The sequence below is a fragment of the Anolis sagrei genome, chromosome 12 (genome assembly GCF_037176765.1).
Source record: "Anolis sagrei isolate rAnoSag1 chromosome 12, rAnoSag1.mat, whole genome shotgun sequence".
Taxonomy (NCBI): domain Eukaryota; kingdom Metazoa; phylum Chordata; class Lepidosauria; order Squamata; family Dactyloidae; genus Anolis; species Anolis sagrei.
Genome location: NC_090032.1, coordinates 3,620,259 through 3,680,282, shown reverse-complemented (window position 1 = coordinate 3,680,282; position 60,024 = coordinate 3,620,259). Strand labels below are relative to the sequence as shown.

Genomic DNA, 60,024 nt, shown 5'->3' with positions numbered 1-60,024 from the left:
ATGTAATTCCTTTCTGCTTGTGAGTAAACAGTATTTCTTGTTGTTTCTTTGTCAGTGTTGATGTGGAGAGTTTCTGGTATGTCTACTCTGGAATATGCAACATATTGTCCTTCTTTAAGGGTCTCTTTGAAATCTATGATACTATATCTGTATGTGTGTGTGTGTGAGAATCATATCTATCTATCTATACTTATGACTGGATGGCTCTTTGTCAGGAGGGCTCTGATTGTAGTGAACTATAAATCCCAGTAACTACAAATCCCAAATGTCAAGGTCTATTTCCTCCAAACTCCAGGAATATGGAATTTTTGTGTCAAGTGTCGTCCAGATCCATCATTGTTTGAGTCCATAGTGCTCTCTGGATGTAGGTGAACTACAACGCCCAAACTCAAAGTCAATGCCCACCAAATCATTCTAGTGTGTTCTGTTGGTCATGGAAGTCCTGTATGCCATGTTTGGTTCAATTCCATCACTGGTGGAGTTCGGAATGCTCTTTGATTGTAGGTGAACTATAAATCCCAGCAGCTACAACTCCCAAAAGACAAAATCAAAATTTTTTGAGTGATGGCCATTCCTTGTGTTGTGAGACGTTTTGTTGCCAAATTTGGTGTGATTTCGTTAATTGGTTCTTTTGTTATGCAGAGCATTTTTATATATATAGATTAGTAATATTATTAATATTATTAATACTACATTATCTATAATACTAACATTACGAGTATAATAATGCCCTGAGTCTCCTTTGGGCTGATATGGACGGGGTAAAAATGATATAAATAAATAAATATTATTATTACATTATTATATTACTAAAATAATATCACAGCTATAATAATGTATACAATATTAGAAATTATGTTATTATATTACATATTCGCACTATATTACCATATTATTATATTCTATTAGTAACTATATATTGTATCATTAATATTATAGTATTAATGTTAGCTATACTACTAATATTATTAGTATATAACTGCCATATTATTATGCTATTATATTACTAAAATAATATAATATCACAACTATAATATAGTAATGTATACAAAAGAAATTATGTTATTATATCACACATTAGTACTATATTACCATATTATCATATTCTATTAGTAACTATATATTGTATCATTAATATTATATATAATATTAATGTTAGCTATACTACTAATATTATTAGTATATAACTGCCATATTATTATATTATATTACTAAAATAATATAATATCACAACTATAATATAGTAATGTCTACAATATTTGAAATTATGTTACTATATTACATATTAATATATTATCACATTATTATATCCTATTAGTACATATATATATAGTATTATTATTATACATAATATTAATTTTAACAGGAGCGGAGCGCAGGGAGCATACAACCCCCCTGTTGCGCCAACTCCACTGGCTACCGATCTGCTACCGGGCTCAATTCAAAGTGTTGGCGTTGGCCTTTAAAGCCCTAAACCAGTGATGGGCAACCTTTTGAGCTTGGTGTGTCAAAATTTGACAAAAACCTGACCATAAATTGGGTGGGGTGTCAACTTCGAGAAAAAATAAACGTAATTTTGCAATATTTATAGTTTAAATAAGAAAAATGTATATTCCATGCTGAGTTATGGAGTGAACAATGCTCAAATGTGCAGATGTTAAATTTGTAGAGCCTTTTACAAATTTAAGGATGGAATTAGATTGGCTTTTATAAGGTGTACTTCTCTGTGGCTGCGTGTCATCAAAAATAGCCATGTGTGTCAGTGCTGACACGCGTGTCATAGGTTCACCATCACGGCCCTAAACGGTTCCGGCCCAAGCTACCTATCTGACCGCATCTCTGCCTATGAACCCACCAGGACTTTGAGATCTTCCGGGGAGACCCTGCTCTCGATCCCGCCTGCTTCTCAAGCTCGGCTGGCAGGGACGAGAGATAGGGCCTTCTCGGTGGTGGCTCCTCGGCTGTGGAACGCCCTTCCTACGGACATTAGACTAGCACCATCTCTAATGAAGACCTGGCTGTTTGAGCAGGCGTTCGAATAATTAGTGCAATGATTAGTTAATGAACACTGGAATGGAACAATGGATGACGAATCTGGAACATGTTTTTGATGACGAGACAACAGTGAATGGGTATTGTAGTAACTGTTTATTAATTGTGTAATGTGTTAGGTTGTTAACTGTTTCTATACTGTAGCACTGAATTTTTGCTGTTCGTATTTGTTGTGAACCGCTGTGAGTCGCCTTCGGGCTGAGAACAGCGGTATATAAGTAAGGTAAATAAATAAATAAAAATTATTAATATGTAATATTAATGTTATCTATAATACTATTAGTATTATTATACTCATAATATTAATATTATGAGTATAATAATGCCCTGAGTTGCCTTTGGGCTGATATGGATGGGGTAAAAATGATATAAATAAATAAATAAATATTACATTATTATATTAGTAAAATAATATAACATCACAACTATAATAATGTATACAATACTAGAAATTATGTTATTATATTACATATTAGTACTGTATTGCCATATTATTATATTCTATTAGTAACAATATATAGTATCATTAATATTATATATATGTAATATTATCTATAACACTAATAAAATAATATAATAATGTATAGAAATAATAACATTGTAATGTCACAGAACACATCATGCGAGGATGTGCGGGGCTTGATGAATGCTAAGCTGGGGTGGAAATGGCTGGAAGAAACATTAACAAGCTCAGATATGCAGATGACACCACTCTGATGGCCGAAAGCGAGGAGGAGCTGAGGAGCCTTCTCATCAAGGTGAAAGAAGAAAGCGCAAAAGCCGGGTTGCAGCTAAACGTCAAAAAAACCAAGATTATGGCAACAAGAATGATTGACAACTGGGAAATAGAGGGAGAAACCGTGGAGGCCGTGACAGACTTTGTATTTCTAGGTGGGAAGATGACTGCCGGTGCAGACTGTGGCCAGGAAATCAGGAGACGCTTCCTTCTTGGGAGGAGAGCAAGGTCCAGTCTCGATAAAATAGTCAAGAGTAGAGACATCAGACTGGCAACAAAGATCCATTGCCTAGTCAAAGCCATGGTATTCCCTGTAGTCACCTATGGATGTGAGAGCTGGACCTTAGGGAAGGCTGAGCCAAGGAAGAGAGATGCTTTTGAGCTGTGGTGCTGGAGGAAAGTTCTGAGAGTGCCGTGGACTGCGAGAAGATCCAACCAGTCCATCCTCCAGGAAATAAAACCCGGCTGCTCACTGGAGGAAAGGAGACTACAGACAAAGCTGAAGTCCTTTGGCCACATCATGAGGAGACAGCAAAGCCTGGAGAAGGGAATGATGCTGGGAAAAGTGGAAGGCAAAAGGAAGAGGGGCCGACCAAGGGCAAGATGGATGGATGGCATCCTTGAAGTGACTGGACTGACCTTGAAGGAGCTGGGGGTGGTGACGGCCGACAGGGAGCTCTGGCGTGGGCTGGTCCATGAGGTCACGAAGAAGAGTCGGAGACGACTGAACGAATGAACAACAACAACAAATATTATCTATAATACTAATAAAATAATATAATAATGTATAGAAATAATAACATTGTAATGTCACAATAATATTATATTATATATAATATTAATAGTTGTGTAATATAATTTATAATATATTATAGATGATACAAACTATGATATAGTACAAGAGTCTTATAATAATTAATATTATTACACTATACTAATATTATTATTATACGACCTCCCTGTAGACATCAGACAGGCGCCCTCCCTTATGTCTTTCCTAGGGCTGGGCGGTTTCGTTTCGTTAATTCGTAATTCGTTAAAAATTCGTTAATTTTTTAATAACGAAGCGATAACGAACCATTCTGGAGCAACTTAAAAACGAAACGAATTTTTCAATTCGTTTCGTAAATGCTTCGTATTTCGTTATGTATTCGTTTCGTTATTGGTTTGAGGTCGTTTCGTTATTATTTCCGCATGTCTGGGGCAAGTTTTATAGTTGTATTTTGTTTAATTAGTAATATGTTTTTTGTTTAATTAATAATATCACACCAACAGTCAATAACAGAGGGAGAGGGAAGCTTCAGAAGTTTTTTTAGCGTATTGCGTGATCGCGGCCGCCATTAACGAATTGATTCGTTATTGTTTCGTTATTGTTTTGTAATTTTTCTACCATTTACGAAATTTTGTAAATATCGAACTTTTTTTAAGGAAAATTTTGTAATTATTTTAAATAACGAAACACAACCCCCCCCCCCAAAAAAAACGAATCGATTTTAGAAACAAATTTTTCCGTTGTTACCCAGGCCTAGTCTTTCCGTAAGAACTTAAAGACATGGTTATTCGAAAAGGCATTTAACTGAGTGCTACATAAAGTGGTAATGACAACTGGAACGGAATATGGATTACGAGATTGGTTTATGATTCTACGAAGAGACGGAGCGGATTATTTAGTGTAACTATATTATTGTGTATTAATGATATGTTGATTTGTTGTTATTGCCTTGTTGTAAATTGTTTTTTACATGTTGTACACCGCCGTGAGTCGCCCTAGGGCTGAGAACGGCGGTCAACAAATGCACCAAATAAATAAAATAAATACTAATATAATAACATAATAACATGACAAGAATGTATTAATATTATCTATAATATTAATATTATACATAATATTAATACATTCTGGCCATATTATTATGTTATTATATCAGTATAATATAATAACATAACTATAACATAGGAATATATACAATACTAGAAGTTATGAAGCATAAATAGACTGATAGAGGGAGAATTTCTTCCTTGCCTTCTTCCTCCTTCCAGCTTTACAATGAGAAACGGATTTCCCTCATTCGCTGACGTCACTAGCCCCGCCTGCCTCCGTTCAATCCCGACGCATGCGCACACGGGACAACTTCATCCTCCGTGACGTCACGCGGCCGCCTTGCCGAAGATGCCGCTCTGCGCATGCGCCATTCCCGGCCTTCGGTTACCACGGCAACGAGGGAGAAAAACGCTCCTGTCGTATAAATCTTCGCCGCTCAAGCCTTTGTAGCGAAACAGAAGCGAATGTATCACTCCTTTTCCCTCAGGTTGACACGTCTATACCAATTGAGGCCGCTCGCCGTTAAGAAAAGCGGCTTCGTCCAAAGCCGGCTTCGTTGTGAAGGCTTTTCCTTGCTCGCCCCGCCCTCTCAACTCATTCCTCCGTTCCGATTGGCCGGCGCGGGTGCCTGTCTGGCTCGCGCCTGCACAATCCGACAGCGTCGCCTTCCCATTGGGCAAAAGTCCCAACCAACCGCCTCCTTGCTTGCTATGATTGGATAACTTGAAACGCCAATCATAGTGGGCCGAGGGGGAGGTCTCGACTTTGGTTGGGCAAAGCGAGTGTCAATCTCTCATCCTTTTTTTTGAGGCGGATGAAGGGCTCTGATTGGGTCAATCAAAGCTCTGGGGGCGTGGCCTAACACTTTGGAGCCCTCTAGTGGACACAACCATATTGCACTCACCAGTTTTCTGCGCCTTCATTCAACCAAGGACTCCAATAAGCAATCCTTTGCTGCCATCCCGTGGCCAAACTATAAATTGCACCAATTAGCCAAGCAAATTGAAACAAGGACTCCAATATGCAATCCTTTGCTGCCATCAAGCGGCCAAATAGAAGATTGCACCAATGAGCCAAGGACATTTGAACAAGGACTCCTATAAGCAATCCTTTGCTGCCATCAAGTGGCCAATTTGAAAATTGCACCAATGAGCCAAGCGCCTTCGAACAAGGACTCCTATATACGCAATCCTTTGCTGCCATCAAGTGGCCAAATAGAAGATTGCACCAATAAACGAAGCACCTTGGAGCAAGGACTCCTATGAGCAATCCTTTGCTGCCATCAAGTGGCCAAATTGAAAATAGCAGCCTTGAGTTATGGAGGGCGCCTCTCTGCTGCCATCATGTGGACATAGTGGGAAACCGCATCAAGAAAGAACAATAAAGAAGGGAAAATATAGTATCGCTGGGAGGTCTAGTTCTACAAAGGTTCTGGTGCCATGCCAAACTATAACTCCCAGGATCCCACAGTGTAGACAGACATGGCTTTGGTTCCAATAGTTTTCCTTTGCTTTCTAGGAGCAATGGTTCAGTGGTCCGGAATCCTGGGAGTTGTAGTTTTGCAAGGGCTTCTCTGATGAATCATAACAGTGACTCAACACACTGCAACGGTGCAATAAAGACATGTTTTGGCATCACTTCCAATTCCTGTGGTTCATTGCTTAGGAACCCTGGGATTTGTAGTTTGCCTAGGGTATCCTGGGAGTTGTAGTTTTACAAGGCCTTCTCTTCTGGATCATGATATTGAGTCACCGCACTGTAGCGGAGCAATGAAGGCATGTTTTGGCTTTACTTCCAATTGCTGTGGCTCCATGCTGAGGGCCACTGGGATTTGTAGTTTGCCTAAGGTATCCTGGGAGTTGTAGTTTCGCAAGGCCTTCTCCACTGAATCATAACAGTGACTCACCACACTGCGACAGTGCAACAAAGGCATGTTTTGGCACCACTTCCAATTGCTTCGGGACCCTGGGATTCGTCGTTTGCCTAAGGTATCCTGGGAGTCGTACTTCTGCAAGGGCTTCTCTGCTGAATCATGACAGCGATTCACCCCACAGCAACGGTGCAACAAAGGAATGTTTTGGCATCACTTCCAATTGCTATGGCTCATTGCTTCGGGACCCTGGGACTTGTAGTTTGCCTAAGGTATCCTGGGAGTTGTAGTTCTGCAAGGGCTTCTCTGCTGAATCATGACAGCGACTCACCCTACTGCAACAGTGCAATAAAGGCGTGTTTTGGTATAATTTCCAATTGCTCTGGCTCATTGCTTAGGGATCCTGGGATCTGTAGTTTCCCTAAGGTATCCTGAGAGTTGTAGTTCTGCAAGGACCTTCTGCTGAATCATGCTGGTGATTCACTTTTTGGCACCACTTCCAATTCTTTGGGCCACTGGGATTTGTAGTTTGCTGTGGTCCCATCGTTGTCGCAGTTGGGGGATGATGGGAGTTGTAGTTCACCCACAACCATATGCATTTTGGACCCAAACTAGTATAATAATACTCATCATCAGTGATCACTGGTGTCTGAGTATGATTGACTTCCAAGTCTAGGGTCTTGGCATTGGCTCTGTAGGTGGCTGTAGTGATCGATAACGTCAATAATATTGGTAATAGTGGCAGCTAAGTGGTGCCAAACCGCTTTAATTCCGCAGTGCAGATGCACCCTTGGACTCACACCCAGCCCTGCTTTTTCTTGGCCGCCGTTGGCATGACTCACCCTTGCGGTTGCAGCACAGAGTGTTTTGCCAAAAATATTGGAGGTTGCCTTGGTGACGGAACCACAAACCAAATCCGTCGGCGACAACGCACACTCACAAGTACACACCCATGTTCACAACTGGGCACTTCCCCAGCCAACGTGGAGCAGAACCGGAAGTGGGTTTCCTCCCCACACTGGGATCTTGGGAGCTATAGTGCCTCCAAGATGACGGTTACCTTGTTGTATGTAAACTACACCTCCCGGCTCGGTTTCTCTTTCTTTCCATTCCAGGATAACATTCCTTTGGCCTGAGATCAAGAGAGGAATGTGTGTGTCTTTTGCATTCCTGTGTTCCTGGACGTTGTGTCAATGACCCAATCCCAAACTGGCGACTTTGTCTAATCCTCCAAATACTCCAATTAATCCCAGTTAATCCTTTGCTGTCCCATGTTCCAAACTGCTATTAAAATGTCCCGTTTTCCCTCCCTTCCTCCCGCTTTCCCCCTTTTGTCCTCCGTTGCTGCAAAAAGTCCAATGTTTTGCAATCAAGGGGAGAAAGCAAGCAGATGGCTGTCGGAAATATTAAACATTAATTAAGTATTTTTAATTACAAAGATTTGAGTTAAGCACTGAAAGGGTTAAATGGATGCAATAACTCAGCGAAAGCTGTAGTTCAATATAAGCAGCTGTGCCTGTAGCTTTGTAGGCCTCAGTGTTAGTTTGCCTCAGTCTGTGAGAGGTCTCAGTGTGTTGAAGGCATCAGTGGAGAAAGGCCTCAGAGTGAGGAAGGCCTGGTGTGAGAAGCTTTGTAAAAGAGTAATGTGATTGCCTCAGTCTGTGAGAGGTCTCAGTGTGGGAAGGCCTCAGTGAGAGAAAGGCCTCAGAGTGAGGAAGGCCTGATGTGAGAAGCTTCGGTGTGAAGGAAGCCTGTACCTCTGTTCCCATCAGCCCTAGCTCCTGCTTACTTAGCGGTTTGTAAACAGTAATGTGATTGCCACAATCTGTGAGAGGTCTCAGTGTGGGAAGGTCTCAGTGGGAGAAAGGCCTCAGAGTGAGGAAGGCCTGGTGTGAGAAGCTTTGGTGTGAAGGAAGCCTGTACCTCTGTTCCCATCAGCCCTAGCTCCTGCTTACTTAGCGGTTTGTAAACAGTAATGTGGTTGCCTCAGTCTGTGAGAGGTCTCAGTTTGGGAAGGCCTTAGTGGGAGAAAGGCCTCAGAGTGAGGAAGGCCTGGTGTGAGAAGCTTCGGTGTGAAGGAAGCCTGTACTTCTGTTCCCATCAGCCCTAGCTTCTGCTTACTTGGCAGTTTGTAAACAGTAATGTGATTGCCTCAGTCTGTAAGAGGTCTCAGTTTGGGAAGGCCTCAGTGGGAGAAAAACCTCAGAGTGAGGAAGAACTGGTGTGGGAAGCTTCGGTGTGAAGGAAGCCTGTACTTCTGTTCCCATCAGTCCTAGCTTCTGATTACTTAGCAGTTTGTAAACAGTAATGTGATTGCCTCAGTCTGTAAGAGGTCTCAGTGTGGGAAGGCCTCAGAGTGAGGAAGGCCTGGTGTGAGAAGCTTTGGTGTGAAGGAAGCCTGTACTTCTGTTCCCATCAGCCCTAGCTTCTGCTTACTTGGCAGTTTGTAAAAAGTAATGTGATTGCCTCAGTCTGTAAGAGGTCTCAGTGTGGGAAGGCCTCAGTGGGAGAAAGGTCTCAGAGTGCCTGTAGCTTAGTAGGCCCCAGTGTTAGTTTGCCTCAGTGTTAGTTCATCTCAGTGTGAGAGGCATCAGTCTGTAGGGGTCTCAATGTGGGAAGGCCTCAGTGGGAGAAAGGCCCCACAGTGTCTGTAGCTTAGTAGGCCTCAGTGTTAGTTTGCCTAAGTGTGAGAGAGGCATAAGTCTGTGGGAGGCCTCAGTGGGAGAAAGGCCTCAGAGTGCCTGTAGCTTAGTAGGTTTCAGTGTTAGTTTGCCTCAGTATGAGAGAGGCATCAGTCTGTTAGAGGTCTCAATGTGGGAAGGCCTCAGTGGGAGAAAGGCCTCAGAGTGTCTGTAGCTTAGTAGGCCTCAGTGTTAGTTCACCTCAGTGTGAGAGAGGCATCAGTCTGTTAGAGGTCTCAATGTGGGAAGGCCTCAGTGGGAGAAAGGCCTCAGAGTGTCTGTAGCTTAGTAGGCCTCTGTGTTAGTTCGCCTAAGTGTGAGAGAGGCATAAGTCTGTGGAAGGCCTCAGTGGGAGAAAGGCCTCAGAGTGCCTGTAGCTTAGTAGGTTTCAGTGTTAGTTTGCCTCAGTATGAGAGATGCGTTAGTCTGTGAAAGGTCTCAGTGTGGAAAGGCCTCAGTGGGAGAAAGGTCTCAGAGTGCCTGTAGCTTAGTAGGCCTGTGTTAGTTCACCTCAGTGTTAGTTCGCCTCAGTGTTAGTTTGCCTCAGTGTGAGAGAGGCGACAGTCTGTGAGAGGTCTCAATGTGGAAAGGCCTCAGTGGGAGAAAGTCCTCAGAGTGCCTGTAGCTTAGTAGGCTTAAGTGTTAGTTCGCCTCAGTGTTAGTTTGCCTCAGTGTTAGTTTGCCTCAGTCTGAGAGAGGTGACAGTCTGTGAGAGGTCTCAGTGTGGGAAGGCCTCAGTGGGAGAAAGGCCTCAGAGTGCCTGTAGCTTAGTAGGCCTCAGTGTTAGTTCACCTCAGTGTTAGTTTGCCTCAGTGTTAGTTTGCCTCAGTGTGAGAGAGGTGACAGTCTGTGAGAGGTCTCAGTTTGGAAAGGCCTCAGTGGGAGAAAGTCCTCAGAGTGCCTGTAGCTTAGTAGGCCTCAGTGTTAGTTTGTCTCAGTGTGAGAAGTCTCAGTGTGGGAAGGCCACAGTGGGAGAAAGGCCCCAGGCCTGGTATGAGAAGCTTTGGTGTGAACGAAGCCTGTACCTCTCTTCCCATCAGCTTCTGCTTACTTAGCTGTTTGTAAACAGTAATGTGAGTAGATGAATAGGTACCACTTTGGTACCACCTTGAAGACACACCGGCAATTCGATCAGGAAGGTGTCCATGGACAAGCTCCTCAGCATGGAAAATGGAACAATAGTGCCCCCCCCCCCAAGGCCAGCGTCGAGCACAGCTTCCAGATAGTGGAGAAATGCTAAGAGAGGACAGAGGAAAGGCAAAGCTACTCAACACCTTCTTTGCCTCGGTCTTCTCTCAAAAAATAAGCATTGCTCAACCTGGGGAGGATGGAGCAGAAGATGGAGAAAGGCAGGACAGTACAGGAAAAGGGACAGTGCAGGAATATCTGGCTAATCTAAATGAACTCAAGTCTCCAGGATCAGATGAGACACATCCAAGGATATTACAATATGACCAATAGGGGAAATGCAGCATTGTATAGGTAAAGAGGAATATCTGGCTACTCCAAATGCATGGATCGCCCTTGTGGTTTCTTCCAACTCTAGCATTCTTGTTCCAGGAAAACAAATGCTACGTAGTAGGAAACAAACAAACAAAAATGTTTTATTTCACAATTAAGAACATGCGGGGGAAAATAAAACAAGCCAGCACCAGCAATGGGAATAGTTTGGGGGTCGCTAACATTTTGGGGGAAAGGATTCTGGGAAAAGGGCCGAGGACGAGGTTTCGTTAAGGATTTGGTCATTTCTCGATTGTTAGGCCGGAAACAGGGATGTGGCACTTTGAAGCTCAAGCAGGCTTGGTTCCAGTAGGATCCAGAAGACTGGAAGACTCCTTAGGGGCAAAACTGGCACACCCTCAACTCCGCGGGAGGAAGGAATCTCCTTTCGCTTCAATACTTCTTCCCCGTGGGCTTCATCTTCTTCACATAATACTCGTTGCAGCCGTTGGTGAGCCCGGCGAACAGGGAGAGGTACCCCTCGAAGGTGATTTTTCCGTCCCGACACTCTTCCAAGTTCTTCATGATACGATCGATGGCCATGGGGTCTTTCCGGTTCTGAACGGGAAGCACAAATAATAATAATATGACATTATATACTTAGCTTCTTATAATAATAAACTTTATTTATACCCCGCCACTATCTCCCATTAGGGGGTTCACTAAGTTATGTTTATTTTTTGAGAGAAGACTGAGGCAAAGAAGGTGTTGAGCAGTGTAACGAATCCCTTACCTTCGCTACCTGCCTGATACCTTAAGGGAGTGGGCCTGGCGAAGCCACGGCATCCATTTTAGAGAAGGGAGACAGGGAGAAGCCATCTTAGTTTAGGTTTGCCTTGAAGGGGCGTGTTCAAGTCTTGGAGGGAAAGTTAGAAGGCTAGGATTGGTTAGGAAGATTTTAGTCAGTTGGAGTTGGGAACTGTTAGAGAGAAGTGTTGGTGTTAGTGAGAACGAGTTTGGGTTTAGTGAAGAAGATTGGGTCAGTCTTTTGTGAAGTATTCAGAGTAGCTATTGAGAACATAGCTAGAATACTGTGTGGAGCAGTACCCCGTTAGTAGTCTGTTCAATTCCTAAGGAAGTCTAGTTCAGGGTTTTTGGCTAGATTCCTAAGGGGCATTTTTGGGAGTTACTTTCAGAGATTCATTTCCTGAAGTAATTTTCTGTGGTGGAACTTTGAAGACTTGTAACCCAGAAGTTTTTAAGATCTTTACTCTAACGCAACCACAAGCTTTTTATGCCAGTATTTTACTGAAACCATTAAGCATTTGTACCTGAATTGTTCAAGCCTGTTCAATAAACGTTCTTGTTATTTTTATCAACTTATACCAGCCTCAGTGTGAATACCTTTGTGGTCATAGCAAATTACTAAAGTCAGCTTCACAGCAGTCTCTAAGAAACTATAGTGGCACAGTGAGTGTTACTGAACAAACTCTCAATATTACCTCAGCCTGATTAGTATAGGAATGGTGGCAGCGGAATTCTCTTGAAGAATCATTTTAAGTCTCTCAGTTCTAGTGGTTCCCAGTTCCTAGCTTTTAACATATACAGTTGGTTCAACAACCATAACTCCCTCTACCTTTTGTGAGTTTCATAATTTTAGTCTGAGCAGAATTGGGATTTATATTATTATATATATTTCCCCGTCTACCCTAACGCAGCCACAAGCTTTTTATACCAGTATTTTACTGAAACCATTAAGCATTTGTACCTGAAATATTCAAGCCTGTTCAATAAACGTTCTTGTTATTTTTATCAACTTATACCAGCCTCAGTGTGAATACCTTTGTGGTCAAAGCAAATTGCTAAAGTCAGCTACACAGCAGTCTCTAAAAAACTATAGTGGCACAGTGAGTGTTACTGAACAAACTCTCAATATTACCTCAGACTGATTAGTATAGGAATGGTGGCAGCAGAAATCTTTTGAAGAATCATTTTAAGTCTCTCAATTCTAGTGTTTCCCAGTTCCTAGCTTTTAACATATACAGTTGGTTCAACAACCATACTCCCTCTACCTTTTGTGAGCTTCATAATTTTAGTCTGAGCAGCGTTGGGATTTATTTTATTATATATATTTCCCCGTCTAGAAATAAATTAATTTAAAATTTTCTCTTCTCTATTATGCTCGCTGTGTTATTATATATTTGGTGAACAGTGTGAGGTGTTTTGTTATAAGCAGCCTTTCCTCTGTCCTCTCTTAGCAATACCCCACCATCCATATCATCTTCTTGTGCTTCCTTTTGCTATGGAGATGTAGTAATCAAGTCTGGCTCCATTCTAGGTACTAATGGATAGATAGATAGATAGATAGATAGATAGATAGATAGATAGAGTGCCAGGCTTCCATAGCAAAAGGAAGCACAAGAGGATAAGAGAGAACAGAGGAAAGGCAAAGCTGTTCAACACCTTCTTTGCCTCAGTCTTCTCTCAAAAATAAAAATTGCTCAACCTGTGGAGGATGGAGCAGAGGAACATCTAGGTGGGACATCCCTTGAAGATAGTTTGGAGACTCTTGCTTGCAACCAATGACAAACCGTTCGAGAACTTAGCTTGCATTTTATCTCCATTCCGAATCATCTAAACCCCATTTGCGAGACAGTCTCACCTCCATATAGCCCGGGACCTCCTTCTCCATCAGTTGCCGCAGGTCTTCTTTGGTTAGGTAGTTTTTGTCTCCTGCAAATTTATGAAACGTCAGCATGACTGTTTCCATGGCGTGTTCTAACTGGGACGGCATCTTGGTGCGGTGGTCTGGATCCGGTTTGTACCTGAAAAGTGAAAGAGACGTTGAGTATTGTGAGTCCTATCCGAAGATGGAATAAGAGTACGTTTTCCTTTTTTTGTTTTGGAGCTTGCATGAGTTTCCTGCTCTAAAGTGCTCCTTTTTCAAATATGTTTTTCCTCCCTCTTTCCACATTCTTTCCATAACCCCACCGCTGCCTGCAATTGCCTTTGATCTGAGGGCCTTTGTGCGCAAACTAGGCGCACCATCTGGTTCCTATCTGGAGAGGTCTCCGCTTGGGGCAGATGGAGTTGGCCGCAATCCCTGGGAGATCCTTGCCAAAGGAATGCCCATCTTCCCCATCCACCTCCTCAAGCACTATCCCTCTCCTAAGACTTAGCTGGCAAAGAACATGACCACCAAACAGTTGAGAAGCTAGAAGTCTAGGCAGACTCCCCAAGGAAGACCCTGTAGCGGAACTGGACATCCTAACAATTCTACAAGATGGAGAACTAGAAGTCCAGGTGATGCCTCACGATGGATGGAGAGGTGCTCAGCTGCAGACAGATGAGCACTTTCTCTCCCAGACCTGCACGCCATATACATTATTTCCAAGGCCAGGAGGCAAGTTCTCTGTTTCTTACTCTAGAGGAGGCATTCGGCTGCAGGAAGGTGAACATGTTTTCTCTCCCAGGCTGCACTACAGCAGCAGCCATGCACTCTTTCCAAGGCATTTTAAGGAGGTAAAGAAGAGTGATGACCTCTTGGAAGAGGAGAGTAGTTTTCAGGACATGAGGGTTTTCTTTTTGTTTACTAGGGGATTAATAACAAAAATTATGATGCAGAAAAGTAAAGATGGAGCTGAGATCAGCTCCCACTTGCTTTCGTGTCGGGTGGGTTTTTGTACCGGGAGAACCCTTATTGTTACGAGCTCCCGAAGTACCGAAGGTGCCAAAAAAAATGGACGAAATGAAAAAAACCAATTCCGCACACAACTCTACTCTCTAAGATGGACTTTGTGACCAAAAAAGAAGTCCAAGTGACTTCCCAAGGCAGACTCTGTAACCAAATGAGAAATCCAGATGATTCCCTTGTGACCGAACTAAAATACCAGATGACCACCGAAGAGAGACCCTGGAGCTGAAGTCCAGGTAACTTAAGATGGACCCTATGGCTGAACTAGATCTCCAGGTGGCTCCCCATGATGGACCCTGCAGTCAAACGAGAAGTCCAGGAGACTCCCCAAGATGAACCTTCTGGCCAAACGAGAAGTCTGGGCAATTTCCCATGTTGGACTCTGCAGCTGAATGAAACTCCCCATGAACTAGAAGCACAGTTGACACTTCAAGGTGGACACCATGGAGGATCTAGAGCCCAAGTGACTCTCCAAAATGGACCTTGTGACCAAATGAGAAATCCAAATGACTTCCTAAGGCAGACTCTGTAGCTAAATGAGAAATCCAGATGATTCCCTTGTGACCGAACTAGAATACCAGATGACCATCCAAGATGGGACCCTGAAGCTGAAGTCCAGGTAACTCAAGATGGACCTTATGGCTGAACTAGATCTCCAGGTGGCTCCCCATGATAGACCCCACTGTCACACGAGAAGTCCAGGAGACTCCCCAAGATGAACTTTCTGGTCAAATGAGAAGTCAGGGCAACTCCCCATGATGAACCCTGTAGCTGAATGAAACTCTCCATGAACTAGAAGCGCAGTTGACACTTCAAGATGGACACCGTGGAGAATCTAGAGCCCAAGTGACTCTCCAAAATGGACCTTGTGACCAAATGAGAAATCCAAGTGACTTCCCAAGGCAGACTCTGTAGCCAAATGAGAAATCCAGATGATTCCCTTGTGACCGAACTAGAATATCAGATGACCACCCAAGAGGGACACTGCATCTGAAATCCAGGTGACTCAAAATGGACTCTATGGCTGAACTAGATCTCCAAGTGGCTCTCCATGATGGACCTTGCAGTCAAACGAGAAGTCCAGGAGACTCCCCAAGATGAACTTCTGGCCAAAAAAGAAGTCCAGGCAACCCCTCATGATGGACTTTGCAGTCAAATGAGAAGTCCAGGAGACTCTACAAGATGAACCTTCTAGCCAAGCTAGAAGTCCAGGCAACTCCTCATGATGGACCTTGCAGTCAAATGAGAAGTCCAGGAGATTCTCCAAGATGAAACTTCTGGCCAAGCTAGAAGTCCAGGCAACTCCCCATGATGGACTCTGCAATCAAATGAGAAGTCTAGGAGACTCTCTAAGATGTACCTTCTGGCCAAGCTAGAAGTCCAGGCAACTCTCCATGATGGACCCTGCAGCGGAATGAAACTCCTCATGAACTAGAAGCGCAGTTGACACTTCAAGGTGGACACTGTGGAGAAACTAGAGTCCAAGTGATTCTCCAAGATGGACATTGTTTTTGAATGAGAGGTCCAAGCGACACTCATAGAGAACGTGCCGAAACTTCCAGGACTGGATGTGATCTCCACATTACACTACACAACTTCCAAATGCTGAAGTTCTAAGAGTTTTTGGATCTACTCAGATTTCTATCCCTCTTTCTATCATCTTCCCTCCCTCCTTTCCTTCTCGCTCGGGGACACAAGGAATGATTCATCTCGCAAGCTGAACTTTCCACCTCTTTTTCGAGTAGCAGATTTCGGCGCAGGGCAAAAGAGGCAACGGGAGTGATTCCAATTGGGGTGAACATTAACTGGGCATGCCGACGCCCGAGGGTGCGGTTCCACGAAGCTGTACAACTCCTGGTTGCTGGCAGCAAGCCGACTAGACTGTTCGTAACTTGCTGAGCTCTCCATGGCATGTGGAAGCTTCTGGAAGGAATCCTACATTCCTAAAATGCCCATAGAATTTACTGGTGGGTTCCTGGACATGCTCAATGGTCCTGATATGAGTGTCTCCTCAGACTGGTAACTAATGGTTTGAGAACTGGAGATAGTCTGTGGGCCCCATCGATGAGTCACATGGAGAAAACTCATATCAAGATGAAGGGGAAGTAGCTCAACAGTCAGGAAGGAAGCAAAGAGGTTGACGTACAGAGCACAAAGGAGAGAAGGAAGGAAAGACTACAAGGGTCATCTAGCTGAGGATTAATAGTTCCTAAAGATATCTCTGCGTGGTGGTAGACCTTCTCTCCATGCTCCGACCACCATTGCTCTGGCTTCTGAGGGAGAGAAGAGCAGCCACGTATTGTGCCTCATAAGAGACACTCTCTCCATGCTCCAACTCCCATTAACTCTTCTTCAAGAAGAGAAGAGCATCCATGTATTGTGCCTTCACCCAAAGACTCATGATCCAAATGCCACTAATTCTTCCTCTGAGGGAGAGAAGAGCAGCCATGTATTGTGTCTCAACCCAATGGCTCAAAAGAGACCTTCTCTCCATGCTCCAATTCTCATTACTCTTCTTCAAGGAGAAAAGAGCAGCCACATATTGTGCCTCAACCCAATGGATCACGAGAGACTTTCTCTTCATGTTTCAACTGCCATTCACTCTTCATCAAGGAGAGAAGAGCAGCCACATATTGTGCCTCATAAGAGACCTTCTCTCCATGCTTCAACTCCCATTAACTCTTCTTCAAGAAGAGAAGAGCATCCACGTATTGTGCCTTTACCCAATGGCTCATGATCCAACTGCGTTCATCCTCTGAGGGAGAGAAGAGCAGCCATGTATTGTGCCTTTACTCAATGGTTCATGATCCAACTGCATTCATTCTTCCTCTGAGGGAGCGAAGAGCAGCCATGTATTGTGCCTCAACCCTATGGCTCTTAAGAGACCTTGTCTCCATGCTCCAGCTCCCATTAACTCTTCTTCAAAGTGGGAAGAGCAGCTATGTATTGTGCCTCAACTCAATGGCTCATAAGAGACCTTCTCTCCATGCTCCAACTCCCATTAACTCTTCTTCAAGAAGAGAAGAGCATCCACGTATTGTGCCTTTACCCAGTGGCTCATGATCTAACTGCATTCATTCTTCCTCTGAGGGAGATAAGAGCAGCCACGCATTGTTCCTCAACCCAATGGATCATGAGAGACCTTGTTTCCATGCTCCAACTCCCATTACTCTTCTTCAAGGAGGGAAGAGCAGCTACGTATTGTGCCTCAACCCAATGGCTCATGAGAGACTTTCTCTTCATGTTTCAACTGCCATTCACTCTTCATCAAGGAGAGAAGATGGTCACTTGTTGGCCTGATAGGTGTATTGTGTCCAAATTGGGTGTCTATTCGTCCAGTGGTTTTTGAGTTATGTTAATCCCACAAACTAACATTACATTTTTATTTATATACTAGATTGGGGACCCGGTGCTGCCCAGGTTATTTGAGATAGACATTGTCTATCAAGTTTGGTCTTTATCAGTTATTTATATGGCTCGCAGTGGTCTCAGGAAGTTAGTGAAGGTACTGCGAGTCCCATCATCTGTGGTCCATCCTCCTCCAAACAGCACCGGGATGTAGAGTGGGTCATGGGGGCTCTGTGTGCCAAGTTTGGTCTTGATCAGTCATTAATGAGGGGTGAAGCAGTCTTGGGTAGGGAGTGGAGGTACCTGAAGTCCCATCACCCATGGTCTGTCCTTCTCGAAAGTGCACCAGAATGTAGAGTGGGTCATGGGGCTCTGTGTGCCAAGTTTGGTCTTTATCGGTCTTTGTTGGGGGTCACAGTGTTCTGTGGGAATCGAAGGGTTGGAAAGTACTATAAATCCCATCCTTTGTCCAGCCTCCCCCAAACCTCGGGGGCACATAAAGGGGGTATGTTTGCCAAGTTTGGTCTTGATCAGTCATTGGATGAGGATCGCAGCAGTCTCGGCAAGCGAGTGGAGGTACTTCAAGTTCCATCATCCATGGTCCACCCTCCAGTAGGGCGTAGAGTAGGTCATGGAGGCTCTGTGTGCCAAGTTTGGTCTTTATCGGTCTTTGTTGGGGGCCACAGTAGTCTGTGGGTATCGAAGGGTTGGAAAGTACTACAAATCCCATCCATTGTCGAGCCTCCCCAAACCTTGGGGGCACATAAAGGGGGTCATGGGGGTTATGTTTGCCAAATTTGGTCTTGATCAGTCATTGGATGAGGATCGCAGCAGTCTCGGCAAGCGAGTGGAGGTACTTCAAGTCCCATCATCCATGGTCCACCCTCCAGTAGGGCGTAGAGTGGGTCATGGAGGCTCTGTGTCCCAAGTTCGGTCTTTATCGGTCTTTGTTGTGGGAACTGAAGGGTTTGAAAGTACTACAAATCCCATCATCTGTTGTCTGTCCACTCCCAAACCGCACCGACGTAAAATGCATCATCGGGGTTATGTGTGCTAAGTTTGGTCCAAGTCTGTCACTCGTGCAAGTCTCTGTGGCCTGTGAAAGTGAGAGCCAATCAGAAAGCTGCCGTACGTCCGCCCTCCGCATACATACATACATACATACAAACATTCACTTTTATTATCTATATAGATATAGATATGATGATGATGATTAGTCTGAGAGGCAGGGAAATGAACATTTGCAAGCCACCCCACGGGCCCATTTTGGCTCTGAATCCCTTGACGGCTTCCAATCGAATGTTCTCACGGAGCAAGCGAGGGAGTCTTCCAAGCACGAGGAACACAAAATCCTTGCAAGCTAGGAAGGAATTTGGTCTCCGCAGAAGGATCCTCACAGTGCCAACCGTTGCCTCTTGGGTGTTCCCACTTTTGATAGGGCTGGGGAGGGAGGCAAGCGTGATCCGCTCTTGCTAATCTTCCCGATGGTGAATCAACAGTGTTTAAGAGCTCTTGGCAACCTTTGCGGGCTTCCTCCCCTTCTCGGCGGCAGAGCTGCACACAGTGCACAGTCCCAACGCGGAGGGATGGGTGCGGCCCTGGCTCGGCTGGCATTTTCTAATGCGAAGGGGGAGAAAGCAGACTTGGGGAATGAGTGTGCAGAACCGTTCCCGAAAGCATGCGCGTTGGAGGAGAGTGGGTCAGAGAGAATCAAAGGCTTAACGCTACCGAAGCTCCGTATTCTGCAACGGCTCGGAAGTTTGCTTTTGTAGTTGGCTTTGCAACGGAAAAGCTCCACTGCAGGCCCGGCTCCCTTCCCTCTAATCAAGGCTAATTAAGTCCTGCTCATGAAGCAAAAGAGAGACCACCAAGGAATACCGAGTGCCGTAGGCTCTATCTTATAGCAAGACAATGGCATGAGTATTGCATGCTGAGGGAAACTCTGAAATCGACTGATGACTCAAAGGCACATGAGGCAGCATCATGTCACAGTTTGAACATTGGATGAGGACTCTGGACACGAAAGCAAGCGGGAGAGGGTACTGTTCCCTCTCCTGTTTTTCATGTCATGTGGCCCCCAGTATGAAAATAAGTTCCACCCGAAAGCAAGCAGGAGAGGGTACCGTTTCCTCACTTGCTTTTCGTGTCATGTGGCCCCCGGTATGAAAATAAGCTCGACACGAAAGCAAGCAGGAGAAGGTACTGTTTCCTCGCTTGCTTTTCATGTTGTGTGGCTCCCGGTAGGAAAATAAGCTAGACACGAAAACAAGCGGGAGATGGTACTGTTTCCTCACTTGCTTTTCGTGTCATGTGGCCCTCGGTACAAAAATAAGCTAGACACGAAAGCAAGCAGGAGAGGGTACTGTTTTCTCACTTGCTTTTCATGTCATGTGGCCCCTGGTACGAAAATAAGCTAGACACAAAAGCAAGTGGGAGAGGGTACTGTTTCCTCGCTTGCTTTTCGTGTCATGTGGCCCCTGGTATGAACATAAGCTCAACACGAAAGCAAGCAGGAGAGGGTACCGTTTCCTCACTTGCTTTTCGTGTCATGTGTCCCCCAGTAGGAAAATAAGCTCGACACAAAAGCAAGTGGGAGAGAGTACCGTTTCCTCGCTTGCTTTTTGTGTCATGTGGCCCCCGGTACAAAAATACGCTCGACACGAAAGCAAGCAGGAGAGGGTACTGTTTTCTCACTTGCTTTTCATGTCATGTGGCCCCTGGTACGAAAATAAGCTAGACACAAAAGCAAGCGGGAGAGGGTACCGTTTCCTCGCCTGCTTTTCGTGTTCTGTGGCCCCTGGTATCAAAATAAGCTTGACACGAAAGCAAGTGGGAGAGGGTACTGTTTCCTCATCTGCATTTCGTGTCATGTGGCCCCCGGTACAAAAATAAGCCAGACACGAAAGCAAGCGGGAGAGGGCGCTGTTTCCTCGCCTGCTTTTCATGTCATGTAGCCCCCGGTTCGAATCCCTGCTTGGCCATGGAGACCTTGAGCACATTACATTTTGACGTGCATCACTCCTTGTAGGACTCCGTCCTTTGGTCCAATTCCTCTGATTTCAGTGGCATCGGGGTATCTACCATTGCGACAATAGTATCATAATCACTGCGAATTACGAGATCCCAAGGCTAGCTTACAACATCGTTGCAACTGCCTCTAAAGTCAATCTCTCCATGTCCTGATACTATGAGATTACTCATCAGACAGATAGGGCACTAACACATTTTTTCCAGTCTTCTGCCGATCAGGGAGTGGTTTTTTGTTGAGCAGACAGCTCAGCGAAAGGATGATGAGGCCACTGCAGAGGGAGCATGAAAGATTTATAAGCAGATGCAAAGCTTTCAAATGCAACTAAGAGGGTTTTTTTAGTCGTTTGCTGCTGATGCAAATAAGCTCATAAGAAAGGATATAGTATTGAAATGTGTGTGTGTGTATGTGCCGGTGGTCTCCCATCCAAATATAAGCCAGGACTTAAGTTCCAAGATCAGATGGAATTTATGTGGTATTCAGTCAATTCCATATCCAAAGTGCTATCTATGCCTGGTGTCCAAAAGCTTGTTCCCAGAACCATGACTTCAATTTCTTCCTAAACGATAGGAGGGACAAAGCCGATCTTACTTCTTACAGGCCGGGGCCCACAGCCGAGAAGGCCCTGCCTCTCGTCCCAGCCAGACGTACTTGCAATGCTGGCTGAAGTGAGATCAGGGCCTCCCTGGATTATCTTATCTGGAGGCAGGACATAGAGGGAGATGCGTTCGGACAAGTAAGCTGGGCCCACCCATTGGATTTATGCCCACTCCATGAATTTCAATGACCTTTCTTAGGCAGCGAGTGGCTCAGAGGTGGTTTTTAGAGTTGTGCATGGAAACATTTTCTTTTGGTACATCCGTTCTTTCGTTACCTTCGGGAGCACATAACGGGAAGGCCCCTCCTGGTACGAAAATCAGCTCGACATGAAAGCAAGCAGGAGCCAATCCCAGCTCCTTGCCTGCTTTTCGTGAGCATGTGGCGCTCCATTCCTCCTTGCCTTGGAAAGAGTGCGTGTGTGGCATCAGACCCAGAAAGTACGTGCGCCTGCCTGCAACTGAGCACCTCTTCTAGAGTAAGAACAAGAACTTGTCTCCTTGCCTCGGAAAGAGAGTGCGTGTGTGGCGTGCAGGGCCAGAAAGCACGTGTGCCTGCCTGCAACTGAGCACCTCCTCTAGAGTAAGAACAAAAACTTGCCTCCTTACCTCAGAAAGAGAGGGCGTGTGTGGCATGCAGGGCCAGAAAGCACATGTGCCTGCCTGCAACCGAGCACGTCTTCTAGAGTAAGAACAAGAACTTGCCTCCTTGTCTTGGAAAGAGAGTGAGTGTGTGGCTTGCAGGCCCAGAATGCACATGCGTCTGCCTGCAACTGAGCACCTCCTCTAGAGTAAGAACAAGAATTTCCTCCTTGCCTTGGAAAGAGAGTGCGTGTGTGGTGTGCAGGCCCAGTAACCACGTGCGCCTGCCTGCAACCGAGCACCTTGTCTAGAGTAAGAACAAGAACTTGCCTCCTTTCCTCGGAAAGAGAGTGCGTGTGTGGTGTGCAGGCCCAGAAAGCACGTGCGCCTGCCTGCAACTGAGCAGCTTCTCTAGAGTAAGAAGAAGAACTTGCCTCCTTGTCTCAGAAAGAGAGTGTGTGTGTGGCGTGCAGGCCCAGAAAGCACATGCGCCTGCCTGCAACCGAGCACCTCTTCTAGATTAAGAACAAGAACTTGCCTCCTGCCTTGAAAAGAGAGTGCGTGTGTGGTGTGCAGGCCCAGAAAGCACATGTGCCTGCCTGCAACCGAGCACCTCTTCTAGAGTAAGAACAAGAACTTGCCTCCTTGCCTCAGAAAGTGCGTGTGTGGCGTGCGGGCCCAAAAAGCACGTGCGCCTTCCTGCAGCCTAGTGCCTCCTCTAGAGTAAGAGTGAGAACTTGCTTCCTTGCCTCGGAAAGAGGGTGTGTGAGGCGTGCAGGCCCAGAAAGCATGTCTGCTTTCCTGCAGCCTATAGCTTCTTCTGTAGTAAGAACGAGAACTTGCCTCTTTGCCTTGAAAACAGAGTGCGTGTGGAATGTAGGCCCAGAAAGCACAGGCGCCTGCCTGCAACCAAGCGCCTCTTCTAGAGTAAAGCAGCTTAAATATCTAAAATGATGGGAAGGGGGGCCTGGGAAGCCCCCTCCCTATAATGGGCCGATAGAAAACAGATATTTTGGCGCCCCAGAACAATAACACCTCCCTCCCGATTTCAGGAGTTTCCCAAGAAATGGACTGAGGCCCCCACTGAAAGCCAGGACATGAAACGGGTCAAGATTTCACCCCAAAAGCACAAGCCTTTTGCCTGCTCATTTTTTTGAAATGTCTCCACCAATCTCTGGGATTCACTGGCGGTCTCCCATATAAGTATGAACCAAAGATGAACATGTTTAGCTTGCTTCCAAGAGTAAACGGGATGTGATCCCTTTGGGTTGTTTAGCCTTGCGCTCAGCTATAAATGCCAGCCAAAATTCAGACATTTGGCTCCAATTCCGCCCAGTTACACATCTTCACAATTCACTGCATTTCTGCAAAATTTGCAAAAACACAATGGAGTTGCACAAAGTCTAGCGTTCTCTGGCAGAGTGCTGGCACCTCTCCAAACTACAGCTCCCATGATGTTATATCATTTGAGGCATGGTGGTCAAAGTAGTGCCAAACTGGGGGCGAGGAAAGGAGACACCCCCATTTTCTGCTCTAATCCGCTCTATTCTGTCTGAGTTCATTTGGAATTCTCCAGAGTAATTATAAATCAGCCTTTCCAAATGGCCAGGCATGAAATCAAGAGTTTCGAGCCCCACCCTACTCTCCAAAACTGGAAGAAGGAAAGGCGGAGAATTGGACTTTCACCAGGATGACGGTTCCTGTCATCTGTTGGAAAAAAAGGGATGTTCCCGCCAAACATGTGGGCTCCCACGCCAGTCTAAGTAGGCCACTAAAACTCACCAAATCTATTCACGTCCTCTTTCAATCCCTCCAAACTTTAGTCAGGGACTGCTTCATTTCCTAGGCGTGCAACTACATAGTAGTAAATGAATACAGTTTGACTTCACAGAAACTGCCCTGACTAGATACTACGGAATCTTGGAAGTTGTAGTTTTACAAACTACTTCGCTGCCCAAGAGGACTGGGGCCTCCTCAAACTACAAATCCCAGGATTCCATAGTCTTCAGTCATGGCAGTTCAAGTGGGGTCAAACTGCATTCATTCTTCAGTAGAATAGTGTGCGGTATCCATTTCTCCCATTTCATTCGGTCTTTCGTTTCCTTTGGGGGGCATAAAATGGGACTCCTGGTACGAAAATAAGCTTGACACAAAAGCAAGTGGGAGAGGGTACCGTTTCCTTGCCTGCTTTTCATGTCACGTGCCCCCGGTAAAAAAATAAGCTCGACACGAAAGCAAGTGGGAGAGAGTACCGTTTCCTCATCTGCTTTTCATGTCATGTGCCCCCCGGTAAAAAAACATAAGCTCGACACGAAAGCAAGCGGGAGAGGGTACCGTTTCTTCACCTGCTTTTCATGTCACGTGCCCCCTGGTAAAAAAATAAGCTCGACACGAAAGCAAGCGGGAGAGGGTACCTTTTTCTCACATGCTTTTCATGTCACGTGACCCCCAGTATGAAAATAAGCTTGACACAAAAGCAAGCAGGAGAGGGTACCTTTTCCTTGCCTGCTTTTCACGGCACGTGACCCGCGGTATGAAAATAAGCTTGACACGAAAGCAAGCGGGAGAGGGTACGTTTTCCTTGCCTGCTTTTCATGTCACGTGATCCCTGGTATGAAAATAAGCTCGACACGAAAGCAAGTGGGAGAGGGTACCGTTTCCTTGCCTGCTTTTCATGTCACGTGCCCCCCCGGTAAAATAAATAGGCTCGACACGAAAGCAAGCAGGAGAGGGTACCGTTTCCTTGCCTGCTTTTCATGTCACATGCCCCCCGTACGAAAATAAGCTCGACACGAAAGCAAGAGGGAGAGGCTACCATTTCCATGCCTTCTTTTCATGTCACGTGCCCCCCGGTAAAAAAAAAAAGTTTGACACGAAAGCAAGAGGGAGAGGGTACCGTTTCCTTGCCTGCTTTTCGTGTCAAGTGGCTCATGGAGAACTGCCACATGCTGTTTCCCCCAAAGCCTTGCCTGTTGGGCCAATTGGAGGAGAAGAACGCTGTCGGCCTCGCCCGCTGCCTGCCTTGCCTGCTGCCGCTCGTGTCCTCTGCAGACCGAGGGGGAAAGCATCACAGGAGAAAGTGTATCTTAAGTAACTGATGCTTTTAATCTAGGTCGTAATGAAGGATATAAGGACACGATGGGAAGGGGAGAGGAATTCCTCCCCATTGCTGCCAGTTAAAGAAGAAGTGAAATAGTGGGGCTGGCAAGGCAGGCACTCACCCACATCTCTGCAAACTGAGTTCAATGGACTTTGCTTCCTTTCCAGCTGGATTGACCCAAGCAAACATGCAAATAATATCCTATCATCTTCTTTCTGGCTATATATATATATATATATATATATATATATATATTCTTATCAAGGTAAAGTTTCACTCCTGGTTTAATCACAGTGCAAGCGCTATGCCACTCCCTGGAACTGCATGCACAAAACACGGCATGGTTGCTTTGGGCTCTAGATTTGCTTGGCCTCAAACCAATTTGCTTTGGTTTCGCCTCCAGCTTGCTTTGCCAATCGAACAGGGAGGCTAACCCAGACATAAGTCTGTGGGTGCATTCGGTGCCTAAAGCTATGGGATCCTGGGAGCAGTAGTTTCCCCTCCTGAAAGGAATCAAGATTTGGATGATATGTAATCAGGCAGCGTTTCTCAATCTGTGGGTTCGCGATCCCTAGGAGGGTTGTGAGAGGGTTTCAGAGGGGTCGCGGAAGACCATCAGAAAACACATATTTCTCATGGTCTTAGGAACCCTTTTGGCAGAGAAGGTTGGAGACCTCTCCGCCTGTCCTTCTCTTCCTTTTTGGAAACAGAGGGTGAATCCCCCCACCAAAATCTCTCCTCCGCTGTGATTGGCCAGCCTCTCAGACAAGGGGAGGGCTGTTTCTCAGACTCCAAGTGGGGAGGGGAGAGCAGGCGTGTTTGGTGTGAAGGAGAGCATGTGAGGTGCCAACATGTTCCTTCAAGGCATGGTGTTTCAGTGTGGGAAGTTTGGCCCAATTCTATCGTTGGTGGGATTCAGAATGCTCTCTGATTGTAGGTAAACTATAAATCCCAGCAACTACAACTCCCAAATGTCAAGGTCTATTTTCTCCAAACTCCACCAGTGTTCACATTTGGGCATATTGATTATTTGTGCTAAGTGTAGTCCTAATCCATCATTCTTTAAGTCCACAGTGCTCTCTGGTTGTAGGTGAACTACAACTCCAAAACTCAAGGTCAATGCCCACCAAACCTTTCCAGTATTTTCTGTTGGTCATGGGTCGCCTCTGGCTGAGAAAGGCGGTATACAAATGCGGTAAATAATAAATAAATGGGAGTTCTGTGTGCCAAGTTTGTTTCAATTCCCTCACTGGTGAAGTTCGGAATGCTCTCTGATTGTAGGTGAACTATAAATCCCAGCAACTACAAGTCCCAAATGTCAAGGTCTATTTTCTCCAAACTCCACCAGTGTTCACATTTGGGCATATTGAGTATTTGTGCTAAGTGTAGTCCTAATCCATCATTCTTTAAGTCCACAGTGCTCTCTGGTTGTAGGTGAACTACAACTCCCAAACCCAAGGCCAATGCCCACCAAACCTTTCCAGTATTATCTGTTGGTCATGGGTTGCCTCTGGCTGAGAAAGGCAGTATACAAATGCAGTAAATAATAAATAAATGGGAGTTCTGGAGGCCAAGTTTGTTTCAATTCCATCATTGGTGGAGTTCGGAATGCTCTCTGATTGTAGGTGAACTATAAATCCCAGCAACTAACTCCCAAATGTCAAGGTCTGTTTTCTCCAAACTCCACCAGTGTTCACATTTGGGCATATTGAATATTCGTGCCAAGTTTGGTCCAGATCCATCATTGTTTGAATCCATAGTGCTCTCTGGATGTAGGTGAACTACAGCTCCCAAACCCAAGATTAATGCCCACCAAACCCTTCTAGTATTTTCTGTTGGTCATGGGTCGCCTCTGTCTGAGAAAGGTGGTATACAAATGCGGTAAATAATAAATAAATGGGAGTTCTGTGTGCCAAGTTTGGTTCTGTTCCATTGTAGGTGGAGTTCAGAATACTCTTTGATTGTAAGTAAACTATAAATCCCAGTAATTAGAACTCCCAAATGACAAAATCACACACACCCCACGCACAACCCCACCAGTATTCAAATTTGAGCCAAATTTCAACCAGTGAATGAAAATACATCCTGCATAACAGATATTTACATTACGATTCATAACAAAATTAGCAAAATTACAGTAGCAACGAAAATAATTGTATGCGTGGGGGGTCAACACAACATGCAGAATTGTATTAAGGGGTCGCGGCATTAGGAAGGTTGAGAAACACTGGGATAGACCTTTGTGCTGACGGAAATGTTGCTGGTTCGAATCTGGGGGCTGGGGTGAGCTCCCATCTGTCAGCTCCAGCTTCTCAATTCAAAAGCTGGATTTATGAACACCAAGGCCGTTTTTTTCCATAGAGCATTTGACCATATTTCACAATTTTTGGCAAATAAGCCTTTTGGGAATGAGGAACTGAGCAGGACTGCAATTTAGTATAGCTGCAGGGGAAAAAAGTTGTTTTCTGTTTGCTTGGTTATTTTCCCCCCGGAGAGCCAATGTTGCTCAATGAGAGATCATGTTCTCCATTGAGACACATAGGGAAAATAACATAAACGGAGGCACCAAGTATTGGGAAGGAAGGGGGGGGGGGGAAATGTGAGTGTTGTTTCAATCCATGGGTGGGTGACAGAAAGGTGGAGCTGTCCTGCAGAAAAGACTTCATTCCTGCGGTTCCGGGAAAGGGAGTGGCGCTCCCGAAAGCCACAGTGTGCCATTCCCTACTGAGTCAATCGGGTGGGACCGCTCCCCTTGCCTCTCCTCAATGCCCCAACTGTTCTTGGCCGGCGAGATGGATTTATTCCTGCCGACGACAATGTGACAGTTTAATGCCACCGGTTACCAGGAATGCCAGAAAGAAAGTGCCCTGGGAACCCATTTGAGAAACACACAAGTGCCCGAAAACTCATTTGTGAAACACCCAAGTGCCTGAAAATCCATTTCTGAAACACACAAGTGCCCAAAAACCCATTTGTGAAACACACAAGTGCCCTGGAAACCCATTTGTGAAACACACAAGTGCCTAAAAACCCATTTGTGAAACACACAAGTGCCTGAAAACCCATTTGGGAAACACCCAAGTGCCCTGAAAACCTATTTCTGAAACACACAAGTGCCTGAAAACCCATTTGGGAAACACACAAGTGCCCGAAAACCCATCTGTGAAACATAAAATTGCCTGAAAACGCATTTGGGAAACACACAAGTGCCTGAAAACCCATTTGTGAAACACACAAGTGCCTGAAACCCATTTCTGAAACACACAAGTGCCTGAAAACCCATTTGGGAAACACACAAGTGCCTGAAAACCCATTTGTGAAACACACAAGTGCCTAAAAACCCATTTGGGAAACACACAAGTACCTGAAAACACATTTCTGAAACACACAAGTGCCTGAAAACCCATTTGGGAAACACCCAAGTGCCTGAAAACCCAAGTGTGTAAAAACCCATTTGGGAAACACCCAAGTGCCTGAAAACCCAAGTGTGTAAAAACCCATTTGGGAAACACCCAAGTGCCTGAAAACCCAAGTGTGTAAAAACCCATTTGGGAAACACCCAAGTGCCTGAAAACCCAAGTGTGTAAAAACCCATTTGGGAAACACCCAAGTGCCTGAAAACCCAAGTGTGTAAAAACCCATTTGGGAAACACCCAAGTGCCTGAAAACCCAAGTGTGTAAAAACCCATTTGGGAAACACCCAAGTGCCTGAAAACCCAAGTGTGTAAAAACCCATTTGGGAAACACCCAAGTGCCTGAAAACCCAAGTGTGTAAAAACCCATTTGGGAAACACCCAAGTGCCTGAAAACCCAAGTGTGTAAAAACCCATTTGGGAAACACCCAAGTGCCTGAAAACCCAAGTGTGTAAAAACCCATTTGGGAAACACCCAAGTGCTGAAAACCCAAGTGTGTAAAAACCCATTTGGGAAACACCCAAGTGCCTGAAAACCCAAGTGTGTAAAAACCCATTTGGGAAACACCCAAGTGCCTGAAAACCCAAGTGTGTAAAAACCCATTTGGGAAACACCCAAGTGCCTGAAAACCCAAGTGTGTAAAAACCCATTTGGGAAACACACAAGTGCCCTGAAAACCCATTTGTGAAACACACAAGTGCCTGAAAAGCCATTTGGGAAACACACAAGTGCCTGAAAACACATTTGGGAAACACACAAGTGCCCGAAAACCCATTTGGGAAAACGGAGACGCCTTCAACTGTTGTCCTGTGTTGCAAACAGCATACAACTCACTATTTTTTATTCATAAGCAGAAAAGGAGTTTATTGGAGGGCTGTTTTTTGTAAATCCCCAGCATTGGGATCATATGCCAAGTCATGTTGTGGGTCCAAATGGGCACCCAATTCTAGGTTTTGGAGCCCCAAATGGAGCCGTTCCATCAAATGGATGAAACGCCCGAGGCCTACCCAATTTGGGTTTGCCTTCAAGCTCTCTGTTAACAAAAGACAAGCCTATAAATGTCAAGACTCGGAGGTGGTTTTGCCATTTCCTTCCTCTGAAATAGAGCCAACAGCACTTGGGATTGGTTGAGCGGTGGTGGTTCAAAGTGGCATCAAACTACATTGATTCAACTGTGTAGATGTTCCTCAAGAGGGAGGAGAACTCAAAACCCAGTATTGGCTTGGCTCAGGATAAGGCGGCTCTGGATATCTATCTGTCTGTCTTTGGACTTTGGATATCTATCTATCTATCTATCTATCTATCTATCTATCTATCTATCCATCCATCCACCCACCCACCCATCTAATCTATCTTCATCTCTCTCTCTTTCTCTTACTATCTATCTATCCATCTAATCTATCTCTCCCTCCCTCCCTATCTATCTATCCATCCATCCATCCATCCATCTATCTATCTATCCATCCATCCACCTATCCATCCATCTAATCTATCTCTCCCTCCCTTCCTCTCTCTTCCTATCTCTCAGGGAGATGGAGCGGTATATAAATAAAGTTTTATTATTATCTATCTATCTCTGTATCTATCTCTGTATCTATCTCTGTATCTATCTATCTATCTATCTATCTATCTATCTATCTATCTATCCATTCTCCCTCCTTCCTCACTTCCTTCCACTTTCAGTCTCTTATCTATCTATCTATCTATCTATCTATCTATCCATCACCCACCCACCCACCCACCCATCTAATCTATCTTCATCTCTCTCTCTCTCTTACTATCTATCTATCCATCTAATCTATCTCTCCCTCCCTCCCTATCTATCTATCCATCCATCTGCCCACCCACCCATCCATCTAATCTATCTTCATCTCTCTCTCTCTTACTATCTATCTATTTTTATATCTATCTGTCAATTGATCGATCTATTTTTCTATCTATCTATCTATCTATCTATCTATCCATCCACTCACCCACCTATCCATCTAATCTATCTCTCTCTCCCTCCCTATCTATCTATCTATCTATCCATCCATCCATCTATCTATCCACCCACACATCTACTCTCTATCTATTTTTCTATCTATCTTTCTATCTTTCTATCTATCTATCTATCTATCTATCTATCTATCTATCTATCAATTTACCTATCTATCTATTTACCTATCTATCTATCTATTTACCTATCTATCTATCTATCTATCTATCTATCTATCTATCTATCTATCTATCAATTTACCTACCTACCTATCTATCTACCTATCTATCTACCTACCTATCTATCTACCTATCTATCTACCTACCTATCTATCTATCTATCTATCTAATCTATCTATCTGTCTAATCTATCTATCTATGTATCTATCTACCTACCTACCTACCTAATCTATCTGTCTGTCTGTCTGTCTGTCTCTCTCTCTCTCTCTCTCTATCTCTCTATCTCTCTATCTATCATCTGGAATGAGGTCCCAGCTAGTTTTCTCCTGACTCAGCCTAAAGGCTGCACCCAACTGGAGGCTCAGGATCCCTCTTGCCCTCCCTACAATTTGGCCTCCCAACTTAAAGAGAGGAGACCCCAGACCCAAATCTCCCCCCGACTCAACTCCAACGTTGCCTTTCTCTGTTTCCTGCTGAAGAACCCCAAGGGCAAAGTCGGGGAAAGAGTCCAGGGAAGGGGATCCAGAGGGGAGAGGTCTCCGTGCGTAAAAGCGCACAGGCTCTTTTGCGCTTTTACGCACGGGTTTGGAGAGCTCCCCAAAAGCAGGGCATCCCAGGGTTCCCCGTTAGAAGGAGGCGGCGAGGGAGGAGAGGCACTCACCGAGGAGGAGGAGGAGGAGGACGTGGAGGAGCAGCCCCGAGCGATGCCTGGCAGAGAGGGAAAGAGGACTGACCAAGACACCGCCTCTGCAGAGGGCCTTCCTTCGCCAGGGATGGGCTGGGCCGGGCTGGGGGGGGGGGGGGGGGGAGGGGGGAGGAGGCAGGCAGATGCCGGAGGCGGGGACTGGCCCTTGGAGAGGAGCCAAAGCGGGGGAAAGGCCAGTCCAGATGGGGAGGGAAGCAGAGGAGTCCCCACCCAACAAGCTCAGCCTTTCCCCTTTCCCTGGATCAGTTCCTCCTCTCTCTGCTTTGCAAGAGGAACTCACCAAGAAGCTGGTCAAAAGTAGGCTTGTGAAAGACTCCTAGAGTTGGAAAAGTCCCCCAAATGCCTCTTCTGCCAGGCAGGAAGGCACCATCAAAGCATTTCCAAAAGATGGCCATTTAGCCTGGAGGAAACCATGAAAAGGAACCATTAAAAAAACTCCAAAATCAGGGCAGTCAATAAAGTAGACAGGAAACAATCATGGTCAGCAAACACCTCCCAACAAAGGATTCCCCCTTAGGTAGAGACCTCCAAGGCCACCCAGTCCTACCCCCATCTGCCAGGCAGGAAGACACCATCAAAGCATTCCCAAAAGATGGCCATTTAGCCTGGAGGAAACCATGAAAAGTAACAACACTCAAAAAAGCAGACAGGAAACAATCGTGGTCAGCAAACACTTCCCAACAAAGGATTCCCCCCCTTGGGAAGAGACCCCCAAAGGACACCCAGTCCAATTTTCTTCTGCCAGGTAGGAGGACACCATCAAAACATTCCCGAAAGATGGCCATTTAGCCTGGAGGAAACCATTGAAAAACTCCAAAATCAGGGCAGTCACTAAAGAACAACACTCAAAAAAGCAGACAGGAAACAATCAAGGTCAGCAAACACTTCCCAACAAAGGATTCCCCCCTTGGGAAGAGACCCCCCAATGGACACCCAGTCCAATCCTCTTCTGCTAGGCTGGAAGACACCACCAAAGCATTCCCAAAAGATGGCCATTTAGCCTGGAGGAAACCATGAAAAAGAACCATTAAAAAACTCCAAAATCAGGGCAGTCAATAAAGTAGACAGGAAACAATCATGGTCAGCAAACACTTCCCAACAAAGGATTCCCCCTTGGGAAGAGACCCCCAAGGGACACCCAGTCCAACCCTCTTCTGCCAGGTAGGAAGACACCATCAAAGCATCCCTGAAAGACGGCCATTTAGCCTGGAGGAAACCATGAAAAGGAGCCCAATCTGGCTACCAGTATTAAAAAATCTCCAAAATCAGGACAGTCAATAAAGAGTAAAAACAGGGGAAATCCAGACAGGATACAATTAGGGCCAGCTAATCACCTCCCAACAAATGATTCCCCTAGGTGAGAAGACACCACCAAAGCATTCCCAAAAGATGGCCTGGAGGTGCTAAATGATGTCCAGGGTGGGAGAAGGAGCTCTTGACGGATCGAAGCGAGCTAGCTTGATTGGCATTGAATGGCCTTGTAGCTTCAAAGCCTGGCTGCTTCCTGCCTGTGGGAATCCTTTGTTGGGAGGTGATTAGCTGACCCTGATTGTTTCCTGTCTGGATTTCCCCTGTTTTTGCTCTTTATTGACTGTCCTGATTTTGGAGGGTTTTTTTTTTAATACCGGTAGCCAAATTGTGTTCCTTTTCATGGTTTCCTCCAAGCTAAATGGCCAAGCATGTGGACAATTTCAACAGAAAGGAGGGAACTAAATCTGGCTACCGGTATTTAAAAAAACCCCTCTAAAATCAGAACAGTCAATAAAAGAACAACACTCAAAAAGCAGGGGGATTACAGACAGCAAACAATCAGGGCCAGCTAACACCTCCCAACAAAGGATTCCCCCAGGCGGGAAGCAACCAAGCTTTGAAGCTGCAAGGCTTCTCAATGCTGGGTTGTTGTGAGTTTTCTGGGCTGTATGGCCATGTTCCAGAAGCATTCTTTCCTGATGTTTTACCTACATCTATGGTAGGCATCCTCAGAAGTTGAGGGATCTGACTGCAAATTCCTTGTTTCTTTGTATTCCCAACCTCGAAGGATGCCTGCCATAGATGTGGGCAAAATGTCAGGAGAGAATGCTTCTGGAACATGGCCAGACAGCCCGGAAAACTCACAGCAACCCAGTGATTATGGCCATAAAAGCCTTCGACAACACATTTTTCCAGTTGCTTCTCGGCAATCCAGCTGTCACCTGGGATTGCAACATCAACGATCCATACTTGGTTTTTTCCATGATCGTGAAGTCTTGTGTTCCAAAACTCTGAATTAGGAAGTTCCAGAGCAATAATAATAATAATAATAGTAATAATAATAATAATAATAATAATAATAATAATAATAATGTGGTCTCTTCCAGGTCTATGATTCTATGATTAGGAATATCGTGTGCGCCCGACTGGAGGACCCTTGGAGTCCCTTCCAGATTTAGGATTGCAGGATTCTACTTCAATCTGAACATGAGCCAACGGTATCATGCGTCACCCAAAAAGCCCAATGTGATTGTGTCTTCCTTCAAGGCAGAATAGGCTTGGGTTGCCCTTGGGGTCCCTTCCAACTCTAGGATTCTCTGGAGCCAGCCCGGCAGCATGATGCGGATGAGTTTCCATAGCCGATGGGAAAATGCCTCTCCACCTCCGCAGACACAAAAGCGAGGGGCGTGGGCCCACAACCCTGCAAAAAAGTACAGCCAAAAACAACACTCCCGCCTGCCTTGCTTGGCTGCCCTGCCAGTGGAATTTCACTGCAGAGATACCGACAGGAGAGAAAGGGATGGGTTAGGGCAGGGATTATCTGGCAAACAGAGGGGGGAACTCAGAGAAAGGTCACCAAAAGATAACCGGTTGGATCTCAGGCCTGGAAAAGTTGTACAGGTTTGCAAAGTTCAGCAATGAGAAAATGCAAGGGATTGTGGAATGCACGGACTTAGCACGGACACCCGATGCATGGACTTAGCACGGACACCCGATCGACAGCTGTGCGGAGGCTGAGAACGGTGGATGGTGTGAGCTCAGGAGTTCTGGGCCTTGGCGAGCTATGCTGATTGGGTGTCTGAGCTAAGTCTGGTGTCAATATGGGGGCCTGTGGGAAGCCGGGGGGCCAGCGGGGGGAGGGCGCGGTGGCGATCTTCTCCCTTGACCCCTGGATGCAGAGATGGCTGAGGTCCAGGGGCTGTAACACCTGCCGTTGGGTGAGGACAGTGGGTCACCTGCCCTGACCAGGGTCTTCCTGGCTGACCTGGTGCCAGTTGCGGTGCACTGCCCCAGTGGAAATGTGCCCGATGGGGGCCGTCTCCGTGTGGGGGGTGGTCCCCTCCCGGGAACCCCTTCCCCGAGGTGGGTCCAGGATGGGGGGGATGGACATTAAGATCATCTGGGGAGGCCCTGCTCTCGGTCCCGCCTGCATCACAGGTGCACCTGGCGGGGACGAGAGACAGAGCCTTCTCAGTGGTGGCCCCTCGGCTGTGGAACACCCTTCTTATAGATATCAGATCGGCTCCCTCCCTATTGGCGTTTCGGAGGAAAGTGAAGACCTGGCTGTCCGAACAACCATTCGATTAAGCAGTGTAATGAGTCTAGGAACACGGATTAATGGATGATGAGATTGGATTCTGATATTACTGATGAGATGCTAATGATTGTTACATTGATGTTTAATTGCTGATGATACTATTGTTTTAACTGTCCCATAATCGTTTGTGATGTTTTGCATTGAATTTTCCTGTTGTTAACCGCGTTGAGTCGCCTGAGGTCTGAGAAAAGTGGTATATAAATGAAGTAAATAAATCAAATAAATAAATCTGTGTGCCCGCTGTGGCTGATGACGGCCCGCCAGGTTGAATCCTCTGGGCAGACTGCGCATAGGCTGAGGGCGGCGGATGGTGTGAGCTCAGGCATTCTGGGCCTTGGCAGGCTATGTCGATCGGTGTCTGCACTAAGTCCGGAGTCAATATGGGGGGCTGCGGGGAGCCGGGGGGCTGGTGGGGGAGGGCGCAGCAGCAGTATTCTCTCTCAGCCCTGGGATGTGGCAATGGCTGAGGCCCGGGTGTTGTAGGATCCACCACTGGGCAAGGGCGGCGGGCCACCTCCCCTGACTGGGACCTTCCCAGTTGACCCGCACACAACCTTGGTGGATATGCGCCTGACGGGGGCCGGCTCCACGTGGGTGGCAGTCCCCTCCCGGGAATCCCTTCCCCAAGGTGGTCCGGGGCAGTGGAGTGTTGAATCCCGCTGGGTTGAATCCTCCGGGCAGACTGCATGGCGGCTGAGGGTGGCAGATAGCGTGAGCTCAGGAGTTCTGGGCCTTGGTGGGCTATGCCGATCGGTGTCTGCACTAAGTCTGGTGTCAATATGGGGGTCTGCGGGGAGCCGGGGGGGGGGCGCAGCAGCAGTCTTCTCCCTCAGCCCTAGGATGCAGCAATGGCTTAGGCCTGGGGGCTGTAAGACCCACCTCTGGGCAAGGGTGGCGGGCCACCTGCCCTGGCCAGGGCCTTCCCGGTCAACCCGGAGCCGGTTGTGGCACACTGCTCCGGCGGAAATGCGCCTGATGAGGGCTGGCTCTGCGTGGGTGGCAGTCTCCTCCTGGGAACCCCTTCCCAGAGATGGGTCCAGGGCAGGGGGCATCCACTGATGTGACCCGCCAGGTTGAATCCTCCGGGCGGATTGTGCATAGGCTGAGGACGGCGAATGGCATGAGTTCAGGAGTTCTGGGCCTTGGCGGGCTATGCCGAACAGGTGTCTGCGCTAAGTTCGGCATCAGTATGGGAGCCTACGGGGAGCTGGGGGGCTGGTGTGGGGAGGGCGCAGTGGTGGTCTTCTCCCTCGGCCTTGGGATGCGGCAATGGCTGAGGCCTGGGGGCTGTAAGACCCACCTCTGGGCAAGGGTGGCGGGCCACCTGCCCTGACCAGGGCCTTCCCGGTCAACCTGGAGCTGGTCATGGCACATCGCTCCGGTGGAAATGCGCCTGATGGGGTCTGGCTCTGTGTGGGCGGTGGTCCCCTCCCGGGACCCTGCTCCCTGGGATGGGTCCAGGGCAGGGAGAATCTGTTCACCCGGCACAGCTGATGATGGCCCGCCAGGTTGAATCCTCCAGGCGGACTGTGCGTAGGCTGAGGGTGGTGGATGGCGTGAGTTCGGTTCTGAGTCTTGGCGGGCTATGCCGATCAGGTGTCTGCGCTAAGTCTGGCATTGATATGGGGGCCCACGGGGAGCTGGGGGACTGGCGGGGGAGAGTGCAGCAGCAGTCTTCTCTCTCGGCCCTGGGATGAGGCAATGGCTGAAGTCCAGGAGATGTAACACCCGCCGCCGGGCGAGGGTGGCGGGCTACCTTCCCCGACTGGGACCTTCCCGGCCGACCTGGAGCTGGTTGCGGCGCACCGCCCTGGTGGAAATGCACCCGATGGGGGCCCTTTTCCGTGTGGGAGGTGGTCCCCTCCCGGGAACCCCCTCCCTGAGATGGGTCTAGGGCAGGGGGGATCTGTTCGCCCGGCACAGCTGACGATGGCCCATCAGGTTGAATCCTCCAGGCGGACTGAGCAGAGGCTGAGGACGACGAATGGCGTGAGCTCAGGAGTTCTGGGCCTTGATGGGCTATGCTGATCGGATGTCTGCGCTAAGTCTGGCATCAATATGGGGGCCCGTAGGGAGCTGGGGGACCAGTGGGGGAGGGTGCGGTGGCGGCGGTCTTTTCCCTCGTCCCCAGGATGTGGCGATGGCTGAGTCCCGGGGTTTGTAACACTCGCCACTGGGTGAAGGTGGTGGGCCACATGCCCTTACTGGGGCCTTCCTGATTGACCCGGAGCCAGTTGTGGCACACCACTCCGGGGGCCCGGCTCTGCGGGGGCGGCAGTCCCCTCCTGGGACCCCCCTCCCTGAGATGGGTCCAGGGCAGGGGGGATCCATTCGCCTGGCACAGCTGATGATGGCCCGTCAGGTTGAATCCTCCGGGCGGATTGAGCAGAGGCTGAGGATGACGAATGGAGTGAGCTTAGGGATGTGGCAATGGCTGAGGCCCGGGGGCTGTAAGACCCACCTCTGGGCAAGGGCGGTGGGCCACCTGCCCTGACCGTGGCCTTCCTGGTTGACCCGGAGCCCGTTGGGCCTTGGCAGCCTATGCTGATTGGGTGTCGGCGCTAAGTCTGGCATCAATATGGGGGCCCACGGGGAGCTGGGGGACCAGTGGGGGAGGGTGCGGTGGCGGCGGTCTTTTCCCTCGTCCCCAGGATGTGGCGATGGCTGAGTCCCGGGGTTTGTAACACTCGCCACTGGGTGAAGGTGGTGGGCCACATGCCCTGACTGGGGCCGTCTCGGCTGATCCGGAGATGGTCGTGGTGCACCACCCCACTGGAAATGTGCCTGATGGGGGCCAGCTCCGCGCAGGCAGTGTTCCCCTCCTGGGAACCCCTTCCCCAAGGTGGGTCCGAGGCGGGGGGATCCACACGCCCGCTATGACTGACGACGGCCCGATGGGTTTAATCCTCCGGACAGACTGCACGTAGGCTGAGGGTGGTGGATGGCGTGAGCTCAGGAGTTCTGGGCCTTAGTGGGCTATGCTGATTGGGTGTCTGTGCTAAGTCTGGCATCAATATGGGGGCCCGCGGGGAGCTGGGGGACCAGTGGGGGAGGGTGCGGTGGCGGCGGTCTTTTCCCTCGTCCCCAGGATGTGGCGATGGCTGAGTCCCGGGGTTTGTAACACTCGCCACTGGGTGAAGGTGGTGGGCCACATGCCCTGACTGGGGCCGTCTCGGCTGATCCGGAGATGGTCGTGGTGCACCACCCCACTGGAAATGTGCCTGATGGGGGCCAGCTCCGCGCAGGCAGTGTTCCCCTCCTGGGAACCCCTTCCCCAAGGTGGGTCCGAGGCGGGGGGATCCACACGCCCGCTATGACTGACGACGGCCCGATGGGTTTAATCCTCCGGACAGACTGCACGTAGGCTGAGGGTGGTGGATGGCGTGAGCTCAGGAGTTCTGGGCCTTAGTGGGCTATGCTGATTGGGTGTCTGTGCTAAGTCTGGCATCAATATGGGGGCCCGCGGGGAGCTGGGGGACCAGTGGGGGAGGGTGCGGTGGCGGCGGTCTTTTCCCTCGTCCCCAGGATGTGGCGATGGCTGAGTCCCGGGGTTTGTAACACTCGCCACTGGGTGAAGGTGGTGGGTCACATGCCCTAACTGGGGCCTTTCTGACTGACCTGGTGGAGGTCACGGCGTACCACCCCACTGGAAATGCACCCGAGGGGGCCCGGCTCTGCGCAGGCAGTGGTCTCCTACTGGGAACCCCTTCCCTGAGGTGGGTCCGGGTCGAGGGAGGGATCCGCGTGCCTGGTGCGGCTGACGACGGCCTGCCGTGTTGAATCCTTCGGGCAGACTGCAGGAGCCTCACCCGTTTACCTCTTAACAGTTTCACGCCCTCTTGAACTCTCTCTTCAAAGTTCTTTTCAACTTTCCCTTACGGTACTTGTCGACTATCAATCTCGTGCCGGTATGTAGCCTTAGATGGAGTTTACCACCCGTTTTGGGCTGCATCTTGAACTATGTTTTGTCACTCTCCAAAGACCCGAGGGAAGGATTTGGACAGATTATGGCCATACATTCACATTGGAGAACATTTTAATCCCATCCGTAAAAAACCCCCAAAGCTACATTGCGTATTCTATTCTGAGTATTTCATTTGCAGGTTTGGAGAAGGCGCCGGAAATTTTAAACGGTGGCAAAAGGAGGAAGGAAACTGTTGAAAGGAGCCGGAAGCGTTTGCTTAAACTGCTTGAGATCCGTGATCTCAACCAAACTTATAAAAGACTGCGCAACCTGCAAACCACCAAAGCAGAATGCAGCCGATCTGGATCGTGACCAGTTTTCTGTCAATTCTGAAGCCATATATCAATACTGTGAAAACTTCGGGTCATGGGACCTCCTTGGTGGTGGCTTTTTGAGCTGCAACATCGCACTCACATTCTTTCACAGGGACTGTTTCCGAGCCAGATGTCCAACACTTTGATTCTATGGTTTGGCCAGGGAACCAGTTCTCAGTCTAGCTCACAATGTGATTTATTTTTTTTTATTGTGTCAGAAGTGAATTGGGATTTTTTTAATGTACGAAAAAAATCACAAACAATACTAAATTTCTTTTGACCGGAAGCTGACCACTTGGAGTGTCTCTGGTGTTGCTGTGAGAAGGTCCTCCATTGTGCATGTGGCAGGGCTTTGGAGAGCTTCTGTTCAGCCATCTCAAAGCTCCCTGCTTGAGCGGTGATGGCACGATCGTCAGCATAGATGAGACTCTCTCTCCCTTCTGGCAGTGGCTGGTCATTTGTGTAAATGTTAACCATTGATGGATAGGCAGTAAGAGCACCTCAAGCTTTGGAGAGCTTCTTTTCAACCATTTCAAAGCTCCCTGCTTGGGTGGTGATGGCAGGATCGTCAGCATAGATGAAACTCTCTCTCCCTCCTTGCAGTGGCTGGTCATTTGTGTAAATGTTAAACATTAGGAATCAGCTGGTTTTCCCTGTAATAGGCAGTAAGAGCACCTAAAGCTTTGGAGAGCTTCTGTTTAACCATCTCAAAGCTCCTTGCTTGGGTTGTGATGGCATGATCATCAGCATAGATGAAACTCTCTCTCCTTTCTGGCAATGGCTGGCCATTTGTGTAAATGTTAAGCATTAGGAACCAGCTGGTTTTCCCTGTAATAGGCAATAAGAGCACCTAAAGCTTCGGATAGCTTTTCTTTAACCATCTCAAAGCTCCCTACTTGGGTAGTGATGGCACAATCGTCAGCATAGATGAAACTCTCTCTCCTTTCTGGCAGTGGCTGGTCATTTGTGTCAATGTCAAACATTAGGAATCAGCTGTTTCTCCCTGTAATAGGCAATAAGAGCACCTAAAGCTTTGGAGAGCTTCTGTTTAACCATCTCAAAACTCCCTGCTTGGGTGGTGATGGCACGATCGTCAGCATAGATGGAACTCTCTCTCCCATCTGGCAGTGGCTGGCCATTTGTGTCAATGTTAAACATTGATGGTGAAAAGCAGAATCCCCTGCGGCAGGCCGTTCTTCTGTTTCCACCATCTGCGTCTCTGACCCTGGAACTCAACAAAAAAGCTCCTGTTCTGTATCATATTAGATGGATTAGGAATCAGCTGTATAACTTATGCTTTACCTATTATGTTTACATATTTATTATTATGCTTATAAACATAAACACTTTGTACATGCTCAGGATCTACATGTCCAGGGTAAAATGATGTTCTAGATCCTGGATGTAGTTGGCTTTACGAGCCTTGAAACGATGCAATTCCTTTTGTGTTTTGAGGTGCGATTTTTGTTTTGTTTCCTACGGTTTTCACCTGAGCTTCTTTGGCAGATTTGTCTCGACTGTTAATCCCATGTTTAGGCTCAAAGAAAGGGTGAGCCCATCTAACAAAAGCAGGCAAAACTGCCTCGGCTTGTTCTTCCTGCTGACTCCAGGACAAAAACAGCCGGAAAACAGAAATTCTTCAAATCGCAATGGAAAGGAGACACTAACTGGTGGCGTTCTTTAGAGCATGGACAGAGTGCAATTTCTGGCCTCTTTGGGCTATTTCTTGTGCAAAAATTGAGCGGTTTGCTTCCCTTGGAAGTCACTTGGAAGAGAAAGTCAATAACAACTTTACACATAATCAAAGTGAAAATATGTAAGTGTGTGTAGGGTGGAGTGTCCACTTACACAGACCAGCTCCAACGATATTGCAGGCAGAGGCGGCCCTCGATAATTTTCAACGGTAAGCAGACAGTATTTTGGCGCCCCCCCCCCCCCCAACCAATCATTGATATATATTTTCTGTTTGTCGTGGGAGTTCTGTGTGCCATATTTGGTTCAATTCCATCATTGGTGGAGTTCAGAATGCTCTTTGATTGTAGGTGAACTATACATCCCAGTAACTACACTTGCCGCACTTGCTCCCTTGCCTGGCGTGCCTGAAGACCCCGGCGTGTGCACCAAAAGTCACCTCTTCTCCTGACTTTCTCCTCAGCCATTGGGACCAAGAGAGAGAGAGAGAGAGAGAGAGATTGGTGTGGAGATGCCCAACTTTCCTGAAGGTAGGCGCAAAAACAAAGGAGGGAGCGGAGGTGGGAGATACCCCCAGCCGGAGGGGCTCTCTCTCTCTCTCTCTCTCTTGGTCCCAGCCATTGGGACCGAGAGAGAGAGAGAGAGAGAGAGAGAGGTGGAGATGCCCACCTTTCCTGAAGGTAGGCGCAAAAACAAAGGAGGGAGCGGAGGTGGGAGATACCTCCAGCCGGAGGGGCTCTCTCTCTCTCTCTCTCTCTCTCTTGGTCCCAGCCATTGGGACCGAGAGAGAGAGAGAGAGAGAGAGAGAGAGAGGTGGAGATGCCCACCTTTCCTGAAGGTAGGCGCAAAAACAAAGGAGGGAGCGGAGGTGGGAGATACCTCCAGCCGGAGGGGCTCTCTCTCTCTCTTGGTCCCAGCCATTGGGACCAAGAGAGAGAGAGAGAGAGAGGTGGAGATGCCCACCTTTCCTGAAGGTAGGCGCAAAAACAAAGGAGGGAGCGGAGGTGGGAGATACCCCCAGCCGGAGGGGCTCTCTCTCTCTCTCTATCTCTCTCTCTCTCTTGGTCCCAGCCATTGGGACCAAGAGAGAGAGAGAGAGAGAGAGAGAGAGGTGGAGATGCCCAACTTTCCTGAAGGTAGGCGCAAAAACAAAGGAGGGAGCGGAGGTGGGAGATACCTCCAGCCGGAGGGGCTCTCTCTCTCTCTCTCTCTCTCTCTTGGTCCCAGCCATTGGGACCAAGAGAGAGAGAGAGAGAGAGAGATAGAGGTGGAGATGCCCACCTTTCCTGAAGTTAGGCGCAAAAACAAAGGAGGGAGCGGAGGTGGGAGATACCTCCAGCCAGGGGGGTTCTCTCTCTCCCTCTCTCTCTCTTGGTCCCAATGGCTGAAGAGAACGTCAGGAGAAGAGGCGACTTTTGGTGCGCACGCTGGGGTCTTCAGACACGCCTCCAGACCTGAAGCGGGCCAGGCGCGTGCGCGCGCGAGAGAGAGAGGTGGAGATGCCCAACTTTCCTGAAGGTAGGCACAAAAACAAAGGAGGGAGCGGAGGTGGGAGATACCTCCAGCCGGAGGGGCTCTCTCTCTCTCTCACTCTCTCTCTCTTGGTCCCAATGGCTGAAGAGAAAGTCAGGAGAAGAGGCGACTTTTGGTGCGCACGCTGGGGTCTTCAGACACACCTCCAGACCTGAAGCGGGCCAGGCGCGGTGGCTCCGCCCCTTGGCCCACCCGTGGATTGGGGAGAGGAGAGGAGGCGGGTGGAGCACCAGGGGATCAGGAAAGAGATCGAACGCGGAGAATGATTGAGCACTGGCTCTGCTCACGCACCCGGTGGTCGGGTGGAGCAGGAACGAGAGGGGCGAGGCGAGGCTCAAGGGCCCGGTCCCTTTGGGAAGAGGATCACCCGGCCGCGAGGCAAGAAAGCCGATGCTCCCCCCGGACTGCTAGGGCTGTGGTGAGCTGAGGGGGCGCTCCTCAAGTGACGGTCGAGGGGCATTTACAGAGGCGCCTCTGCACCCCTGGCAAAAAAAGTGTTCTGCGACTGCTTACTTCGCGTAATGGATGAGCCGCCCCTGATTGCAGGTTATGGCGAGTGCCATGAACGTGTCCAAGAGCCTTGCCAACATCACCTACACAATACCACCCATCACCCAAGGGAAGGCTTTGCATCGTAGATTGTATGTGTTTCCTCTACACAGACATCCCAGTGTTCCTTTCTCTATCCATTGGTGGGGAATTTGCATGACCCTGCCCACTGCCTCTTCCAATTCACAGCATACAGAGGAATTGATAAGTGATTCAACATACTAGAGAGGTTTGGGGAGAATTCACTATGATGTATAGGAATTGTAGGTCCTGGGATGTATAGTTCACCTGCAATCTTAGAACTGCATGCTGAACTCCACCAATGATGGACCTGGAACTCACTTGGCACACAGACCTAACCCTAACTCTATCCCATGACCAACAAAACATACTGGAGGTCTTTGGATGGGTTTAGAGGAGTTGTAGTTCACCTACATCCAGAGCGCACTATGAACCCAAACAAGGATGGATCTGGACTAAACTTGGTACACTTACCTGATATGACGCAATGTGATTACTGGAGCAATTTGGGGAAAATTGGCCTAGATATTTTGGAGTTGTAGGTATTGAGATTTATAGTACACCTGTGAACAATGAGCACTCTGAACTCCACCAAAGAGGGAATTGGACCGAACTTAGCACACATTGCCCCCATGACCAGTAAACAATACTGGAGGTCTTTGGGGAAAGTCACCCTGATTTGGGGGAGTTGTAGTTCACCAACACCCAGAAAGCACTGTGATCCCAAACACCGATGGACCTGGACCAAACTAGGCACACATACTGATGCAAAATTTGATTTCTGGCGGAGTTTGGGGGAACGGACCTTCCTTTCTGGGAGTTGTAGTTCACCCACAACCAGAGAAACTGTGACCTCCACGGATGATGGACCTGGACCAAACTTGGCACACAGAACTCCCATGACTCACTCAACTTATTGGAGGACTTTGAAGGGACTCACTCACCATGGTGGGAGCTGTAGTTCACCCTGCAGCCAGAGAGCACACTGAATTTCATAGATGATGCATCCAGAGCAAACTTGCCCAATATAACAAACTTGAAGTACTGATGGAGTTTCTCAGGGTTAACCTGACAAGATGAGGGTTGTAGTTCACCCACAACCAGAGAAACTGTGACCTCCACGGATGATGGACTTGGACCAAACTTGGCACAGAGAACCCCCATGACAAGCTTAACCTATTGGAGAGGTTTGAGGGGACTGACTCGCCATAGTGGGAGTTGTAGTTCACCCTGCAGCCAGAGAGCACACTGAACCCCACCAATGATGCATCCGGAGCAAACTTGCCCAACATAACAAACTTGAAGTACTGATGGAGTGTCTCAGGGTTAACTTGACAAGATGGGAGTTGTAGTTCACCCACATCCAGAGAAACAGTGACCTCCACGGATGAACGACCTGGACCAAACTTGGCACAATGAACTCTCATGACAAGCTCAACCTATTGGAGAGGTTTGAGGGTACTGACTCACCATAGTGGGAGTTGTAGTTCACCCACAACCAGAGAAACTGTGACCTCCACGGATGATGGACCTGGACCAAACTTGGCACAGTGAACCCCCATGACTCACTCAACTTATTGGAGGGCTTTGAGGGGACTCACTCACCATGGTGGGAGTTGTAGTTTACCCTACAGCTAGAGAGCACACTGAACCCCACCAATGATGCATCCGGAGCAACCTTGCCCAACATAATAAACCTGAAGTACTGATGGAGTTTCTCAGGGTTAACCTGACAAGATGGGTGTTGTAGTTCACCCACATCCAGAGAAACTGTGACCTCCACGGATGATGGACCTGGACCAAACTTGGCACACAGAACCCCCATGACTCACTCAACCTATTGGAGGGGTTTGAGGGGATTGAATCACCATAGTGGGAGTTATAGTTTACCCTACAGCTAGAGAGCACACTGAACCCCACTAACGATGCAGCTAGAGCAAACTTGCCCAACATGACAAACTTTAAGTACTGATGGAGTTTCAGGAGGTTAACCTGACAAGATGGGAGTTGTAGTTCACCCACAACCAGAGAAACTGTGACCTCCATGGATGATGGACCAAACTTGGCACAATGAACTCTCATGACAAGCTCAACCTATTGGAGAGGTTTGAGGGTACTGACTCACCATAGTGGGAGTTGTAGTTCACCCACAACCAGAGAAACGGTGACCTCCACGGAGGAACGACCTGGACCAAACTTGGCACACAGAACTCCCATGACTCACTCAACTTATTGGAGGACTTTGAGGGGACTCACTCACCATGGTGGGAGTTGTAGTTTACCCTACAACTAGAGAGCACACTGAACCCCACTAATGATGCATCCAGAGCAAACTTGCCCAACACGACAATCTTGAAGTACTGATGGAGTTTCTCAGGGTTAACCTGACAAGATGGGAGTTGTAGTTCACCCACAACGTTATGCATTTTGTACAATTAACAAATTGACGTTTTCAAATAACTCGGGCAACGTCAGGTACCCAAACTAGTAAAATAAATAATTTTTTGTGCAGAAAACAGGTTTCACCTACAATTTTTTTTTCCTGCGGGGAAAAACGGGATTCATTTATAGGGAATAGGAATTATTTGTGCACAGAAAAAAAATGTACTAACTGATTTTTTTTTGCACATATTTGTTTTATCTTGATTTTGTTGCAAGCTGCACCAAGATCTCCGGAAACTAGAACTTTTAAGAGAAACCATAAAGACAAAGAGACCCGAGGTAGGTCACCACAACCCCGTCCAATTAAATTGTCACAAATGTCATGGATAGAAGTGTTTTTTTACGAGGATTTCACAGAACGCTGTCGTGATCTACCGAAAGTCCAAATTGCTCAAGACGTAGTATTTCCGGTTTCTATGAATGTCAATAGGAGGTAAGGAAGGAACTAAAGTATGATGGTGCCCCCTAGTGGCAATCCCATGTATTATTTCACTCCAAAACCTTTTCCTATCAGAATGCAGAATTAGAAGGGATCTCTTGAGGTCATCTAGTCTGACTTGTCCTCTATGCATAATAATAATAATAATAGTAATAATAATAATTTATATTACATGTAATATTACGAATAATATAGTAATTTCATAATACTAATATTGTGCTGTGCTAATAATATAATATACTAGCACGCATTGCTGTGGCCAACTTTCCCTCCCTCTTTCTCTCCTTTCTTTCTCTCCTTCCCTCCCTCCCTCCCTCCCTCCCTCTTTCCTTCCTTCCCTCTCTTTCTTTCCCTTCTTCTTTCTTCCTTCTCTACCTGTTTCTTTTCTCGCTTCCTTTGCTCTTTAGTTCCATCCTTCCTTGTCTCTTTCCTTCCATCCCTCCCTTTTTCTCTCTTTCATTCCTTCTCTCCTTCCTTGTCTCTTTCACTTATTTCATTCTCTCCCTCCTTCTCTCCTTCCTTCCTTCTCTACCCTTCTTTCTTTCCTTCTTTCTCTCCTTCCCTCCTTCTTTCCCTTCTTCTTTCCCTCTTTCTCTCCTTCCTGCCTTCTATATCTTTCTTTCCTTCTCTCCTTCCCTCCTTCTTTCCCTCTTTCTCCCCCTCTTTCTCTCCTTCCTTTCTTCTCTGGAGAAAGAGGGAAAGAAAGAGGGAAAGAATGAGGGAAAGAAGGAGGGAAGGAGAAAAAGAAGGAAAGAAAGAAGGTTAGAGAAGGAAGGAAGGAGAGAAAGAGGGGGAGAAAGAGGGAAAGAAGGAGGGAAGGAGAGAAGAAAAGAAAGGTAGAGAAGGAAGGAAGGAGAGAAAGAGGGAGAGAAAGAGGGAAAGAAGAAGGGAAAGAAAGAGGGAAGAAAAGAAAGAAGGAAAAAGAGAAGGAAGGAAAAAAGTAGAGAAAGAAGAAAGGAGAAAAAGAGAGATGAAAAGAAAAAGGGGGAAGGAAAGAAAGAGGTAGAGAAGGAAGGAAGAGAAGGTAAGAAAAAAGGAAAGGAAGAGGTAGAGAAGGAAGAAAGGAGAGAAAGAGAGAGGGAAGGAAAGAAGGAAAGACAGAAGTATGGATAGAAGCAAAAAGTGAAGGAAGGAAGGAAAGAGGTAGAGAAGGAAGAAAGGAGAAAATAGGGATGAAAAGAAAAGGGGTAAGGAAAGAAAGAGGTAGAGAAGGAAGAAACCAGAGAAAGGGGGAGGGAAGGAAAGAAAGAAGGAAAGACAGAAGTATGGATAGAAGCAAAAAGCGAAGGAATGAAAGAAGTAGAGGAGGAAGAAAGGAGAGAAAGAGGGATGAAAAGAAAAAGGGGGAAGGAAAGAAAGAGGTAGAGAAGGAAGGAAGAGAAGGTAAGAAAAAGGAAAGGAAGGAAAGAGGTAGAGAAGGAAGAAAGGAGAAAAAGAGGGATGAAAAGAAAAAGGGGGCAAGGAAAGAAAGAGGTAGAGAATGAAGAAAGGATAGAAAGGGGGAGGGAAGGAAAGAAGGAAAGACAGAAGTATGGATAGAAGCAAAAAGCGAAGGAAGGAAGGAAAGAAATAGAGAAGGAAGAAAGGAGAGAAAGAGGGATGAAAAGAAAAAGGGGGAAGGAAAGAAAGAGGTAGAGAAGGAAGAGAAGGTAAGAAAAAAGGAAAGGAAGGAAAGAGGTAGAGAAGGAAGAAAGGAGAGAAAGAGGAAGGGAAGGAAAGAAGGAAAGACAGAAGTATGGATAGAAGCAAAAAGCTAAGGAAGGAAGGAAAGAAGTAGAGAAGGAAGAAAGGAGAGAAAGAGGGATGAAAAGAAAAAGGGGGAAAGGAAGAAAGAGGTAGAGAAGGAAGGAAGAGAAGGTAAGAAAAAAAAGGAAAGGAAAGAGGTAGAGAAGGAAGAAAGGAGAGAAAGGGGGAGGGAAGGAAAGAAGGAAAGACCGAAGTATGGATAGAAGCAAAAAGCGAAGGAAGGAAAGAAGTAGAGAAGGAAGAAAGGAGAGAAAGAGGGATGAAAAGAAAAAGGAGGAAAGGAAGAAAGAGGTAGAGAAGGAAGGAAGAGAAGGTAAGAAAAAAGGAAAAGAAGGAAAGAGCAAGTGAAGGAATAAAGGAGAGAAAGAGGAAGGGAAGGAAAGAAGGAAAGACCGAAGTATAGATAGAAGCAAAAAGCTAAGGAAGGAAGGAAAGAAGTAGAGAAGGAAGAAAGGAGAGAAAGAGGGATGAAAAGAAAAAGGGGGAAGGAAAGAAAAGAAAAGAAAAAGGGGGAAGGAAAGGTAGAGAAGGAAGAGAAGGTAAGAAAAAAGGAAAGGAAGGAAAGAGGTAGAGAAGGAAGAAAGGAGAGAAAGAGGAAGGGAAGGAAAGAAGGAAAGACAGAAGTATGGATAGAAGCAAAAAGCGAAGGAAGGAAGGAAAGAAATAGAGAAGGAAGAAAGGAGAGAAAGAGGGATGAAAAGAAAAAGGGGGAAGGAAAGAAAAGAAAAGAAAAAGGGGGAAGGAAAGGTAGAGAAGGAAGAGAAGGTAAGAAAAAAGGAAAGGAAGGAAAGAGGTAGAGAAGGAAGAAAGGAGAGAAAGAGGAAGGAAAGGAAAGAAGGAAAGACAGAAGTATGGATAGAAGCAAAAAGCGAAGGAAGGAAGGAAAGAGGTTTGTAAACAATGCTATAATTGCACTCGACTTTTGTCGCAGAGCCACGCGTCTGACTCGTGCTCAGTTCATGATCAACTGCAACGCCAAGCTCTTAGGCCCCCATATCCACGGTTTGAAACTAAATTATACAGTCAGTGTAGATGAAACTGAATGATACGGTCGGCATAGATGAGACCTTACTTGTAGTACTGCTATGGAGTCCTGCTGAGCCACATATCCACCTGTGCATTGGTTCTTTGGGGCTCCAAATGTGTCATCTGCAAACTTGATAAACTTCTTCCTTTCCTTCATTCCAAAGTGTGACCTAGAACCTAGGTCTATTTTGGGGACCCTCCAAGCCCTCCCATTACCCTGCGAGGATGATGGACCTTCTTTCTTTGGACGTCCCTTAAACAGAGCTTGAACTGTGGATTCATATGTGGCAGAAAGAGTCAGACTAGATGACCTTTGAGGGGTCCTTTCCAACTACTGGATTATAGGCTACCTCAGTGGACTCTACTTCTTAAAGAGAGCTTGGATGGACACCTTTCAGGAGTTCTTACAACCTCCGTTCCTAGCCTGGCAGAAGGGGGCCAGACTAGATGACCTTTGGGGGTCCCTCCAAACTCTAATAGATTGTAGACTGCCTCAGTGGACTACTTTGAAGCCAGACTAGATGACCTTTGGGGGTCCCTCCAAACTATAGTGGATTGTAGACTGTCTCAGTGGACTCCACTACTTTGAAGCTAGACTAGATGACCTTTGGGGGTCCCTCCAAACTCTAATGGATTGTAGACTGCCTCAGTGGACTCTACTACTTTGAAGCCAGACTAGATGACCTTTGGGGGTCCCTCCAAACTCTAGTGGATTGTAGACTGCCTCAGTGGACTCTGCTACTTTGAAGCCAGACTAGATGACCTTTGGGGGTCCCTCCAAACTCTGGTGGATTGTAGACTGCCTCAGTGGACTCTACTACTTTGAAGCCAGACTAGATGGCCTTTGGGGGTCCCTCCTAACACTAGTGGATTGTAGACTGCTTCAGTGGACTCTACTACTTTGAAGCCAGACTAGATGACCTTTGGGGGGTCCCTCCAAACCCTAGTGGATTGTAGACTGCTTCAGTGGACTCTACTACTTTGAAGCCAGACTAGATGACCTTTGGGGGGTCCCTCCAAACTCTGGTGGATTGTAGACTGCCTCAGTGGACTCTACTACTTTGAAGCCAGACTAGATGACGTTTGGGGGTCCCTCCAAACTTTAGTGGATTGTAGACTGCCTCAGGTGGACTTAAACAGAACTTGGATGGACACCTTTCAGGAGGGATTAAAATTTCCATCCCTGCCTGGCAGAAGGGAGCCAGTCTAGATGACCTTTGGGTGTCCCTCCAAACTTTAGTGGATTGTAGACTGCCTCAGTGGACTCTACTACTTTGAAGCCAGACTAGATGACCTTTGGGGGGTCCCTCCAAACTCTAGTGGATTGTAGACTGCCTCAGTGGACTCCACTACTTTGAAGCCAGACTAGATGACCTTTGGGGGTCCCTCCAAACTCTAGTGGATTGTAGACTGCCTCGATGGACTCTACCACTTTGAAGCCAGACTAGATTACCTTTGGGGGTCCCTCCAAATTCTAGTGGATTGTAGACTGTCTCAGTCGACTTTGCTACTTTGAAGCCAGACTAGATGACCTTTGGGGATCCCTCCTAACTCTAGTGGATTATAGACTGCCTCAGGTGGACTCTACTTCTCCGAAAGTCCTTAAACAGAACTTGGATGGACACCTTTCAGGAGTGCTTAAAATTTCCATCCCTGCCTGGCAGAAGGGAGACAGTCTAGATGACCTTTGGGGGTCCCTTCAGCTCTTAAAATCTAACTTAAACTATGAATTTCTTCATTCCATATCAATGAGGGGGATGAATCGACTCTGACTTTCTATAAAGGGCTATCCAAGGTATTTAGGCCTGCCTTGGACGGTTCCAGTGCTTCCCTAAAGTTCGGACTAAAGCCCGGAGCGGATATCGAACACTGAGATGCAAACAAGGGCACTTTTTCATGGAAAGTAGACATCTTTTATTGGGAAATGTTGGGATGTTTGCCCTGAACGCCTGGTGATGGTTCCTAGTGTCTGGCGGAGGTTGTGACGTGGCGATGACAGGCTTCGGCGAGCCCCCCAAGCAGGTTCAAGAACTCTAGAAAATCAATTTTGTCATCGTTGTTCATGTCGATTTTCTTCCTTATACGGTCCACGATGGCCGGGTCTTTCTGATTCGGAAAAAGGAACAGAAGATATTATTATTTTTATAACGATTATTATTAATAATATTCTATTATTATTATTATTATTATTATTAATAAATTCTACTATTATTATCTTAAAATAAGGCTTGGGTGTTTTGGACTGCCAATCCCATCGTTCCTATGCCACAAGGTGGTGGAAGCAAGCATGGGAGTTCTAGTTTGACTTGATCCCAGCCCTTTTCGGCCTGGAAGACCTTAGGAAACTGCAACTCCCAGCCATGGCAGTGAAAGTGGTGCTTTGGACTGCCAATCCCATCGTTCCTATGCCACAAGGTGGAGGAAGCAAGCATGGGAGTTCTAGTTTGACTTGATCCCAGCCCTTTTCGGCCTGGAAGACCTTAGGAAACTGCAACTCCCAGCCATGGCAGTGAAAGTGGTGCTTTGGACTGCCAATCCCATCGTTCCTATGCCGCAAGGTGGTGGAAGCAAGCATGGGAATTCTAGTTTGACTTGATCCCAGCCCTTTTCGGCCTGGAAGACCTTAGGAAACTGCAACTCCCAGCCATGGCAGTGAAAGTGGTGCTTTGGACTGCAAATCCCATCGTTCCTATGCCACAAGGTGGCGGAAGCAAGCATGGGAGTTCTAGTTTGACTTGATCCCAGCCCTTTTCAGCCTGGAAGACCTTAGGAAACTGCAACTCCCAGCCATGGCAGTGAAAGTGGTGCCAAACCGCCTTCATTTGATGCTGTAGACATGCTCCTTATCAGGATTCAACTTGGAGGGAGGTGCACATAAACTAGAGTAACAATAATCCAAATGCAAGCAATCAACAATTTGCAGATGACATTGAATTAGTTGTAGAAAATATCAAATGGCATGGGAGTTCTAGTTTGACTTGATCCCAGCCCTTTTCGGCCTGGAAGACCTTAGGAAACTGTAACTCCCAAGCATGGCAGTCAAAGTGGTGCCAAACTGCCAAACTGCAAATAATCAACAATTTGCAGATGACATTGTATTAGTTGTAGAAAATATCAAATGGCATGGGAGTTCTAGTTTGACTTGATCCCAGCCCTTTTCGGCCTGGAAGACCTTAGGAAACTGTAACTCCCAAGCATGGCAGTGAAAGTGGTGCCAAACTGCCAAACTGCAAATAATCAACAATTTGCAGATGACATTGTATTAGTTGTAGAAAATATCAAATGGCATGGGAGTTCTAGTTTGACTTGATCCCAGCCCTTTTCGGCCTGGAAGACCTTAGGAAACTGCAACTCCCAGCCATGGCAGTGAAAGTGGTGCCAAACTGCCAAACTGCCAACAATCAACAATTTGCAGATGACATTGTATTAGTTGTAGAAAATATCAAATGGCATGGGAGTTCTAGTTTGACTTGATCCCAGCCCTTTTCGGCCTGGAAGACCTTAGGAAACTGCAACTCCCAGCCATGGCAGTGAAAGTGGTGCCAAACTGCCAAACTGCAAACAATCAACAATTTGCAGATGACATTGTATTAGTTGTAGAAAATATCAAATGGCACGGGAGTTCTAGTTTGACTTGATCCCAGCCCTTTTCGGCCTGGAAGACCTTAGGAAACTGCAACTCCCAGCCATGGCAGTGAAAGTGGTGCCAAACTGCCAAACTGCAAACAATCAACAATTTGCAGATGACATTGTATTAGTTGTAGAAAATATCAAATGGCACGGGAGTTCTAGTTTGACTTGATCCCAGCCCTTTTCGGCCTGGAAGACCTTAGGAAACTGCAACTCCCAAGCATGGCAGTGAAAGTGGTGCCAAACTGCCAAACTGCCAACAATCAACAATTTGCAGATGACATTGTATTAGTTGTAGAAAATATCAAATGGCACGGGAGTTCTAGTTTGACTTGATCCCAGCCCTTTTCGGCCTGGAAGACCTTAGGAAACTGTAACTCCCAAGCATGGCAGTGAAAGTGGTGCCAAACTGCCAAACTGCCAACAATCAACAATTTGCAGATGACATTGTATTAGTTGTAGAAAATATCAAATGGCACGGGAGTTCTAGTTTGACTTGATCCCAGCCCTTTTCGGCCTGGAAGACCTTAGGAAACTGCAACTCCCAAGCATGGCAGTGAAAGTGGTGCCAAACTGCCAAACTGCCAACAATCAACAATTTGCAGATGACATTGTATTAGTTGTAGAAAATATCAAATGGCACGGGAGTTCTAGTTTGACTTGATCCCAGCCCTTTTCGGCCTGGAAGACCTTAGGAAACTGCAACTCCCAAGCATGGCAGTGAAAGTGGTGCCAAACTGCCAAACTGCAAACAATCAACAATTTGCAGATGACATTGTATTAGTTGTAGAAAATACCAAATGCAATATGCTATGGTTTCGTCCCTGGTTGCTTAATGCCGAGGATGATAGGGGTGGTAGTCCCCTCCCAATGTGAACATATGCCATTGTTTTATCCTCTGTGCTAAAGGCCAGGAACGATGGGAAAGATAGTCCACCCCCAAGGCCGATATATGCCATTTTGATTAATCCCTGGTTGCTCAAGATTGTGGCATAATGGGAGTGGGACTCCACCCCATGGTAAACACACGTCTATCCTTTGCTGCTAAAAGCTGGGGATGATGGGACTTGTAGGGACTTGTAGGCAGTCCTCTTGGCATAAGGACAGGGCCACTTGCACCGAACTTATGCTGGGAGGAGGGCGAGACATGTGTGTGTCTTCCTCCCTCGTCCTTCTGTATTAGGATGCGGTGGGTCAAGTGGACAGAGAAAATGAGGAGGGCTTGTAGTCCACCCCTCCATTATCTATCTATCTATCTATCTATCTATCTATCTATCTATGCATCACCAAACTACAACTCCCACAACGTCCTCCAATGTGGGACAATGGTGCATCTAAGTTTTCATGGTCCTAGATTTGGGTGCATCACTAAACTACAGCTCCCACAATGTCCTCTAATGTGGGACAATGGTGTATCCAAGCTTCCATGGCCCTAGACTTGGGTGCATCACCAAACTACGACTCCCACAACGTCCTCCAAGGTGGGACAATGGTGCATCTAAACTTTCATGGCCCTAGACTTGGGTGCATAACCAAACTACAACTCCCACAATGTCCTCTAATGTGGGACAATGGTGCATCTAAGTTTTCATGGCCCTAGACTTGGGTGCATCCCCAAACTACAACTCCCACAATGTCCTCCAAACCCACCAATGTAAGGCAATGGTGTATCTAAGCTTTCATGGCCCTAGATTTGGGTGCATCACCAAACTACAACTCCCATAATGTCCTCCAATGTGGGACGATGGTGCATCTAAGTTTTCATGGCCCTATACTTAGGTGCATCACCAAACTACAACTCCCACAATGCCCTCCAATGTGGGACAATGATGCATCTACGTTTCCAAAGCCACCAATGTGAGACAATGGTGTATCTAAGTTTTCATGGCCCTAGATTTGGGTGCATCACCAGACTACAACTCCTACAGTGTCCTCCAAACCCACCAATGTGAGACAATAGCTCATCTAAGTTTTCATGGCCCTAGACTTGAGTGCATAACCAAACTACAACTCCCACAATGTTCTCCAAAGCCACCAATATGAGACAATGGTGTATCTAAGCTTTCATGGCCTTACATTTGGGTGCATCACCAAACTACAACTCCTACAACGTCCTCCAATGTGGGACAATGGTGTATCTAAATTTTCATGGCCCTAGATTTGGGTGCATCACCAGACTACAACTCCTACAGTGTCCTCCAAACCCACCAATGTGAGACAATGGTGCATCTAAGTTTTCATGGCCCTAGATTTGGGTGCATCACCAAACGACAACTCCCGCAATGTCCTCCAAACCCACCAATGTGAGACAATGGTGTGTCTAAGCTTCCATGGCCCTAGACTTGCGTGCATCACCAAACTACAACTCCCATAATGTCCTGCAAACCCACCAATGTGAAAAAAATGGTGCATCTAAGTTTTCATGGCCCTCCAAAGGCTAGTACTGAATATAATCAAAGGGAAATGATGCTTTCAGTTGCTTTGTTCTGTCATGGCAATTGGTTTCTCTCTCTCTACTTGCTCAAGGTCAGGGATGATGGGTGTGGCAATCTCCCCTGTGTGCTCACTTGGATCAAAGAGCCCAACTCCGAGGTCATGAATTGCTTGAATTCCTGCTTGGAGAGGGAAGTCGCATCCCCGTCACGTTCGGCATGCTTATGGAAGATGGCGAGTAGTGACTCGATGCAGCGCTCGGTCTCGGTGGGGCCTTTGGCGTACCTCGACGACTGAGGAAACACATAATTCACATTTAGATTCCATTCATTTAAACATTCCACATTGTATTTCTCGTCTAACCCAGAATACAAATATATTCCATGGGTCTCTTGAAGGAAGATTACATCAAGATAGAAAAGTGGGGTTAATAATAATAATAATAATAATAATAAAGAGTTGCAACAGTTCCTAAATGACAAAGCCAAACTCGATCTCTTCCAGTCCGGCTTCCGTAGGGGACACGGGACGGAGACTGTGCTAGCTGCCATCACAGATCAGCTTCGCTGCCAGATGGATCAAGGCAGATCAGCGCTGCTTGTGTTATTGGACCTCACAGCAGCATTTGATACAGTCGATCACAATCTATTGACCCACCGCCTAGCCATGACTGGGGTTAGGGGGTGTGACGATGTGTAAGTTTTATTCCTTTGGTTATGTGTAGTTTGGATAGTGGTTTAGGGATGGTAAGTATGGAAGATTATGTTTTGTTGGAGATGGTGGCTTGGCGTTAGCTGAGTTGCCATAGCAACAAGGGCGGAGCCAACTGCCTCTTCAGGGGCAGCTGTTTTAAAAAAAGTCAGCCAGTAAGCCGGAGAGCTACTGGGTAGACTGAGTCTCTGGGTGGAGATTCAGGGAATGTGTCTATAGCCGGTGTGCTATAGGGAAGACTGAGTCTCTGGGTGGAGATTCAGGGAATGTGTCTATAGCCGGTGAGCTACTGGGTAGACTGAGTCTCTGAGTGGAGATTCAGGGAATGTGTCAGTAAGCCGGTGAGCTACTGGGTAGACTGAGTCTCTGGGTGGAGATTCAGGGAATGTGTCTGTAGCCAGTGTGCTATAGGGAATTCTGTTAAATAAGCCTTTTAGCTTATTTGTTATATTAGGACAGTTGTCCAGAAGGGTTATATCTGCTGTGAAACGTTTTGAAGTCTGTGCCTGAGATTACTCATGAAACCTTTCCAATGTAACCATCAAGATTGGTGCCTCTTTTGAAGAAACAGTTAAACATGTTATACTCCTGTTAAAATAAACTTGTTACTGTTTTCCTCAAGCCTTGCCTGATACAGTTTCTCCTAAGTTGAACAGCCTGCATTAGTAAAGTCAAGCCAGGAAAGTAAACGCTACGCTATCAAATGAATAAAGCCTTCTGTAATTAACAGTCCCTTTATAAAATAGCTCCTAGGTTGATATTGATCGTTGCCCGGCTTCCCTCATAGATTAGGTGGCAGTGGGTGATTTACCACTCGCACCTTCACAGGGGGATACCCCTTAAATGGGTGTCCTCCTTCCTCCAGAATCAGGGGCAGCGTGTGGTGAGTGGAGGGATGGTTTCAGAGAGATCTCCGCTAACTTGTGGGGTCCCGCAGGGAGCTATTCTCTCTCCTCTATTATTTAACATCTATATGCGACCGCTTGCCCGACTGGTGCGGAGCTTTGGGCTTGAGTGTCACCAGTACGCTGACGACACTCAGCTCATTCTGAGGATGGAGGGCCGGCCGGACTCCGTACACGAAAATTTCCATCAGTGCATTGAGGCCGTTACTGGATGGTTGTGTGCCAGCAGGTTGAGGGTGAACTCAGCGAAGACGGAGAACCTTTGGCTGGGCCATCCAGGTGGGAGGGAGATCCAGCTGCCTACCCTGGATGGCGAGACACTACGTCCGTCACCTTCTGTAAAGAGTCTTCGTGTCTTATTGGACCCACTGCTCACAATGGAGGCCCAGGTCTCTGCTGTTTTTCCATCTGCGTCAGGCTAGGAGACTGGCTCCCTTCCTATCTAGGAACGACCTGGCAATGGTGATCCAGGCGACGGTCATCTCAAGGCTTGACTACTGTAACGCCCTCTACATTGACCTTCCTTTGTCAGTAATCCGGAAATTGAAGCTGGTGCAAAATGCGGCGTCTCGTCTTCTTGCTGGGGTGCCGGCGAGGTGTCGTATCACCCCAATCCTACAACAGCTGCACTGGCTACCGATTGAGTACCGGATTACTTTCAAGGTGCTGGTACTAACCTTTAAGGCCTTATATGGTCTGGGGCCTGAGGGGCCACTTATCCCCCTACCAACCCCAGAGATTACTTCGGTCCGAAGACCAAAATTTGCTTGAAGTCCCCAACATCCGGACTTATCATCTGTCCTCGACTAGGCAGAGAGCCTTCTCGATCGTGGCCCCTTATTTATGGAATGCCTTGCCAGTTGAAACCCGATCTACCCAAGACCTACTTGCTTTTCGGAGAGCCTGTAAAACCTTTCTCTTCCGACAAGCTTTCGATGGGTGAATAACTCGGGACTATGTCTGTTCTTGTTTTATTGTATTTTAAAGTTAATTGAATTGTTTTAATCTACTGCTGTAAACCGCTCCGAGCCAAATTGGGAGTAGCGGTATACAAGTCAAATAAATAAATAAATAAATAAATAATAATAATAATAAATAATAATAATAGTAATCCAGCATATATATCTGATTTGCTGTGACATACTGTGTTTTTGTATCAGCAAAATAATAATAATAATAATAATAATAATAATAATAATAATAATAATGGCTGGAATCACTGGGTTGTTGTAGGTTTTTCCGGGCTATATGGCCATGTTCTAGAGGCATTTTCTCCTGACGTTTCGCCTGCATCTATGGCAAGCATCACCTCACTACCTCTGAGGATGCTTGCCATAGATGCAGGCAAAACGTCAGGAGAAAATGCCTCTAGAACATGGCCATATAGCCCAGAAAAACCTATAACAACCTAATAATAATAATAATAATAATAATAATAATAATAATAATAATAGTAATTTCTCAATGTGTTTCTCAGCTTTGCGCTTTTTGACACCAGGAGAAAATAAGCTCACAAGGAAATCTTGGGAAAGGGACGCCTGGGGCAGAGAGTCTGGGCGGAGGAGGTGGAGATGAATCAGGTTTTGGGAACCAGCCCAAATCTGCACCTTTTTCTCATGCGAACTGGAATGTTTGCTCAATGGAAAGGAGTTGGAAGGAAAGGGGAAAAAGGTGGGCCCGTTTCAATATCCTCTTGGCCTCCTTCTCTTTACTGAGCGCCCTTTGGAAGGCCAATTTGCAGTAATGGGAGGAAGCTGAGCACAAAAGCGGAAGGACGAGAGATAAGCCGGGACGTTTCAAAGGTAGCTGGGAAAGGGACGAATCAGGAACGGTTGCAAATTGCGATTTTTGGCAAGTATCTTGCACTGTCCCAGGATCAGACTTTTGGGACATTTGGAGATTATCTGGGAGGGGCGTTCAGTCTTGATGACCTTTGGGGACCCTCTTGAAGGTCATTTTGCAGCAATGGCAGCAAGCAGAGTACAAAAGGGGGAAGGAGGAGAGAAGAATCCCTTGCAATAGCCTCCCAGCTCCGTTACGCCACACAGAGAGGTGTGCAAAGTAGGGTGTGATGTGCTTCAGGCGGGCCAAAACGGTTTCACATGGCCGCGCCCTTTTGTGAGCCGCTCGTGCAATCTCTGCCCAATAATGCTGGTGCCTCACCAAACTATAACTCCCAGGACTCCATAGCAAGGAGTCTGGGACAGTCCAAGTCTCCAACCCCATTAATTTGGCAGTTGATGCTCCCTCAAAGGAAAGGAAAAGCTCAAGGAGACCCATAGAGTGAAGTTTTGGTGCCTCTTCTCCATCTTTCTGAAAATGGAAACCTATAGGTCCATATTCCAAACATAAGATCTATGTCTCCAAATTTCCAGATCTTCAGGAGACCTGTGTCTCCATATTTCCAAATCCTAAGGAGACCTATGACTCCATATTTCTAAACCTTCAGGAGATCTATATCTCGATATTTCCAAACATTAAGGAGACCTGTGTCTCCATATTTCCAAACCTTTAGGAGACCTATGTCTCCAAATTTCTAAACCTTAAGGAGATCCATGGGATAAAAATCTCCAAACCTTAAGGATACCCAAGTCTCCAAATTTCCAAACCTTCAGGAGATTCATGGGATGAAATTTCCAAACCTTCAGGAGACCTACATCTCCATATTTCCAAACCTTCAGGAGACCCATGGGATGAAATTTCCAAACCTTCAGGAGACATTTAGGATGAAATTTCCAAACCTTCAGGAGACATACATCTCCAAATTTCCAACCTTTGGGAGAGCTATGGGTCTATATTTCTAAACCTTCAGGAGACCCTTAGGATGAAATTTCCAAACTTTCAGGAGACCTACGTCTCCAAATTTCCAAACCTTTGGGAGAACTGTGGTTCCATATTTCCAAACCTTCAGGAGACCCTTAGGATGAAATTTCCAAACCTTCAGAAGACCCTTAGGATGAAATTTCCAAACCTTCAGGAGATATACATCTCCAAATTTCCAACCTTTGGGAGAGCTATGGGTCTATATTTCTAAACCTTCAGGAGACCCTTAGGATGAAATTTCCAAACCTTCAGGAGACCTACGTCTCTAAATTTCCAAACCTTTGGGAGAGCTATGGATCCATATTTCCAAACCCCAAGGAGACCTATGTCTCCATATTTCCAAACTCTAAGGAGACCTATGTCTCCAAATTTCCAAACCTTAAGAGACCCATGGGATGAAATTTCCCAACCTTCAGGAGACCAACGTCTCCAAATTTCCAAACCTTAATTAAGGAGACCTATGTCTCCAAATTTCCAAACCTTCAGGAGACCCATGGGATGAAATATCCAAATCTTAAGGAGACCTATGGGTTCAAATTTCCATACTTTTGTCTCCAAATTCCCAAACCAACATCTCCAAATTCTCAGGAGAGCTATGGGTCCATATTTCCAAGTCTTAAAGAGACTTATGTTTCCAAATTTCTAAACCTTAAGGAGACCTCTGGGTCCGTATCTCCAAATCTTAAGGAGACCCATGGGTTCAAATTTCCAAACTTTAAGGAGACCCATGGAATGAAATGTCCAAATTTTAAGGAGACCCGTGGGGTGACATTTGGGTGCCCCCTTTTCCTTCTTTCCGAACCTGAAAGAGACTCATTGGGCGTCCTTATTCCATTGTTCCAAATGCCCCAAACCGCCTCTCCAAACTCTGCAGAGGATATGATTTCAGTCTTGGCGGTTTCTCTCTTCTTCCGTGCCAAAAAAAGGCTTTTCCAGTTTTCCAGAATTCAATAAAAACAAACAAAGGGAGGAAAAGAGGACGAAAGTTGCATGTTGCGGTGC

General features: G+C 46.8%; 2 protein-coding genes across 2 annotated transcripts in view; both read right to left on the bottom strand.

Annotated features, from left to right (window-relative positions):
• Window positions 1-10,740: 10,740 nt before the first annotated feature.
• S100A10 (S100 calcium binding protein A10) lies at window positions 10,741-31,307 on the bottom strand. Its single transcript, XM_060758107.2, has 3 exons — window positions 31,182-31,307; window positions 13,264-13,426; window positions 10,741-11,219 (listed from the first exon to the last, which is right to left on the bottom strand). Exons 2-3 carry the CDS (start codon window positions 13,393-13,395, stop codon window positions 11,055-11,057), a joined length of 297 nt encoding a protein of 98 aa, XP_060614090.1. The 5' UTR covers window positions 13,396-13,426; window positions 31,182-31,307; the 3' UTR covers window positions 10,741-11,054.
• Window positions 31,308-50,410: 19,103 nt separating this feature from the next.
• The window catches only part of S100A11 (S100 calcium binding protein A11), a 9,827-nt gene continuing 213 nt past the window's right edge, over window positions 50,411-60,024 (bottom strand). Inside the window, exons 2-3 of the mRNA XM_067472314.1 lie at window positions 54,718-54,876; window positions 50,411-50,626 (exon numbers count right to left, since the gene is read on the bottom strand). Coding sequence (XP_067328415.1) covers window positions 50,483-50,626; window positions 54,718-54,876 — 303 coding nt within the window. The 3' untranslated portion in view covers window positions 50,411-50,482. The remainder of the gene's footprint in view (window positions 50,627-54,717; window positions 54,877-60,024) is intronic.

Bases quoted from the DNA above. Each gene is read 5' to 3' on its own strand.
- S100A10 (XM_060758107.2), bottom strand. From the start codon at position 13,395: ATGCCGTCCCAGTTAGAACACGCCATGGAAACAGTCATGCTGACGTTT. The intron at 11,220-13,263 runs GTGAGACTGTCT...CTTCCCGTTCAG, and splicing joins AGGTCCCGGGCTATATGGAG to AACCGGAAAGACCCCATGGC.